Genomic DNA, 72,089 nt, shown 5'->3' with positions numbered 1-72,089 from the left:
GAAAATATGCTATTTGAATTCTTACACTTTTTTTCAATAACTTCATTTCCAACACAGTCAAGCAATTTAGGTCTATTTTGTTTTTTTAAAAAAGATCCCATTTATCCTCTAACAATGTGCTTAGATTCTAGGATATACTCGAATTCCTCTTTCATTAGGGTAATTAACGAGATAAGTTAAATCATAATATTTAGAAGTCATGAAAGAAATCTTGAAATAATGTGGATAAGGGGCTTTTCTGATCTTCCCTCTGTTTCCTCTATGATAATATTTGTTGCTTCCATTAGAAGTAATGAAATTGTGTTTATGAAAGCATTTGGTGTCCTTTAAGCTCAAAGGTGTTATGCAAATAAAGTATTTTATTATCATTTCTATACACCTTTCATGTGTACATAACTCAAATGAAAGTCAAGAAAAGGTTATATACCCAAGAGTTCTGTTCAGTCAGAATTTATTTATATTAATCAATGATGGAAGGGAAACGGTGATATTACGTTAAAAGATTGTAGAATTTTGTCTGCCTATCTATATCTCTATCCATAATTCGGTCAAAATGCTTGTTGAAAATACTCACTTTCAAATGACAATCTACTTTAAAAGACAATACAGTAAATTTTTCAAATCACTTTATTTAAAAATTCATATTTACATCAACAAACAAAATAGTCTGTCTTCAACTAGGAAAAACAGACAGAAAGACAGACAGAAAGTAGGTTAGAAATGATACTTCTAATGATACATATTCTAAACTTTATATATATATATATATATATATATATATTTTTTTTTTTCCCCATGGATTTTGCTCAGACATATTCCAAGAATAATATTTTCCTTGAATAGACCCCCTATTCTCTTCTTTTCAGTTCCCAATGCAATTTTTTTAAATCGGAATATAATGTAGAGGAAAAATAATTGGACTAGTTTTCAAAACGCAATAATTCTTAACATAGCACTTATAGTAATAAGGTTGCTATTATGAATAGACATAAAAAGTCTTTAAGAAAATTTTTATATATCTATATAATTTAGCGAGTTTTCATGTACAACCAAATTTTATAATTAACATAAAAATTATTTGGTAAGAATATACTATGGCTTGCTTCTAAGGTATTAGAAGCATTTTACTTCTTCCTTTGTTTTCTAACAATACTGCACAGACCATTCTGCATGTCCTAAGAAGTCTGTGGAGCCCTGGTTATGGGGAGGCATAAAGGTAAGAATCAAATTAGACATACTGTGCAAAAATCTTTTTAAAGGTTAAGGTTTTCTAAAATACGAGAAATTTATGCTGTAATGTATAAGTAAACTAAATGAAACCATCTTCATTTGCTCCAGAAATGTTGGTCAGTTGTCCTAGTCCAATGGGCTTCTATAGCGAATTGCCATGCACTGAGTGGTTTATAAACAACATAAACCTATTTCTTTCGATTCTGGAGCCTGGGAAGCTCAAGATCCTGGCAAATTTTGTGTCTGCGGAGGGCCTACTTCTTGGTTCGTAGATGGCCAGATTTTGCTGCGTCCTTACATGGCAGACTGGGTGAGGAAGCTTATAATAGGGTGGGTCCCCTTTTATAAGGGTACCAATCCCATTCATGACCTAATCATCTCCCAAGGGCCACATCTCCTGATACTGTCACATTGGGAATTAGGTTTCAATGTATGAATTTTGAGATGTCTAAAACATTCAGTCTACAACAGCCATGTTTCACCATAACTTTTATATTTGTTTTCCTTCCTGTTTCAGAAGTGAGGGAATAGTATCTGTAAAAAGACAGAGGTGGAGACTCTACAAATGGGGAAATAGTTTACTATATCATTTACTCCTAAGTTTCCTCCGATACCATAGTATTAAAATGGAAAGAGATTTCTGAATATTCTTCATGGAGAAAAACTCATTAAACTTTAGACATGTAAATAAGAGTATCCTATTCACAAACTGACCTTTAATCATTTACCTAAATCTGTCTAAGCCTATCTCTTACAAACTTACTGGCATGGAAATCATGCCTCCATGAAATTTCCAAGGAAAAATTATTTCTTAAAACTCAGGGTAAAACATGAAATAAGGGAATAATAAAGTTGTATTATTAAATTTAAAACTACTTTTTAGGATATCAGTTGAAATATTCCTTAAATTAACATGGCACATGTGTTTAAAACCAAATAAGAAATACATGAAAAGCCTTTAAACCACCCTTTTCATACCTTGCAAAGCCTGAAAATATAAGTTTAGGAGTTTGAAAATCTGAGGAGTGTGTTCAGGTTAATATAATAACAGGTTCCCTAACATATTGTAAAACATCTACACTAAATTAATTCAATTCTTACATGGCTATTTTCCCCAGGTTACAGATGAGGAAACCAAGGTACAGAGAAATATACAATTTCCCCAGAGTTACAAGCTAACAAAAGATAGAGCTGGTCTTTGAACCCAAGCAGCCAAATTTCAGAGTTCTTACTTTTTACCATTAGACTACACAGCATAATCTCTTAAGAGATTTATGTTATAATGGAAAGTTCAGAAACCAAGTATTTCAGGAATAAGCACTGAGGAGTGTGGCTCTTGTTAGAAACCTATATGTGATCTTTTTAAGCCCGACCATAGAAAATTGGAAAGGCTTTTACCCAACAGACCTCACTGGGGAAGCTGTTTTTCCCACATCAGCGTTGTTGCCCAGCCAAGGCACTGTGGGCTGCAGGGAGTTGCAATCAAGGACTTGGACCCCTGTGCCGAAATTTGTCCTTACACGTGCATCCTAGCCCAGATGCTTTCGTCCAGAGGCCTTTTTATAGGGGGCCTTCAACAGAAACTAAAACCCCCTTATCAGAGGGAGGGTGGCCTTGATGCTTTTTCTTCCCTCGGACCCAGTATTTCACTCCCAGCCCTTCTCATTAATTTCTCCCCATCCTCTGGGTTCACAGAATTGCAGGAGTTTTTTTGTTCCATTCTCCCTTGACAGTGAGATGACCTCCATATATTTGCTGATCCACTTGATCCTCAACGTTTTATTCCTTGGGGTTCATCATGAACCAGAAAGGAGACAGACTGTTTAGCATCTTGCTTATACAATCGCAGTAAGTCACTAAAGCCTTGGCTGTTACTTTGATTTTGGCTTGTTATATTAATTGGCTATTCTGACACCTGGCAGTTCAGCTCTCTCCAACTTAGCTGAGCTCCTGACAACTGTATCAAATTCTCAGAAAATAAGAAAGATGATCTAAGATTACAGTAAAATGAAAAATATAATTCAAAGAAACAATGGCATTGCTAGGAGAGCACTCTGCCGATAGTGAAGATTAAACTCACATTAAGAAATCCTATGGTCAATGTTCATCTGGGAGGTGAAAAAACAAAAGGATTGAATGTTGATTGCACTTTGGAAAAAAAATAATGAAAGACAGATAAAAAGAGGTGTAAAATAATTTGTGGAATCAAGGAATTTTTTATTTTAATATATGGTGACATTGAGGTATTGTAATGTGAAATGAAGAGAGTAGGCTGAAAAACTCTCAAAATAAAGAAGAGACAGCATCAAGTAACACTAAGGTTCCAAAAAAGTGGAAGAGACTGACATTTAGAGTACAAGCACAAAGTTGGCCTGAGGGAGGAAGAGGGACAACGTCTTAATTGCAATAGAGGAAAAGTCATGAATTAATACAGATGTGACCAAACTTGGAGATTTGATGGTAGCAAATTTAAATAGTTCTTGTACTGTAACTTATAATTCATTACTGTAGAAGCAATGTAGATATTAGGAGAGCCAGATACTGTGGAGATCTCTAAAAATGATACAGATATTAGGAGGTGCAGATATTGGGGAGACTGTAAAAGTGTGAAATAAGCAAAGGCATATAACCTGATGTTGCAGAACATACATGCAAGGTGGGACACTCAACACAGCCAGGAGAGTGCAATAATTAGTATAAAAATCTTGTTCCCCAAGTTCTCTAAGACACTATTCAAAACCCTGCAATGTGGCATCTCGGTTTCATAAGCTTCACATAAGATCAACAGTTCATTACCTTTAGAAACTGAATAATAGGGGTTCTGGTCTCAGAAATAATAGTCAAAGAAGGGGTTGTGTGGTTCACATGGTTATATAAAAAATACGAGTATCATTTGAAAGTGTGACAAGTGAATACTGAAATCCATAGCTTTCTTCACTGGCTGATTTCCAGAATATCTAAAGTTAGACTTTGATTATCCAAACAGGGCATAAGAGGATCTTAAAGAACTTGAATTAACTCACAGTAAAGACCAATAGGGGAACCATGCAAAAACAAGATGAAATAAACAAACAAAAAGTAATTACTTATTCTGCAATGAAGCCCATCAGATAAGAAATGTTTCCTTTGAACAGAAAGCTTTAAATCAGCTTTGGTGGCTCATTAGTATGCATATATGGATTAGAATACATTTGAGGAAAACCTACAATTCGAAATATAGATGTGAAAAGCACAGACTCATGTATACAGGCACATACCCACATACATAAGGGATGCATATGAATTATAGCATTGAGCAAAATAATACTTCAGAGACATTTTATATCTTCTGAAATTTAAGACAAGATAATAAAAAATTGAGAAAAGAACCAGGTAACATCAACAGAACAAATAAATATGAAAGAATTTGGCATTTTTTTTAAACAAGTATACCAATAACTTTTTAAATCTCAGAAAAAAATAGAAAGCTGAATATATTTATTCTATGAGAAAAGTCTCAGAAAGATAGGCATAGTTTATAATGAAATAAACATTTATCGCAAATTAAAAAATAAGAAAATTAGATGTTCAATGATGTAGCAATAAAACAATAAGCGTAAAGAGAAATGTTGAAGAAATGATATATTAATTCATCAATTTTATAATAAAAGAATAGAAAATGTTGTAGTAGAGAAAAATATAACTTAGTAGGGAGGCTGTTACCAGTTTTTCAGAATCTTTATATTTCTATCCTTCCTGTCATTATCAGTCAGCTGATTTGTCAACTCTAGAGCAGCTTTCCTAACCCATCCAATCTAAAGTGAACTCCCTGACCTCTTTAAAAAAACACATTACAATTATCCATGTGCCATTTATCAGTACAGTTTTTTTCTTTCTTTTTTTTTTTTTTGAGACAGAATATTGCTCTTTTTTTCCTAGGCTGGAAGACAATGGCATGATCTCAGCTCAGTGAAACCTCCACCTCCCAGGATCAAGCGATACTCCTGCCTCAGCCTCCTGAGTAGCTGGGATTACAGGCGCCCACAACCACGCCCAGCTGATCTTTTGTATTTTTAGTAGAGACAGAGTTTCACTATGTTGGCCAGGCTGGTCTCAAACTCCTGACCTCAGGTGATCCACCTGCCTCGGCCTCCCAAAGTGCTGGGATTACAGGCGTGAGCCAACGTACCTGACAGTACTGTGTTTTTTATTTATTTTATATTACCTGCTTTCATGCACTAGAGCCTATGTTCTATGAGAACTAGAACCTCGTTTGTTCTGTTAAACCACTTATGAGAGTTCCAAGCATGTGACAGCTGCTTAATAATTCCTAGTTAAATTTTTTGTCATTGTTTAATTTTGTTTTGTTTCTTCTCTTGAGGTACTTCAGGCTTCTCTGTCAGCTATTTACATCTTTTAAAAAATACCTACCTATAAACAAATGACTTGTTTTCTATCTTACTATTGCAACATTATTTTTACCTATGCTGACAACTTTAGAAGAGTTAGGATTTATTATTTCAATGTTAATTTTTAGTGCTAAAAGGTGGCAAACATGAGAGTAGATAAAAGTCATAAATGAATTCCTACTTAAGCAAAAACCTACTAACAGTGTGAGGAATTTGGGCAAAATTTTGGATACGATTTCCTCCAAAATCTTGAAAAAAGGAAAAAATGAAAATTACATTAAAGTAGCAAAGACTGTATCATTATTTCACTTTTTAAAGAAGTTTGCTTTATTACTTTGGAAAATGAAATTAAATAAATTCTCCCTTTGGAACATTTTGAGTATCTTGGCATTCAATGCATTCTAAAAATTATTACCCACAATTAATTTATATGTAATCATTCTGAGAACAGATGGCAAAATTAAATAGCTTTTATATATTCAGAATCAAAAAAGCAAGTCGTTATTGAAAATTCGTAGTGAAATAACTTAACAGGATGGCCACTTTTCCAGATAAAATAATTTATTTGGACTCTTGTTCAGATATATATTTGTCCTCAATGATTAAAAAATTTAAAGTAATGTTTAACCTTGCTTTTCTTTATCATCATCTAATTATTCATTCAATCTGTCTTTTAGTGTGTCCCAATATTTCAATTATTCCACATGATTATAAATGACACAATTATTTGAAAGGACTCTGTTGCAGATGGTTAATTTCTTATTAATGGGTAGGAATGAACCAGCCATCAGTCTATATCTTGAGAAGAAAAACCAATCAGTTATTTTGCCTTAATAGTCAAAGTAACTCATTCATGTGTATTTCTATCCCCTTTCTTGCCCTAAATACAAAGTTTATAAAATCTTACTTATAAAATATTTTCAAACTAGTGTACTTACTTGTGGTTGGCAGAATAATGCCCTCTACCACCTCCAAAGATGTCCACATCTTTATTCTCCTAATTTCTGAACATTTTATGTTACATGAAAGGCAGAATTAAGATTCTAGATGGAATTACGGTTGCTAATCAGTTGACCTTGTTATGTGAAGATAATTCTGGATTATCTGGTGGGCACAACATAATTACAGGAGGCCTTAAAAGATAAAGAGGAAGACAGGAGAGTCTGGAAGGGGGCCATGAGCCAAGGTATGTGCACAGCCTATAGCAGCTGTGAATGGCAGGAAACAGATTCTCCCCAGAGCCTCAAGAATGAATGCGGACCAGTGAGACCATTTCAGAATTCTGACTTCTATAACAGTAAAATAATAAATCTGTGTTTTATAAGCCACTACACTAATGGTAATGCATTATAGCAACAATAAAAAAAGCTAGTATATCACCTATTTTCTGGTATTCCTTATTGATCTAATGCTTCTTTCCACTCTGTTATATATCTTGCTCAGAATACTTGACACATGTCCTGCTATGAGTTAAATACCCAAATCAGGTGCCAAATCTTATTGAGAGTTGCCTTGTCCCTTTCACTTACCCGATAGATTAATGCTTCTACCAACTACTACTCTACCATCATTTCTACCTCTGCCAATTCAACCAACATCAATATATAATAAGCATTTTCTATGTGCAGGCATTGTGCCAAACAAGTTGTAATCTTTATCTTTTTTGTTACCCACTCAAGAAATCTACAATACAACTAATGTTATTACCCCTATTTTTGTTACTGAGGAAACTGAAAATTAACAGCAAATAATTTGGCCATGACCACAGAACAATTGCAAAACACAGCATACACTTAAATGCAGATATACCTGGCTTCAAATCCCTTGTTACACACACCATGCTCTGCTGTCTCCTAATATAAATACAGATCCATCTGAAATACTTCAACCATCACTAAGTCTGCATTACCAAGATAATATTATTCAGAAGGGAAAAAGGGCCACAGGACTAGGCTTAGGGCTTATCTGTAATCCTTTCTATATGTGACAAGAATATTGAAAGTGTATTTGTAAGTCATCATGACCAACTCTAATTTAAAAAAAAAATCAATCTCAAAACCATATTATTGAGTTCTTAGTAGCTGTATTTCCAAATTATGAGGCTGTTCCCATTTTCTACATAGAGCAGTGTTAGTGCTGGCCACATGAATCAAGTACAACCAGAGCCTTTTCATCTCTTACAGCATTTGGAATTTAGAATGGCAGATCATGGGCTCACTCTGGGAGATTTTACACAAATGAATTGAAAACTGACCATGTGCATGGAAAAGGAGAGGAAATTTGATCTGTAAAGTACATACGCACACATACACTATGTGGAAAGAGTGATAAAGGGGTGTGTGTGTGTGTGTGTGTGTGTTGGGAACAAGCCCCCCAAAATCTGGCCATAAACTGGCCCCAAAACTGGCCATAAACAAAATCTCTGCAGCATTGTGACATGTTCATGATGGCCATAACGCCCACACTGGAAGGTTGTGGGTTTACCGGAATGAGGGCAAGAAACACTGGCCCGCCCAGAACAGGAAACCACTTATAGGCATTCTTAAGCCACAAACAATAACATGAGTGATCTGTGCCTTAAGGACATGCTCGTGCTGCAGTTAACTAGCCCAACCTATTCTTTTAATTCGGCCCATCCCTTCATTTCCCATAAGGGATACTTTTAGTTAATTTAATATCTATAGAAACAGTGGTAATGACTGGCTTGTTGTTAATAAATATGTGGGTAAATCTCTGTTCGGGACTCTCAGCTCTGAAGGCTGTGAGACCCCTGATTTCCCACTTCACACCTCTATATTTCTGTGTGTGTGTCTTTAATTCCTCTAGTGCCACTGGGTTAGGGTCTCCCCGACCGAGCTGGTCTCGGCATGTGTGCAGTAAGAGAGAGAGAATTGGCTTTTAATATCTTTTGTATATTTATTAAATTTCCTCTCCTTATTCCCTTCTTCTTTTGGTTCTATTTCTTGAGTGGGTAAAAGAAAGATAAAAAATGAAGAGTACAACTTGTTTGGAACAATGCCTGCACATAAAAAGTGCTTAGCATATATTGATGTTGGCAGTATTGGCACGGCCATAACTCGTATGTTTATAATGAGTTTACTACTAACACAAAATATTCTTTATTTACTGAGTCAGCAGTAAGTTCTATTCTTGGTATTTGGCCTCTAAGGCCTCTCTTTTTTCTATGAAGTTTGCCTTTACAAGCATCCTAAAATATTATAAACATGTTTTAACTTTTTTCAAGGTGTTTAAAACAAGTACTTGGCTATATTTCTCAATTTGCATCTGACTAAAGTGTATCGTTGTCAGATTGACCTTGGTCCATAATTGAGATTCAGAAATAGACAGATTTATCCAATAGAATCTTACTGAAACGTTTCAGTCTCATCTAGGGGGAAAAAATCCATGTCTTATTATTTAGCAAAAAGAAGGAGGAAAAAAGATTTAAAAAAAACCTACCCATGCTTTAATAAAATGACGTATGCAAATAAAAATGTTCCATGAATTATGTAAAACTTTGTATTTTCTTTTGAGAATACTTGGAATGACTCTTCAGAAATTAAAATTTTACATAAAAGCCTCCAGACATACAATACTAGTACCTACATAAAATTGATAATGCTACCCAGTGGTCAATTCTTCAAGCCAAAATGACAGAACACACATTTCTTTAAATTACATGTCATTAATTTCAGAAATTATTCATTTAAGAAAATGTAGTTCAGAAATCAGCAGCTAAACCTGATTTTTTTTAAAATTTCCTATATACGAAACTTACATTCTTCCTTGTATAGAATCCCTCCTTTTTAAGTACAGTTCAGTAGTTTGTTCAATTTATCCCTTTGTGTGTGTGTGTGTATTCTTTTTTTTCTTTTTTTTTTTTTTTTTTTTTTTTTTTTTTTTGAGACAGAGTATCACTCTGTTGCCCGGGCTGGAGTGCAATGGCATGATCTTGGCTCACTGCAACCTCCATCTCCTGGGTTTAAGCAATTCTCCTGCCTCAGCCTCCTGAGCAGCTGGGATTACAGGCACGTGCCACCATGCCTGGCTAATTTTTGTATTTTTAATAGAGACGGTGTTTCACCATGTTGGCCAGGCTGGTCTCGAAATCCTGAGCTCAGGTTATCCTCCCACCTTGGCCTCCCGAAGTGCTGGGATTGTGTGTATTCTACAAAGTTCAATCTACAGTAATTGGTTTGTTTTGTATACTTGAACTTGCAAAGTCTTCAGTCACGATACATTAATTGCCCCTTTCCTAGCTTTCACATGTGACTTGAAAAGAAACAAATGGAAGTTTAGATGAGAAATGCTGGTATTATTTTAGGAAGTAGTTGAGCCTGAGTCTTTTCTTTCAGTTTTTAATTTTCTTTTAATTGTCTTCCTAAAACTTTTCTTCACTCTCATTTAATTTTTTTAGTCAATTATTTTTGATATTATCAAAAACTTAAAAAGTAAAATGGATTTGCTGAAAGCAGGAATAACCAACTGATAGCTACAATATTGTTGGTTTTATATTTTATATTCTTTTTAGCCTGAAAGGAGAAAAAGTATACTTCTCAGTATTATTTAATCAATAAAATTCAATTTTTAACACACTAAGACAATTTGCTAATATTACTTCTAAATATAGTTCTCCTTTGTGGAAATAATAGCATGCTCTATAAAACATAGCAAAAGATGGAAGAAAGTAAACAAAAAAGCATAGCAACACTAACAATAAAAAAAAAAGAGACACCTTTGTTTTGAGATGCTTCTCTCAGTGTAGTTGGTAATTCTTCTGTGGAAACACTGGGCAGGACATCACTGTGATAAAATAAATTTCCCAGGATAGGTTTAAAATATGGACAGTTCCAATCTTCTTGATGACCTATAGAAAAGTCTACTCTATGAATAATGCTTGTAAGCTAATATACAGACATATGTGTGTGTGTGTGTGTGCATGTGTGTTTGTGTGTGTGGTATGTGTGTGTTCTGCATCCATTAATGACTAAGTAGTAATACTAAAATGGAATCAGATGGCACTTCAAAGGTTACACTATTATTTCCATTAATCCTAACTAGTTTTATTTAAACTATTAGGCAGTGGTAGAGACTGAATGTTTGTGATCCCTCAAATGTTATCTGTTGAAGCTGTGACACACTTTGTGATGGTATCTGAAGATGGGGCTCTTGGGAAGTTATAAGGGTTAGATCAGGTCATAAGGCTGGAGCTATCATAACGGGATTAATGCCCCTATAAAGAGAAATACCAGAGAGATTCCTCTCTCTACCATGTGAGGACACAGCAAAAAGAGAGCCTCCACCAGAAATCAACTATGCTGGCATCCTGCTCTTGAACTTCCAGACTCCAGAACCGAGAGGAAATACATTTCTGTTGTTAAGCCACCCCAGTCGGTGATATTTTGTTATGGCCAGCTTGAGCACACTACGACAGGCAGGAACTCAGAAAATACAGACATATCCACTTGCTATGTCGCTAAATAGCATCTTCAAATTAAATAAATTTGAAAATTTCTACTCTGGTATTGGAGTGTAAGGTTTAAGGCCGAAAGGAAACTCACTACAATTTAATTTATCTGTGTAAATATTTATTCATGCTTATAATACTTTAAACATTTATATAGAAATGCTCAAATAAAATGTCAATTTTTTAAAATTTTGAATGTTTATTTTTGTGAGTACATAGTAGGTATATTTATTTATGGAGTACATGAGATATTTTGATACAGGCACACCACGAACAATAATCACATCAAGGTAAATGGGTTCTCCATCACCTCAAGCATTTACCCTTACTGCGTGTTACAAACAATGCAATTAGACTCTTAGTTATTTTTCAATGTATAATAAACTATTGTTGATTATAGTTACCCTGTTGCACTATCAAATACTAGATTGTATATATTCTAGCTAACTATATTTTTATACCCATTTAACCAGTCCCCACTCCCCTGCCAAAGCCTGATTATGTTTCCTGGGAAGGTTGATTCTACTCTTTATCTTTAGATAGGGAATCTATAAAACTCATAGGTTCCTTTGTTTCAGTTTTTAGCAATCACAAATAAAAGAAAACATGTGAAGTTTGTTTCTCTGGGCCTGTTTCATTTCGTTTAATATAGTGACCTCCAGTTCCACCCACATTTGCAAATGACAGGATCTCATTCTTTTTTATGGCTGAATGGTATTCCACTGTGTATAGGTATCACATTTTCTTTATCCATTTGTCTGTTGATGGACACTTAGGTTGCTTCCCAATCTTGACCGCTGTGAATAGTGCTGCAATAAACAAACCACATTATCTTATTTGGATATAGCATATAATATATTATTTTCTATATTTAATCAACATATGATAGAAAAGTAATAAAATAATTTTGAACAATTTAAACTTTCTCTACATGGTTTTTTTTTTTCCTTCCATTTTATAAACTTTTTCAGGATAGGGGTTATGTATGAGAAAGTTTTGCCCCACAAAATGTTTAAATGGTAACTTTCCTGCAGCAGATAGTACATTTTTTGAAAGTTTTGAATTGAAATGTTGGAATATTTTACACTTTCCAATATATGACTTAATATAAATACTAGAGAACATACAGTTTAAGCAAATCTGAAGCATTGCATATCTAGGTATACTTCTCTCTCTCTCACTATATATATATATATAAATATATATTATACATACAAATTATATATTATATATAAAATATATATTACATATAAAATATAATATATAATATATTTTAGTATTATATAAATATTTATATATTATATATTAGTATATTATTATATATTAATATGTAATATCATATATAGTAATATATTATTATATATTAATATATAATACCATATATAGTAATATATTATTACATATTAATATATAATACAGTATATATTATTACATATTAATATATAATACAATATATATTATTATATATTAATATAAACACAGTATATATTATTATATATTAATATAAACACAGTATATGTTATTATATATTAATATATAATACAGTATATATTATTGTATGTTAATATATAATACAGTATATATTTTTATATGTTAATATATAATATAATATATAATGTGAATATTTTTTATATAATTACATTAATATAATATATACTGTAAATATTTATATATTATATAATACATATAAAATATAAAATATATAATATATAATATATAAGATATATATTGATATATAAATTTATATTATATCATATATTATATAAATATATTTTATATAATATATGATATATAATATACTATATATTTATATATATTATATAAAATATATATAATATATTTTATATATATTATATAATATATAATATATTTTATATATATTATATAATATATAATATATTTTATATATATTATATAATATATATAATATATTTTATATATATTATGTAATATATATAATATATTTTATATTTATTTATGAATATAAATATATAATTTTTAAATATATTTTATATATTTTATATATTATAATTATATATAATTTTATATATTACAAATATAAAGATATATTTATTTATAAATATAAATATACAAATATATAAAATATATTTATATATTTTACATATAATATATAATATAACAGATATTTATATATTTTACACATAATATATAATATAATATATATTTATATATTTTACATATAATATATGATATATTATATACTTATATATTTTACATATAATATTTAATATAATATATATTTATATATTTTACATATATTATATATTTTACATATAATGTATAATATATATTATATATTTTATATTTTACATATAATATACATTATATATTTTATATTAAATATTTATATTATATATTTTATATATATATATAATATATATATAAGAATATATAATGTATTATATAATATTTTACATATAATATATAATGTATTATATAATATTTTACATATAATATATAATGTATTATATAATATTTTATATATAATATATTATATAAAATATTATATAATACATTATATATAAAATATTATATAATATGTTATATATTATATAATATATAATATATATTATGTATAACATATATAAATATATTATATATTATATATATTATATTATATATAATATATATAATAAGTAATATATTTATATATGTTATATATAATGTGTAATATATATTTATATATGTTATATAATATGTAATATATATTTATATGTTTTGTATATAATATGTAATATAATACATATTTATATATTTTATATATAATATATAATATAATATACACACAAACGCACACATGCATTTTCCACAGTATGTGTGTGAGTTGTTGTGTGACTTTGTGTGTTACAAAACCTGGGACAAAAACAGATATTTTAGCTACTAACGTGTTTGATTTCAAGTTACAAAAAGTACAGCTAAAAGTGCTTAATCATGTAGGTGATTATTTTTCTCTTCTCACATAGCAAGAAGAGTTCCACTTTTCTCTAAAATATCTCTACCATTTGGAGACCTGAGAAGACCTAAGGGAGAAATCTAATAAAACGATTATTTCTTCAATGACCAAAAAAAGCCCAATTAACTGGAAACTAATAGCCTTCCTCAAGTCCATCCGAATGCTGATGTCACAGGTCAGACAAGTAGCCTGAAATCCAAGGACAGCTCATCTAAGGTAGTTAAGATGTGGCACTAAAGGAACTCAAGGCCAATGGCATAGTAACCTTGGTAAACTTCAAGGCAACTTTCATAACAATAAATCCAAACCCAGTCAATTGCTTCCTAGATTGGCATACTGTCACACATATTAGCGTTGTAGAATAAAAGGCAGTTTCATTTTTAATCGTAAATACTGTCTACTTCAATTTCTAATGTTCTTCATATGAGGGTTGGTATTCAATGTAAAATAGAAGACAGATAAAAAAGCAAGAGAATAGAGCCTAATGCTAAGAGGCAAAGTAACTAACAGAACCAGATTGCAAGATTACACAATTTTTGGAAACATTAAACATGAAATTTAAATAACTATGGTTAATGTGTTACATAATCTAGTAAAAAAATCAACATGCATGACCAGATAGAAAAATTCAGTAGAGAAATGAAAAATATATCAAGAATAAAACGCAAATGATATAAATAAAAAACACGAAGAGAAATGAAAACCTTTAGAGTTGTACTAGTTCCTAGGGCTTCCATACAAAGTACCAGAAACTGGGGAGCTTAAAATAACAGAAACATTGTTTCAGAATTCTGTGCTAGGCTGGGTATGTTGGCTCACGCCTGTAATCCCAGAACTTTAGGAGACTGAGGCAGGTGGATTACTTGAGGTCAGGAGTCTGAGACCAGTCTGGCCAACATGGTGAAACCCCATCTCTACTAAAAATGCAAAAATTAGCGGGACGTGGTGGTGCATGCCTGTAATTTCAGCTACTCATGAGGCTGAGACAGGAGAATAGCTTGAACCCAGGAGGCAGAGGTTGCAGTGACACGAGATTGTGTCACTACACTCCAGCCTGGGTGACAGAGCGAGACTCCATCTCTCCATCTAAAAAGAAAAAAAAAAAAAAAAATTCTGCATACTAAAAGTATGAAACCAAGATGTCATCAGGGTTACGTTCACTCTGAAGGCACTAGGGAAGGATGTACCCCATGCATCCTAACTTCTAGTAGCTTCAGGCATTCCCTGGCTCATAGATGTATCACTCCAATTGCCGATCTTCACATGGCCTTCTATGTCTTCACATCATCCTCTCTCTCTGCATGTCTGCCTCTGCATTCAAATTTCCATTTTATATAAGGAAACAAGCCACATTGGAGTAGGGTCCACCCCAATAACCTTGTTTTAACTCAGTTACCTCTGTAAAGATATATTTTCAAAGAAGGCCACATTCTGAAGTACTAGGTTTAAGAACTTCAACTTATCTTTTTTTAGGGCACAACTAAACCCACAGCAGGTGTCATCAGTAGACTTGATGGAGCTAAAGACATAATCAATGCCCTTGAAGCCATACAAATATAAATTACCCAAACTGAAACAAAATAAAAAAAAAAGTTACAAAAAGCATTTTAGAGCTGTGTAAGAATATTAATGTTCCACAATGAGAATTTGTGGAGAATTTAACACTCTTCTGCAATTGATGTAACAAGTAGACAGAAAATGAGTAAATATATGGAAAACTTGGAGAACATTATCAAGCAATTTGACAAAATTGACATTTACATTCACATTTCGTGGGATTCAGCCAAAGCAGTAAAGACAAATTAGAAAATAGAGTATAGAAATATAGAAAATAAATATAGACAATAGATGTCTCAAGCCAATGATCTGAATATCTGCCTTTAAAAAAAGCAGAAAAAAGAGCAAATTAAACTAAAAGCAAGCAACACAGCATTAGGAGAAAATATAGAAATAAAAGCAGAAATCAATGAGATCGAAAAGGGAAAAACAGTAGAAAAGGTCAATAATATCAAAACTGCTTTGACATGTCAGTAAAATTGATGACCATCCAGCTATAATAAACATGAACAATAGATACAAATTACCAAGATGGGACATAAGAGAGGGGCATCATTTTGAGCCTACAAACACTAAAATAATAATAAGAAAACATCACAAGATCTTTATGCTCATAAACCTCATAACTTGGATAAAGCAGGCATAACACTTTAAAAACAACCTCAGATGCTACCTTAAGAAGAAACAGATAACATATGTGGTTCCCTATCAATCAAAGGGACAAGGTAAATTGACACTAGGCTGTTGCTAGCATTTGCTTAACCGCTCAGTCATGCCATTGAGGGTACAAGATTCTTCTATATTTCTCTTCTACCATCCTAAGAATGTTAAATTTTAACTTCCATGCATGTAAATTACAGTAGCAAAATAGTTGCCCCAGTTCTAGTCATGATATTTCCAATCACAGTAGGAAAAAAGTTAGAAGGGGAGTTGACAGGTTTATCTGTCCCTTTCATTAGAAACTCAGAAGTTTTTCCTGTAGTCCCACAACCCGATAGATTTTCCCCATTGGCTAGAGCAGTGTTACAACAGTTACCATTAGCTACAAGAGGAAAATTGGAGGAGGATTCTAACTTTTGGATTAGTTCAATAACTATCTCTTGTTTGTGGCTGGGATCTTGGTTTCTTCAAACAAGAGCATTGCATCTTATTAGCCGGGAAGAGGGAAAAGATAGACATTTATAAGAAATCACAATGTCGCCACATCATTCTGTTGCAATCTGACTGCGCTACCAAATTTAGATAAATAATACCTGCACTAGCTAGACCTCACCAATTAAAAAAAAATACTTTGTGTACAGATGAAAATGGATATAAAACAATGCTGCCAGTACTCCACTACAATTTTATTTAATAAAAATTCTTTCTAACTCGATGTGAGATTTTAAGTTTGATGTAATTAATTTTTATTTTTAAAATAAGGTTTTCTTTTGCCTGTGGGTAGAATCCATCTGTCAGATCACAGATGAGCAAGCCAGATTGAAGAGGAACAGACTTTCTTAGGTGGGCAATATGTATGAAATGTGGTAATTTTGCAAATTTGGATGCTAAAAAATCTGTGAATCCCTATAAGCAAGTTATGAACCCAAGCCAAATTGTTAGGAAGAAAAAAACCAAATTGTTGCTCTGAAAATTCCTTTTTATATGCAGGGACCTCTGAGATAGCTCTGAACAAAACTGCAGGATTCAGAATGTGTTCTTCCTAAGACTTGCAGATAATTCATGAGGACTTTTTCCCCAGCTACTACCCACAATGATGGTATATAATGTTTGATCTCTTGTCAATATAAATACAGATCAATAGGAGTAAAATATAAATTAATCTAAAATAATAGCAGAATAATTTTAAGTTAAGTAGGATTAGAAACTTTGCTTCAAAATTTGGCAATACCTGAACATGTGCTTCACGCTATAGATCTTCAAAATATAAACATGAGCATTATGTTCTTATGAATGCATTTTTAGCTTTTGTAGCCTTTAGTTTGATGACTATTAAACAAAATCTCCATAGCAACAGTTCTGTTCTTCAAAGTTTTGTAAATGATCTGGAAATAACCAAATGAATTCTTAGCATACAAGTTACATGTTAAACTTTTGTATATATTTATAGCATATGCTCTTTAGCTTTTTGTCCATACGTAATCTCAAAAACATTTATTCATTTTTCCATATAATGTATTTCTTCTATACCTTTTTAACAATTTTTGTCATTTGTGGACCACTTTCAGTTTCTGTGTACTACCTCTGTGGAATATCTGTATCTATATACACACATATACATACACATGCACATACATATACACACATGTAGCTTTGTGCATTTTATTACCATAAACATACACATACGTGTAGATTTGTGCATTTTATTACCATAAATCTACATGTATGTATATGTAGTTTTTTGAAATAACATCACAGAACTAAAAACTATCAAAACTGTTCACTCTTCATTTTTAAGAGTGAATTACTAAATATTTATAAAATACAGGAAACAGTAAAGAATGGCATAATAATTAATTATGAACCAACAATACAACTTAAAAAATAAAATTTGCTGAGTAGGGTATAGGTACCACCCTCCACATCCTGGGTGTATTTACTTTACCCTTCCTTCCCCAGAGGTAAGTAACTACTGTATTTAGTTTTGATTATTCTTATGCAGTTTTGGGGTATTTTTACTACATATGTATTCATCATTAACACCACATATGCTAGTTTTTTATGAGTTTAAATTGTAGGTATCTGTCTGAAGCTTAAATTGTTTGACTCAATGTTATGTTTATAAGAATCTTGTATGGTAATATAAGGAATGAATGTATATACTTTTGAGGGAAGGGGAGTCTATTGTCAGTTAATGTTTTGGCAGACATGTCTTATCCAATGGTTTACTCTTATAAGAGATTCTACTATAAATATTTTAACATACTCTGTGTACGTGTGCAATAGAAACTGCAGTTTATAAACTTGACAGTGGAATTGCTTGTTTTTTTCTGATTTTTTAATGAAAATTTCTGGCTTTTTACCTTTATGATTCTAGCTATATTTTCTCTGGTGCACAACATTTAGCAGGCTAATAAAATTTCTTCCTAGTGCTAGAGTGACAAGAAATTTTATTATGGGAGAATATTGAATATTATCAAATATATTTCTCAAAGCCTAAACCTTAAATCTAATTATGTATAATATATTAAGAAATTTCCAATGATATCTTTGCTTTTCTATTCTGAAGTAAACTTATTTGTGTATTTTTTTATATACAACACTAGGTTTGACGTGATAAAATTTACTTAAAATATTTGTATTATTGGCCAGGTGCGGTGGCTCACTCCTGTAATCCCAGCACTTTGGGAGGCCAAGGTGGGTGGATCATGAGGTCAGGAGATCAAGATCATCCTGGCTAACACGGTGAAACGCTGTCTCTACTAAAAATACAAAAAAAATAGCCAGGCGTGGTGGCGGGCGCCTGTAGTCCCAGCTACTCGGGAGGCTGAGGCAGGAGAATGGCGTGAACCTGGGAGGCGGAGCTTGCAGTGAGCCAAGATTGTACCACTACACTCCAGCCTTGGCAACAGAGCGAGACTCCATCTCAAAAAAAAAGAAAAAAAATTACATTATTTTCTGTGTTCCTTTTTCACCCTCCTTCTATTTTTCATATTATGATTATAACTCAAATAAATTGAAGGAAAATTTTCTCACTGGCAGAATGTATGTTAGTTTGAAAATATCTAAGTATTTGTTTTAGATAATATGCTAACCCATCTAGGCCCAGATAGTTTTGTTTGCATGTGGAATTTGAGGAGGGGAGGTAAATATTTAATGTTGATTAATTTTATTTAATTATTTTAGATGATTTTAGATTTTCTATTACTACCTGAGTAAATTTTGATAAATTATATTTCTTTAGGAAATTGAAGATTTCATTATACTTTCCAAATTACTGGCAAAAGATTATAAACCATAAAATAAAATCGATATTTTTAAAGGTTCAAGTCTTAATTTGCAGATTTACCAGTCACAGACTTTCAAAGTGTAGACTTGTGGCTTTTTTGGCAATCCAACTCTTTCATCAACCTAATCAGATAATTATCAGCTGGCTTATTATAAATTCCAAGTTTAAGGAGCAACACTTATTCTATACTTAACATAATTTTTAAGTCTAAACATATATGGCCTTTGTCTACTAGCCAGGTCCCTCTCTTTCAGTGTAATAGATGTCCCTTGAGGACATCTGTAACAATGGATTTGAGCGGAAAAGCAATATCCTTAATATATCTTTACCGGAACATTACCAAAACTTGTTTAACCATGTGTATATTTTCCTAAGGATGCCAATTCAAAGTCTTCATTCTCTATTGCTATAAACTGGGGTCAAAAATATTTGGGATTCTAAACATTGTATGGCTTTTTTGTGGAAGCCTTTGGACTATGCTTTGAGAACCACTGCTCTAGATCTAGCTTGAGATAGTATTAGTAAATTAAAATGGAGACCAGGCCTGAGTAATCCCTGAGAGCAAACAAAACCAATTAGGCCTGATAAGTGACCTTAACCTTGCTGGATTTGAAAACATAAGCAAAACTTAACTTGAGTTATTTCTTGTAAATGTCTATATATATATATATAGACATTTTTATATATATATATAAACAAATGTCTATATATATATAGACATTTACAAGAAATAACTCAAGTTAAGTTTTGCTTATGTTTTCAAATCCAGCAAGGTTAAGGTCACTTATCAGGCCTAATTGGTTTATATATATATATATAAACACCTAAGTTCAGTAAATCAGAGGCAGCCAGCAAACTTCTAAATATATGACTAGATATTTCCAGCAGGATAGACCAAATAAGAAAACTTATAACTGTAACTAATCAAATACACTTTCTGTATTAGTCCCTTTTCATACTGCTATGAAGAAATACCTGAGCCTGGGTAATTTATAAAGAAAAAGAGGTTTAATGGACTTACAGTTCCGTATGGCTGGGAAGGCCTCAAAATCATGGCAGAAGTCAAAGAAAGAGCAAAGGCATGTCTTACATGGTGGCAGGCAAGAGAGAATGTGCAAGGGAACTGTTCTTTACAAAACCATCAGATCTCATGAAACTTATTCACTCTCACAAGAACAGCACATGAAAAACCCACCCCCATGATTAAATGATCTCCCACTGGGTCCCTCACATGACACGTGGAGATTATGGAAATCACAATTCAATATGAGATGTGGGTGGGGACACAGCCAAACCATATCCCTTTCTTTATACTACTTTCATATTCACTCTAGAAAAGCCTATACCTTATGCTTCCTCCAGGGAATCCCTGAACCACTTCTGTTCTGGAGCTGCTGGATTCATAAATTGTTGTTTGTTCAAATAAGCACTTTAAAATATTATTATGCTTCAGTTTACAATTTTAACAATAGCATATTGTATTGGCCCTGTAGGAGAGAAAAACTTTCCCTCTGTACCTCTTCTGTTCTCCTGCTGGATCTGAAAAATAAAGTGACAAGAGACAGACTGACAGGAGAAAAGGCATACAAACGTATAATTTTTAATTTTGTATGCATGGGAGCATGACAAGAGGAGGTGAATACCCAAAAGAGTAGCTTATACACCATTTTAATAGAGAAAAAGACAGGGAGAAAGGCCGCTTGTGGGACAATAAATAATTTTTAAAAATATAAATAGATTAGAGATATGATAGTTTGTGACACCAATGTCTATTTGGGTGTAAGACATAGATATAGATATAGATATGAGACATAATTTAAAAATATTTGGTCTCTGCCCCTAGTTTCTGTCACAAAGCTTCTAAAAACCTTATAATGTCCTGAGCAATGGGGGTACTAAATGTGTCATTTTTACTAATATTTGATCTTTGAGCCCCGTTCCTTGCACAGAGCTCCTAGTGTTTATAAATTCTCTAGGTGATAAGAGCATCTCTTCTTCTAATAGGGCAACTCATGGTGGGCTCCTGCATTGGAGCTGGTCATCAGAGGGGCCAAGTCATGATTAGAAGTTTGGAATGTTCAGCCCTATTTCTCATCCTCTGGGAAGGAAAGAGGGGCTGGAGATTGAGTGTACGTGAAGAAGCCTCCATTAAAAAAATCCCTAAACTATGGGGTTTGAAGATCTCCTAGTTTCGTGAACTTATCCACATATGGGGAGTGTGGCACCCCTCAACTTTGTGGTGAGAAAAGCTTTTGCACTCAAGAAACTTCTGGACCTCACCCGATGCCCCTCTCTTCATCTGGCTGTTCACCTGTAACCTCTATCATATCCTTTAATATATAATAAACTAGTAATATAGGTAAAATGTTTCCCTGAGTCATGTGAACCCTTTTGGAAAATGACTGAACTTGAGGAAAGGGGTCATGGAAATCCCAATTTATAGCCAGAAAGTCAGAAGTACAAGTAAAAACCTGGGACTTACGGTTGGCTTCGGATGTGTGGACAGTTTGTGCGACTGAGCCCTTAACCTGTGGGATTTGTGCTAATTACAGTGAACATCAGAATTCATTCAGTTGCAGGGCACCCAACTGGGGTCTGCAGAGAATTCGAGAATTAAATTGTTGTGAGGGAAAAAACAAACAACACACATTTGGTTATGGAAGAGTTCTGTGTTAAGTGTGAGTGCAAGAGTAGGGAGGAAAGAATTTTCATGCATATGCATTACATACCCATATTAGGAAATATTTGAGTAGGTATCCAGAGTGGACACTCAGTAAGCTTTATTGTCACTAAATTTTCCTCTACAACATTGGGAAGATCATCTAGGTTAGCATGAACTAGGTTAGATCTAGATTAGCATCAACTAGGTTAGCATGAATATATGGAAGTCTAACATATTTTGCACTATACATAATTAAAATGTAGAATTGGCACCGATGCTAATATTCTACCATTGTTTTTATTTTCTGTTTAAAATTTTATATAGTTACTGTTAGCAGTACTGTGTCCTTGTGCATAAAAACTGTAAGTCTCCAAAAAATTGTCATTTTTTGATATACATTAATTATATTATACCCTTGTTATTTTTGAACATTTTCTAAACATTATTTTGTCGTCAAATTTTGCTAAGAGCTATTGAATGCTAGCTTATCTTATGCATATATTTTGATTTTTCATTTAGAATATTTAGCTGAGTTTTCCTCCCAGTAGGCAAATCATATTTTTTCCTTCAGAGATGATAGTAAAGCTTAGAAGCCCATTTCCAGATTGTGTCTGGTAATAATTTATCAACTGTCATGGTCTAACACACCCTAGTAATTTCTGCAGGTGTCTGGGGACCTGTTTGGGCATCTATTATAAAGGATGAAATGCCAATAACCAGGTGTTCTCCTGTCACTGTGGTTGTTGTCACTCCCAGGAGTCTTAACAGTCTCCATTACACTACAGAGGTTAATCCAAGAAGTAGCTCAGAGATAATAGGCCCTGCCAAATTTCACATTGACTGGAGTTAGTTTTCAGAGGTTTTATCATATTTTAGATGAAACAGCAACTTCCTAGTCATCAAAATTTTTCAAAAAGATAAAGAAATGGAGAGAGATTTTAGACACTTTTTAAAATTGGAAAATTATTAGAAGCATTTTAAATGTGTTTTTTCTATCCTGTATTCCCTTCTACCATCTATACCTTTGCTTATGCATAGTTTTCTCTCAAATGCTGGGCCTGGCAAAAACAGTGTAATTATTATTATTATTGATCTACTAATATAGTCTAAGTACATTTTGTTCACTATCACACAATTTTTAAACACTTTATTCAATGATGCAAAGTAATAACGGACCCTTAAAATACTTTTGCAAGTTGGTAATTATGTTTTGTAAGGTAACCTTTAACTTTAACATTATAAAATAAGATCACAGCAAGGTATAAACATAATTTAGTTTTACTTAACAAAATATTGTCCTACTAAATTTACTTAACAAAATATTCTCCTACTACTGACGGTAATTAACCTTGGATAGTTACTTTTTCAACACCTTTGCACAGAAAAGAGTATAAAACCACTTCATATATTTTTAATGCACTATACCATTGAATTGCATAATTTTTTACTAACAGAGGCTCAATAAAAATTAATTTATTAAACTGATGCCTTTATGTGCTTATACAATGCAGTATAAAAGAGATTTGATTGCAATGCATAGGTGTTGAATCTTGGAAAGGAAACTCGTGTTACATATACTTAGCTCAGAAACTTTCTGTGTACAGAGATGCTACATTTCATTTGACAGAAGACACAGAATGTATGCGAAAGGAGAAACTGAAAGAATTAAGGGTTTCTGAAGAATAGCAGGTTCACAAAAACCCTCCAAATCTCTGATTAGTACTGAATTCATAGCTTTGTAACTATTGTTGGCCTATCTTGTTTTGACTGCCTAGGAACAAAAGCTCCTTTAGTTTTCTTGCTCCTGTTACCATGAATAATGAGGGTAATACTGAGTCACCTGCAGGGCTTTCAACAGGTAATAGTTAAATGACTTTCAAAGAGAGGAGAGAGGGAGAGAGAAAAAGCAAAGAAGAATGGTTTAAAAATAGTATATTATTGATTAAATATTCTCAAATATTTATTCAGCAACTTCATTTTAAATCTCTAATTAATTTGAATGAAATTATTTACTATCTAACTGTAAGAATCCTGGTAGATTCTAAGACATCAAAATTTCTGCTAAGAAAAATAAGTTGAAGAGAGAGATGGAAAAAAATGTAGGCCTTCTGGGTAAATGGCCAATGCAGGAAAATGTGTTATGTTCAGATTATTCCCGTGAGTATGAACAGCCACCAAATTTAATGACAATTTGTGTTTTTGTGAAAAAAAGTTTGAAATTGGTATTTCAATTTGCAGAAATTTTGGATATTTAACCTATTCTGATATTGTTGACAAAGAGTCAAATTCTGTAAAATATTTAAAGAGGTTTATTCTGAGTCATATGTGAGTGATCAAGGCCCAAGGCACACTCTTAAAAGGTCCTGAGAACTTTCCACCTCTTTCTGGAGAAGGAGAGACCTTTACAAATGGAAATTTCCTTTACAAAGGGAAAATTAGTGCCCTGTTTTTAGAGCTTTTCCTGAGTCTGCTGGTTCTCAGGAGTCCTAGCTCAAAATAATTCACAGGGCAAAAGGTCTATGTTGGGGTGGCATATTCTGGTAAGATTCACAACAATGCCTCTAACTCTTTCCAAGTAAGAGTCATATGATTTAGTCAAAGAAACTTACGATTTTAAGGAAATATTAATTAATTTATTAGTACATACTGTTATTTCTTAACTCGTTACAGAAAGTTTTCAGGGCCACTGAAATTTACAAATAATATTTACATCTTTCAGTTTATGTCAATTTCAAAGTAACATAAACCACCTCTGGTCATTGGGAGATTTTCATATATAAATTGGGTATCATTGTTTTTGAGGACAGCAAGAAGTTTGTAGCTTTTACTTTTTTGTTTTAGTTTAGGTGAAATTCATGTAACATAAGATTAACCATTTTAAGATCCATTTTAAAGTGAAAAAATCAGTGGCATTCAGTACACTTACAATCTTATATATGCCCACCTCTATTAAGCTCCAAAATATATTATCCCCTAAGAAAATTTTGTACCTATCAAGCAGTTACTCCTCATTCTCTCATCCTCCAGCCTCTGTCAATTACCAATCTGCTTTCTGTCTGTCTCTCTGGATTTACCTATTATGGATATTTCATACATGAAATCATACAATCTGTGACATTTTGTGTCTGGCTTCTTTGACTAGGTATAATTTTTTTTTTTTTCAGATTCATCCTTATTATTGTGTCAGTACTTGTCTTGGTTTGTTCTAGCTGCTCTAACAAAATATCTTAGACTAGAGAATTTGTAAACAACAGAAATTTATTGCTTATAGTTGTTGAGTTTGGGGAGTCCAAGATGAAGCCACCAACAAATTCAATATCTGGTGAGGCTTGTGCCTGTGCTTCAAAGAGGAAGGCTTCTTGCTGCATTCTTGCATGATGGAACTTGCAAGGCAGCTCACTTAAGCTTCCTTTATAAGGGCACTAAGCAGAGTCCTTATGACTTACTTATTCTCAGAGGCCCCAACTCAATGCTATCACATTGGGTTTATCACATTGGGTGTTAGGTTCTAACACGTAAATTAGATAGTGGTGGGGGCACCAACTGCTATGGTTTGAATATCTGTCCCCTCCAAAATTCATGTTGAAATTTAATCCCCAATGTGGCAGTGTTGAAAGATGGGACCTTTAATGGGTGATTGGATCATGAGGGCAGATACCATTCATGGATTAATGAGTTAAAGAATTAATGGGCTATCATTGGTGGAGGGACTGGTGGCTTTATGGTAAGAGCAAGAGATATCTGAGTAGCATGCGCATCCTCCTTGCCCTATCTTACCCTGTGAGGCTTCAGGACTCTTCAGAGAGTCCTCATCAGCAAGAAGGCTCTCGCCAAGTGCACCTCCTTAACCTTGAACTTCTCAGTCTCCATAATTGTAGGAAATACATTCCTTCTCTTTATAAATTAACCAGATTCAGGTATTATAAGCAACATAAAATGGCCTCAGACACCAATATTCACACTATAGCTTTACTCCATTTTTATATGGCTCAGTAATATTCCATTGTGTATGTGTGTGTGTGTGTGTGTGTGTGTGTGTATATATATAAATACACACCATAATTTGATATCTATTTATCTGTTTGTGAACATTTGGTTATTTCCACCTTGGCTATTGTGAATAGTCCTGCTATTAATGTTTATGTACACTGACTTGTTTGAGTACTAGTTTTTCAACACTGGAGGGTGTACCTCCAGAAATAGAATTAGAAGATCATATGATAATTCTATGTTTATGTTTTGAGGTGCTCCCAAACTCTTTTTCATAGCAGCTGAATTATTTTATATTCCTACAATGTATAAGTATTCTCATTTCTCTACATATTTACTGCCAACACTTGTCCTTCCTTCCTTCCTTCCTTCCTTCCTTCCTTCCTTCCTTCCTTCCTTCCCTCCTTCCGTCCTTCCTTCCCTCCTTCCCAGACACATGTACATGTATGTTCATTGCAGCACTATTCACAATAGCAAAGACATGGAATCAACCTAAATGTCCATCAGTGGTAGACTGGATAAATAAAATTTTGTACATATACACTGTGGAATACTATACAGGCATTAAAAAGAACAAGATCATTTCGGGAACATGGATGGAGCTGGAGGCCATTATCCTTAGCAAACTGATGCAGAAACAGAAAACCAAATACTGCATGCTCTCACTTGTAAGTGGGAGCTAAATAATAAGAACACATGGACACATAGAGGGGAATAACACACATTGGGGCCTATTGGAGGGTAGAGGGTGTCACGCACATCCATGTGAAGAGAGTCCACCAACAGGCTTCGTGTGAGCAACAAGGCTGTTTATTCACTTGGGTGCAAGTGGGCTGAGTCGGAGAAAGGATTCAGCAAAGGGAGATAGGAGTGGGGCAGTTTTATAGGATTTGGGTAGGTAATGGAAAATTACAGTTAAAGTTGGTTATCTCTTGCGGGCAGGGGCAGGGGTCACAAGGTGCAGGGTGGGGAGATCATGGGACTCATTGTCCAGGGGAGGAATGTCACAAGGTCGATTGATTAGTTGGGGTGGGGCAGGAACAAATCAAATGATGGAATGTCATCTTTTGTTGTTCTTCCATTGCTCCAGGCCGTCTGGATGTATACATGCAGGTCACAGGGGTTATGATGGCTTAGCTTCTGCTCAGAGGCCTGACAGAGGGTAGGAGGAGGAAGAAGATCAGGAAAAATAATTAATGAGCACTAGGTGTGATAGCTGGGTGATAAAATAATCTATACAACAAACACAAGTTTACCTATATAACAAGTTACCACGACACAAGTTTACCTATATAACAAACCTGCAATTGTACCGCTGAACTTAAAATATAAGTTAAATTTTTAAAAAAGCCATCCTAGTTGGTGAGAAGTGGTATCTCAATTGTGGTTTTGATTTGCATTTCCTTAATGACAAATGATATTGAGCATCATTTCAAGGGCTTTCTGCTTCTTGGTTCTTTGTATAATTCTTTGGGGAAATGTCTATACCCTTTGCCCACTTAATTTGGTCTTCTTTTTGTTGTTAAACTGTAGACCTGTAATTTTTGTAATATTTGGTCGCTGACGTAGCTTTTCCTTTAATTTTTGTCTAGCTAGAGTTTTGGCAGTTATTTCCTTGAATGTCAGGGGTAGACGGAGAGAGACACAGACAGAGAGAAGATAAGAAAGCGTAAATCAAAAACCTTCCCCAATCTTTGCAGTCTGGCTTTGTGATGAGGAAATCCTTCAATGCTCAGCCGGGCCATTTAAAACTCTGCCTTAGCCTGTACATCCTGTTTGCACTTGCATGGAGTTTAGCCAAAGGGGAAAATGTTGCATATTCACAGGTCTTTTCTTAGCATGAGTCTTACCCTGGGCATGCATGTGATTTTCTAAATTCCAAGTAGACTCAGAAACTTTTGGATGCCCTAATTTCCCAGTGAAACTCTCTCCCCAGTTTTCCCTCCTAGGCTTTTGGGACTCTATTGTTGCTTCCGTTGTAATCTTTTGCCCCAGGCGGCTGTGGGTTTTGCACTTGCCTTACAATGTTTATTAGTCAATTCTATAGATTTTCAGACCCAGTTCCCAGTTATGCTAAACAAAGACAAGTTCCTTGTGTCAACACTTTGGGAAGCCCCCAGGCAATTTAGAGCAGGCAAATGCAATTCTTTGCCTCCTCTGGAACCAGGGATTCCACTAGAAATGAAGGCTGCCATCTTCAAGATTACCCCTGAGCTGAGTGGGGGAGTGTGGCAAGGACAAGTGAAAATGTCAAAGCATTTCTATCATTTTTACATTGTCTTTTTCTTAATTCAGCATTTGCTTTGTTGCTATGAGCCTGTCACTGTTTCCTAGAATTCTGACAAAGTTGTTTCTAACAGGTTTTCTTTGAAGTTGGAATATTTCTGTGAGGGGTCTGCTTCTTTGAGCTATTCCACCGTTTTCACTGACATTACTAACTTTACTGCTGTTAAATCATAGAAGTGCCACACAAGTGTCATCTCAATATATGTTCTAGTGATTAAACATTGGAATAACAGCTTCTGCTTCTGTCCTTAGAGGCCAGAAAGGTGATCTCACTGGAAAGGTGACGATGTCCCCAGCAACTCAAATGCTTATTTCAACTTTTTTGTGATACATCAGAAGTTAACATTTTGAAAGCATATTTAAGCCATATATAATTAAACATAGTTCTGTATTATTTTGTCCTCAAAATGTAACAACCTATTTTTCTTCTGAAGCCCCATGGTTTTCCTAGTCATATTTTTCCCATGGAAATTTTATGTCCCAAGTTTAGTTCCAACAAAATTTATATACTCCTTAAAAAACTAAGATTAAAAGAGATGTCTTAATTTAATAAAATCCCAGATACAGCAATTTTGCAGATTTTCCTAATGACCCTAAACAGAATGACCTAAAACAGAATATTGAGGCATTTGAGATAAATGTAAACATTCTGTCTTTGATATACCCAATGTGATGTGCGAGGCATGCATCTGGGGTATCCTGCAGTGCAGGCGATGAGGTGTTGCACTGCAAGAAAGCTGCCTAAATATGAGAGCTCCGTTTTTGAAAATTATTCATGAACAGATAGAAGACAAAATCGCAGGAAAAGAAATCCCTCAACAGTAAAAATATGGTGACAATTAGAGTGATTTCAACCCAGTTATATGGTAATTTTTATTAAAATAAATGGAACAGGAAAAACACCAAAGTTGTACTTTGGAGGCCAATAGATTAAAATGTTTGAATTTTTTTTTCATTTTTAATTAAAAAAAAGTCAATACTAAATTTCAAAAACAAGCATATAAACAGTTATTTCTATTTATAGATATTTCCGTAAACACAATGTAAGTATGGTTTTATTTTATTCTATCCTAACAGCTTTTATCTACAGCCTTGTGCTCTGAGACAATTGAAAAGGGGCATAATGTAAACGACATTAATATCTGTTATATATCAAATATATTTCTCTTTTTTCCCTCTGATGACTCCTTAAGGAAAAAAATGTAACATAATATGCAGAGATAGCAAGAAAGAAAATAATTGGTGGCACAGAGATTTTAACACATGTTTGGGAAATCAGAGGCAGATGGCAAGTTAGGGCTCCATCAAAGGTAGTGTGTAGCAGGACGAGCCGCAGACAAAACCTCTCAGACACCGAGTTGTAGAAGGAAGGGCTTTATTCAGCTGGGAGCATCGGCCAGCTACTGTGTCAAAATCCGAGCTCCCCAAGTGCACAATTTCTGTCCCTTTTAAGGGCTCACAACACTAAAGATTTCACATGAAAGGGTCGTGATTGATTTGAGCAAGCAAGGGGTACCTGACAGGGGCTGCATGCACCGGTGGTCAGGGAGGAACAGAACAGGGCAGGGAGTTTCACAGTGTTCTTCTATATAATGTCTGGAATCGATGAATAATATTGGCTTCTAAATCATAGGTTGATTTTTAACTACTGGGTTTAGGTCAGGCAGGCCCAAGCCTGGTTTTGGGCCTGGCGCCGGGCTGCCTGTCTTTGGTTTTACTTCCTTGTTGTTTTTACTGAATATAAAACAATATAAAACAATATGAGAGAGTCTCTCTCTTCTCTCAAGTGAAGGGAGTCATGGTCCAATATATACATAGGAAACGGTTGCAGAAGCACGGTTCTCCCCAGTAGCAGCCTCGAGAAGCTCAAAGCTGGGAATAGAGAGGAAGTACACGTGGAGTTGAATAGCAGAGGATGGCATTAGCAGAGTATTAGCAGAAGGTTATGTCAACTGTTGAAATTTTTGCTAATTATTCTTTGTTACTGAGGAAAGAGGCTATTTCTCTTACTGTCCCCTGTCTCGGAAGAGAAGAAGGAAGTAAAAGCTGAAAAACAACAGACTGATCGGTGCCATTGGCCAGACCTGTAGGTTAAAGATAACCCCCACCCTAATCACTTGTGCTATCTATAGATCACAGACAATGGTATGCAGAAATACTTGCATTGCTTACCCCCACCACTAACGTATGTGGACATAGTCATGTACCCCCTGCTTGCTCAATCTATCACGACCCTTTCAAGTAGGCTTCTTAGGGTTGTAAGCCTTTAAAAGGGCCAGGAACTCTTTCTTCGGAGAGCTTGGTTCTTGAGACACAAGTTGGCCGATGCTCCCGGCTGAATAAAGCCTCTTCCTTCTTTAACCATCTGCGGCTCATCCTGCTACATTAGCTTTTATTAATAACTTCTCCCACTTGTGTAGAATTATTGGCACTTCAACACTGACTTCTAGAATAGGGATCTAAAAAACGGAATTATCTGCCTAGAAAACACAAGAATTCCTAGCATAATTTTAACTGGGCAAAAATAAACCTATCATCTGCACTTTACTAATTTTAAGTTGATTCTAGTAGTCAAGATTGTAAACATGGCGTTCCTATATGAAGAGGAATGTATGTATATTCCCAATAATGCTGTAATCATTTAGAGAATACTTAGAATGAGGTTGAGAGGCCGCTCCTTCATAGAATCTTATCTAGTTGGTCTGGCATCTGGCCCTGCTATCTATTAAAAGCTGCTCTGATGCCTGACTTTAGTGTGTAGCCACAATTAGGAACAATATTATACACTGAATGTTTGTGTCCCCCTGGAATTCACATACTGAAATCTTAACCCCCAGTGAGATGACTCTAGGAGGTAAGGCCTTTGAGAAGTGATTAGGTCATGAGGACAACTCTTACAAATGGGATAAGAGCCCTTATAAAAGGAACCCCAGAGAACTCCTTTGCCCCTTCCTTTCATGTAAGGACATAGAGAAAAAAAAAAAGGTCATCCATGAATCAAGAAACAGGTCCTCATCAGACCCTGAATCTGTGGATACCCAAATCTTGGTCTTCCCAGCCTCCAGGACTGTTAGAAATAAACATCTTTTCTTCATAAGCCACCTGGTTTGTGCTAGTTTTTAAAATAGCAGCCTGAGGCTGGGGCGTGGTGGCTCATGCCTGTAATCCCAGCACTTTGGGAGGCTGAGGAGGGTGGATCCAGAGGTCAGGAGTTCAAGATCAGCCTGCCCAAGATAGTGAAACCCTGTCTCTACTAAAAATATAAAAATTGGCTAGGCGTGCTGGCAGGTGCTTGTAATCCCAGCTACTCAGGAGGCTGAGGCAGAGAATTGCTTGAATCTGTGAGGCAGAGGTTAAAGTGAGCCAAGATCAGGCCACTGCACTCTAGCCTGGGCGACAGAGCGAGACTCCATCTCAGAAAAATAAATTAAAATAAATAAATAAATAAATATAAAAAAATAAAATAGCAGCCTGAGTTGACTAACATGAAGATAAACAATGTCTATAATTATGTAGATAACTAATAATCATTAGGTATTAATAATCATTCTTTAAAGATTTTTAGAATGCAAGACAGAAAAAAATGTGTATATATTATATATAGTTTGTATTAAAGTAACAATTTTTTCAATAACAAAGCGCTAGAAAACAATTGAATAATATTTAAGAGGAAGTAAAATAGAACATAGATTTGATACTCCGTAAAATGCCAATCAAATATAAGGTCAGAAAAAAACTAAACATTAAGCAAATATATAAAAATATTTGAAAAATATATTTATGGTTATATATTACCAACATAAAAATTTAAACTAATACATAGGTATGCATACACTGTGAACTAAAATCAGGAGTACACTAAAAAGAAAATATATGTTTTGAATCAAAATGCCCACCTCCACATTTAGCCTGAATATGGGGGGACCAAAACTACCTATCCATAATTTAACTGCATATGCTAATTTGCTAGGGCTGCTATAAAAAATACCGTAGATTGAATGGCTTAAACAAGAGAAACTCAAAGTGGGGAGGCAAGGTCAATATTTACTCAGAAATTCTTGAAGCTGGAAGACTGAAATCAAGGTGCTGGCATGATTAGTTTCATTTTGTGGCTTCTCTCCTTGATTCGTAGATGACTGTCTTCTCCCTTGGCCTTAGTGTGGTTGTTCCTTTGTGCATATGCATATCCATGTCCAAATTTCTCCCTCTTATAAGAACACCAGTGAGATTGTTTTCAGGCCCACACACATGACTTTATTTTACCCTAATTACCTCTTTAAAGAACCTATGTTCAAATATAGTCACATTCTAAAATACTGGTGGTTAGAATTTCAATATATAAATTTTGGAGGGACATATTTCAGCCCATAACACTACAATAACATGATTTTGCTATTCCACTGTCTTCATTCACATTACTGTACTTTCCCAAGTGTTTGTAGTCCAGGCAAATTGTTTAATTGTTCATTATGAAACTTCCTGAAGACCCACAGCTCTTCAATTCAATAAAAATTAACAGGGTGTGACTTAAGATTCATTGAATTCTCTGCTTCAAAATCTTCATCCTGTTTTTCACTAATCTAAGACTACTGTATCGTGCATTATTCTTAACCTAATATTAAGCCCATCAACATTGAAATTCTTGCCTTAAACAAAATCTCCAATTCTCAATAAATTCTAATGTCTCCTCCCTACTTCAAGACATTGCCCAAGCTTCATAGAAACATTGCTGTCCTTTACCTTGGTCAGCTTTCTCTTAGAAACAGGTTGTGTTGTTATTTGTGGAATCCAACATTCTGCAACATGTAGCAGGCCTAAAAAGCAACCAATTTGTATTTGAAAAGAAATTCAGGGCACTGAGATGGATGCATCCAAGTATAAGTAAGATTCATTTTAACATGTAATATGGCATAAGGTGCTTGGTGTATAAAAGTGCAAAAAGTCTATTGCCTACTCTAGGTAAAACAATCTATTAAAAGAAATCATGTTTTAATTATGATATAATTTGTGACATACATTTTTGAAATTAATTCTGTGCTATGTAAAACGATACCATTTTACATTGGTGTCTAACATTCTTATTCAAATAAGACAAGTTTCATGACTTCAGTATAAATCATCCATCCTTTCCTATCAATCTTCTTGGTGGACAAAATTATACAATCATAAATTTGCAAGCAATCTACATTGGAGTTTAATTATTAGAACCAACAAAAAGGCAACAATGAAAGAAATAAAAAATCCTACCACACAAAGAGACCTCCATACTCTTAAGGAAGGAAAGAGCCAATGTATTATTGAGTATGAATCAGATTATACAAATGCGAGTACTGAGAAAGATAAAACAGTCTGGATAAAATTTCACACAAAATTATACACTAATGTAAAATTTTCCTATCTCCCTGAGAACAATTAGTTCTACTTCGAGATAGTTTCTTGTACACTTCCTGAGAGATTTTCAAGTTAATTTTAGAGGTATGTATTCACAATTCCCAGGGTGAGAAGAGCTGAGATTTTATAGTTTAAAATCAAAAGATGGGCCCTATTATATCAAACATCCTAAAGAGGTACAGAGTAGCTGCCTCCCTGTTAGTAGACAAAAAATGAAAAATAAAAAAATTATCCTCACACAACTCATCAAAACTTATATTTTCTAAATATGTTGTAGACTTTGAAAACCTAACACAAGTTTTGAAACTGACAGAAACTTATAGAAACGTATAGTTTCTAAACATGTTATAGAATTGGAAAATCAAATTATAGTTCCTGGAAGTTGGAAGATGAAACTATTTAGAAAGAGATGAGAGAGGGTTGAAGAATATATTTTCTTTTCCTACATAGTGGTAATGAGATATTATCTAAAATTAATGGATTGAGAAACATGAAACTAACAAAAATATATAAAATATTTGGTAAAGGGGAGGTATATTAAGTAAGGCAAGTTCAATAAAGCAATTTTACTGGCTATTGTTTGTTTGAGAAACTGAGGTATGAGCATATTGTCAAGATTGCACAGGTGACTACCAACAGAATTAAGAAGAAGCTGTACAATGTGCATATATCTGGTAGCAGCATTGGATAGGTGGGTAATGAAATGGCTCATTAGACTTCACAGAGCATGCTTATGAAGGACATTGTTGAGGCAACGTATACAGTACGGCCAGAGAAAGAAAGCACAGATAAGCCCTGGGTGTCAGCAAATCTTCTAGGAACAGCTCACCAGGATCCTTTCTTTGGTTATTCAGGATTCTCTTTGTCTCTGGAAAATAACCACCAGTACATATGTAAAGAAACCTGATTAAGAGAGATTGACCCGTTTCCAGTTACGACTTTTATATCCCTAGTCATGTAGTCAAACCGTATCTCTAATTAGTTATATCACCAACAAGTTAGATATAAGGTACCAGCAAGTATGTTTTTCCCAGGTTTACAAGAGGGGTAATTTTGAACTTTAAACAGTATACTATAAATCATTATGACTTCTTTTTATCATAGACAAGCGTCAAGAGCAATTGTCTAGGCTTACCAAGAGAAAAGTAATCAGAGAACTGCTCAGTCAAGCTGTAAAGTAAAAAATAACTCTGTGTTACACAGAGATAGAGTAAGATGTCAAGTGAAATATTTATCTAAATTTTCATCTACCTCTTTGAATTTAACCAATAACAATGTTCAAAAATTAATTTTTGAAAGACACGCACTCTTATTAAAGCATGTTAGCCTATTTCTTGCTCTCACACATGAATATGAAAAAGCTAACAAAACTCCATTAAAATATGCTGACCAATGAAATATGGTAATGAAATTAAATATACATGAAATTTCAGTAATATCTGTCAATGAGATTATTTTTGCTGTTATCATAATGATACAGTATCAAATTTGCTGTCATTGGATGTTTAAATTCAACTGCTTGCTCTTTGAGAAAAAATGAGAGTTTAAAAATCAATAGACATCTGATTTAGTTTTTCTATAAAAAACTAACAGATAATTATGCACATGTTCAAGTGGAATTGTATAAATTCTATTTTGTGCAAAGTTCAACAAACATGAAATGTATATTTCTAATTTACTTGGTCATGTATAATTCTAAATTATTTAAAAATTTTATTAATGAAATTTAGGCAGCTGAACTCATTGGATAAGAAAAAAAGATCACTCTTGCACTTTTTACATAGGAAACTAAACTATTTTTCCAGTAGTGTGTTCAGGTTTGTTTCTTTATTTCTTTTCTGTTTTCTGATTTTAGCTTAACATATATTTGTTGTATTCTGTTGACCTTGCTAAGTTCAGAATAAGTAACCATCTTAGACATTCTTATATCATTTTTTACTTCTCTCATATAAGTACTTACTAGTGCTTATTAAATATGTACATTGTTAGGATATGATTTTTAAAAAAAGATTTGCCTATAGTTTTCTTCCTAAGTAATAGACTTTTACCGCTGCCACCATTTGCCAAGTTCATAAAGTCGTGAAACTAAAATAAAGAAGAAAGTAATAGATTCTCACTAGACAGAAATAGGAATTAAAAGGACTTTTGGTAATGGGTAGATCAGAAAAGGACAAAGGAATAAAGTTGGGGGAATAAATGTATTGACTGCTCCATATCATTCCCTCCTGCAAACACATACACGATCACACACAGATTTCTATCAAAACTCTCATTTTAAGTGATGGGGGTGTTTTCAGAAATATCCAGGAAACTTTGGGTAAATCCCACAGTAGAAGCTCTTGTTCCTTGTCTTCCAGAGCATAGCCTTTGAAATTGTTCAGTGTCTTAGCGGCATTTGGTATCCAGCATCCTACTCCTGTCCTGCTTAAACTCTGGATTAGGAAAAAGAAAGACTGCTGGGCGCGGTGGCTCGTGCCTGTAATCCCAGCACTTTGGGAGGCCGAGATGGGTGGGTCACCTGAGGTGGGGAGGTCGAGACCAGCCTGACCAACATGGAGAAACCCCGTCTCTACTAAAAATACAAAATTAGCCAGACATGGTGGCGCATGCCTGTAATCCCAGCTACTCGGTAGGCTGAGGCAGGAGAATTGTTTGAACTCCGGAGGCGGAGGTTGCGGTGAGCCGAGATCACGCCATTGTACTCCAGCCTGGGCGACAAGAGCGAAACTCTATCTAAAACAAAACAAAACAAAAAACAAAACACAACCAAAAAAAGAAAGACGATAATGAGAATATTTAGGCAAGCGGTCCAGAGAAAAACACATCGAATCTGGGGAAGCAGAAGCAGTCAAGAAGCTCCAGAACTCCGATAGTTCAAACATGTCCTCAGAGAATTGATATATGAGTAGGTGTCTGGTGTATGAAAAAAGACTACAGAGAATAGAGACCTCGAGCATCGCATCCAAGGTAGAGAACACACACACACAGGGTGAATGAAGTACCCCTGGTTGAATACTAGCACAAGAACCATAAATAGGCACCTTAAATAGGTACCTTTTATCTTCTCTCTGACACTAGCATGTTTTAAGAACATCCTTTAGAGAAAGAGTAGGTGGGAACCGAGAGTACCCTGAGTTTAAGCCTTGAAATGATTATTTGCACTTAAAATGTGTGTATTTTAAAATTAAATTAAAATTCAATCAGTTTTATTTAAATGCCTCAGTACAAGTATGCAAGAATATCCATAGTATGCTTCTTTTCTTTTTTTCTTTTTAGACGGAGTCTTGCTCTGTTGCCCAGGCTGGAGTGCAGTGGCACCATCTTGGCTCACGGCAACCTCCGCCTTCCCAAGTTAAAGTAAGGCTTCTATTTATTGTATAACAAAATTTTATTTGGGACTAAACATTTTCAAGAAGCATGGCTTTATTTTTTATCTGCAAGCAGCGTAGTTAAAACAGTAACTCACATTTTGACTTATCTGACATATTTACTTGTTATTGGAATTTAGAGAATGAACACTAATTAGGTTGAGCTATATGAAGTGTGACATTCAACCATTCTGACCTTCAGAAATAACTTCTTATGGGTCAATCTAACTATTTAGTAAAAAGAGATCCTTTTCTACTTTTAATGGACATTGTTAGGATATGATTTAAGGAATAATTTTATTTAAAAAAGATATTAAAGATTCGTTGCTTAAACATTAGATATGTTCATGCCTCCATTTTCACAAAAATAGTACGATTCCGGCCAAGAAGAATTTGGTTGGGAAAAGCAACATATAATATTTAACTTTGAAAAGTAATAAATTAAAATTTGCTTTGAGTCAGTTTTCCCTCTTCTAAAGAGAAGAGTCAAAGTTTTTAGCATCTCAAGGAAGTAACATTTTAAATTTAAAGGAGCTTATATTTATTGAGGAAATACTAGATATAAGGTTGCATTCTAAATTATTCACAGTCAACATTTCACTTAAAGCTCAGTTTGTGGAAAGAAAATTACTATGCTCCACATTTTTTTTTTCCGAGACGGAGTCTTGCTCTGTCGCGCGGGCTGGAGTGCAGTGGCGCAGGGATGCGATCTCGGCTCACTGCAACCTCTGCCTCCCAGGTTCAAGCAATTCTCCTGCCTCAGCCTCCCAAGTAGCTGGGATGACAGACACGCACTAGTACGCCCAGCTAATTTTTGTATTTTGAGTAGAGAAGGAGTTTCACCATGTTGGCCAGGCTGGTCTCAAACTCCTAACCTCGCGCTTCACCTGCTTCGGCCTCCCAAAATGTTGGGATTACAGGCCTGGGCCACAGCGCCGGCCTATGCTCCACATTTTAAAGATAAGAGGTGATGCTCAGGTAGTTTGTTCTGCACTTGGTGTCAGCATTCCACTATTTGTGCAACACTGTGTGGTGATTTCAAACTCGGAGATGTATCTCCGCGTATCTCTCAGATGTATCTCTGCGTATCTCTCAGATGTATCTCTGCGTAATTTGAAATAGATTTTATATCACAAGTTTGGCATCTCCACACATTCATATGTAGCAATAACTAGCATGCAAATGTCAAATTTTAATATTAGACAGCTTTAATCATATTTTAACACCAAATACTTTGTACATTATTATTATTATTATTATTATTATTATTATTATTATTATTATTAAGATGGAGTTTTGCTCTTCCTGCCCAGGCTGGAGTGCAATGGCGAGATCTCGGCTAACTGCAACCTCTGCCTCCTGGGTACAAGCGATTCTCCTGCTTCAGCCTCCTGAGTAGCTGGGATTACAGGCGCCTGCCATTATGCCTAATTTTTTGTGTGTTTTTAGTAGAGACGGGGTTTCACCATGTTGGTCAGGCTGGTCTCGAACTCTTGACCTCAGGTGATCCACCCGCCTCGGCCTCCTAAAGTGCTGGGATTACAGGTGTGAGTCACCACACTGGACCAATAAAATTATTTTTATCTTTATATAAGAGTGATTAGTGTATACATCCAAACGCTAAATCATTTACAGTTTTGGTATGTTAATATTATAATGTTATTGACTTGGAAAAAATCAATATGTCTTGATTTTACTAACATATGGTCAGTTATTAACATGGGCAAAAAAATACTGAAAGATCTAGAAAGAACTTGCTCCCTAATTATGAAGAAATAAACATAGCAATATGCAATGATGTAATTACAATATATTTTATTAATAATGTTGCATTTCTGTGAGAATTTTTTACATACAGTTGGCCCTTGAACAACACAAGTTTGAAATGCACAAGTCTACTTATACACGTCTACCCTTCTACCTTGTCCGCCTTTCTAGCATCTGCCACCTGTGAGACAGCAAGAGAAACCTTTCTTCTTCCTCCTAGTCCTCAGCCTCCTCAAGGTGAAGACACGAAGATGAAGACCTTTATGATGATCTGTTTCCACTTAATGAACAGTAAGAATATTTTTGCTTCCTTATAATGCTCTTAATAACATTTTCTTTTCTCTCACTTACTTCGTTGTAAGAATATAGTATATAATACATATCACCTACAACATATGTGTTAATTGACTTTTATGCTATCGGTAAGGCTTCCAGTGTACAGTGAGCTATTAGTAGTTAAGACTTTGGAGTCAAAAGTTATATGCAGATTTTTTCCTGCATGCGAGTTGGCGCCCCAACCCCCATGTTACTCACGGGTCAGCTGCATTAGGTTATAAGATAAAAGTTCATACCCTTTTTTTACATATGAGAAGCTGAATTCAGAAAGCCAAAATGATTTGCCACACTCAAACCAGGTCTAATTTATTATGTCAGGATGTGAAGTTTATTCGTTCCCATGGAAACTACTATTTACTTTGAATCTCTTCCATACTCAGGGCATATACACTTCCCCAAGGAAGCTAAGATCAGGAAATTATTCAAAAAAAAATTTAACCACTAAAAAAGTTAAGTAAAATTACAGTTGATTTAAGATAGATATATGTTTTTATCAGAATAAAGTACATACATGTATGCATAAAACACATATATACACATAATTATATGTGTGTGTCTACACATACTTATAGTAGTATACATATGAATATATATTTGAAAAATTTTAATGAAGCAGACAGCTTTCAGGATAAAACAGGTATTCTAGAGAGGTATGTCAAATTTCTAGAGAATCCTAGACACTGAGTATAGAATAAGTTAAAGATCATACATGCATATATCTGAACTTAGATGTTATGTTCTTGAAACAGTGAGAATTACTATGACTGGAGAGATTTATTGCTGTATTGCTAAAGAGTATAAATTAAATTCCATATGTTTATTAAACTCTCACTGTATTTTAATACTTAACTTTGGCTTTTTCCAAAAGTAACATATACCTAACAAAGTTACATACACATACAATTATACATTTGTCTACATTATTAATATTTTTATAATTTTATTTTACATAGGCAGTGTAGATGTGTGTCTGGGTATACATTTAGTTGATGTAAGGATCAGAGTGTAGTGTTAGCACCGTAACAATTAAATTCCAGCTGTAAGAGAAAATAAATATCCAAACAGCCCATGTTTTTAAAAGATTCTTTGACTTTTGAAAGCGAAGTAACACAAGTCGAGAATCTTTGCTTCAAGGACATTTGTAAAGGGAGTCACCATTTCCTGTTGTTATAATTTTACCAGCGTTTCTGCTTGCTAATCACTGTGTTGTATCCATATAATCAGTGTTTGTATATTTTCTCTCATTATTTTCATCATTTGATGTGTCCCGTGCATTAGGGCCTTGACTTGATGCCCGTATTCATTCTTAGGGATATTAAATCAATTATGAAATTCTCTCCAAATCATTTATTTCCTTCCTATTTTCATTTTGTCTGCAGATGTGTTAGTTGCCCTTATTCTTAAAGGATCTTCCAATGATTCTGCTACTTCTCTGAAGATCATATTCTTGGCTGTATTTCCTCGGTTATATTTCTCAGAATATTATGTCATTTTTGGCTTTCTCTTCCTCAGGCTAATTCATTAATCACTGAGAGTTATGTCTGCCTCTTCTAACAGTCTATACAACTAGGTCCTCCAAGGTTTCTAATGACTTCTTAATCATAAAGACATTTCCTTTACCATTATACTGCTTAACCTGTCTTGTTTCATGAAGTTAAAAAAAAACAGCATAAGTTCTTAAATGGCTCATACAGATACATGAATCCATATTTTGGCATTGCCTATGTCAGTTTCAACAAGTCCTTTTCCTCTTTATACACCGAATTTAGATAAGGTGTTTTGAAAGGCTATTTAGCTGCATGTGATTTATGAGAAATCATCCCAAATACCCAACACAATTCAAGGCTGAAAAAAATAGATTATATTCCTTTTACTAATCTACGTTTTGTTTGATTATGTTACATGAGAGTAACTTTTGTTTTAAGCCCTCTATCTTTAATACATTCGTAGCACCTTACATACAGCTGTAATTAATAAATGCTATTTAAAGTATATAATTATTTTCCTTTAATTTTGGTGGAACTAAATACAACTGGGAGCTCTACTTTTCAACTTTCTACAGCATATTATCTTGGAATGGTCAGACACTCCCATGATTTCAGACATCACGTCCATAACTTTGGTCACTAATCTGCATTCCTTCCTCACTTTGACCTCTATTGAGTTCAAGTTGCACATGTTTAGTTGATAGGTTGCTGGTCCACTTGCTCCTCAAACTAAAAATAAGCTCTTTTTAAATGTTTCAACATAGTTTGTGTAAAGTGTGTGATATAAAAAATTATCAGCAATACGATTCCGCTCATTGGTATTACAACACCATTTAGATAAATAGTGTTCCCATTCTCTCAGACACTGTTTGCCCAGACACATATTATCCCTGACCAAGTTCGGACAATTAAATTGCAAATTGCATCTCTCACAAATAATTCTTCTTTTGTTCTTTTCTTGGACAACATTCTAACCCCTGCCCTGTTTTCTTTTGCCTCAAAATGCTGGAAGAGAATTTGTATGATTACGCATTTTCTACTGAATATAACTAAAGACCTCCATGACCTCACCCCTGGCCTGTCTTCTCACCACCATTCCAAGTTCTTTATCATCCCACTATTTCCTCTTATGAATCTCATTTCTCACTCACACTGAACTGGTCAGTATGATCCATGTAGCCTTCGTAAATTTCCATGTTCATTTCCATTCTTGCCTTATGGCTGGAATTCATCGGCTGTCATTTTTATCTATCTTTGTTTAAAGCTGCACATTCTGCAAGGATTAGCTCCAATGACCTATGTGTATCAAATCTTTCTTAGCTTAAACATTTAAAATAAATATTGGCTTATTTGTCCATCTACACCATTCTGGGAATTTTTATTTTCTGCAGTGGTGGTGAGGGATGTGGTGCATTTTTATAATTTTATGTTGGCTTGGCCTCTATTTTGAGCACAGGTTTAACTTTCTAACGCCAGAAGCAGGGCTCAGTCATCCCTGACATAGTTTTCAGTTCTATACCACATCCAAATGGCTCAAGCCGGTGGCTAGAGATAAGAACTTAGCAGCATTTTTCTCACCTAGCTGACTGGTTCCCCTTTCTTTAAACAGACACTCCAGGCACTTGTTTGTGAACTTAAAGTGCCCCACATCCTATTTCCTTATGCATACTGCTAACTGCCAAAATATTCTCTCTCTGTCCACCTGACCCTCCATTCCTGCTTCCTGTGACCTGGGAATGGAGAATTACCCTCTGGACTCCTTGTGCCCTCCCTGCTCAGGATATGTAAGTAAAAGTCATTGCGCTTTTTTCTATAGTGGTGGTGTACTGAATTTATACCTTCCATCTGAAAAATTAGGGACATCTGTAGGTCCTGGAACCAGAGTGATGGTAAGGTAGGTATAAGCTGGGCATGGATCAGACAAGAGCCACAAGGGCACTGTCAGTACAAACAAGTTTCCCGTGTGAAAAGCCCCCTGGTCATGGGTCAAATAACTAGGTATTAGGTCACCCACCAGCTAAAATAATGTCCTGTGAGAGGCACACTGTAAACACTCACATCCAACTCCCTGTATATCCTCTTAGGGCAGGGTTGCCAGCTACTTTGGTACTGGAACCCCTATTTAGTTGCAGGAGGGGGCTCTCAAAACAGGAGAATTTATTATTATGTATCTTACCCTATACATTGTCTATATTTTTTCTCCATTACAATTTTGCTAATACCGGGGAATCATTGATTCAATCATAGATGTTTGTATTTCTGAAATTTTTAGGAACGTATCTTGTATATCCTTCTGTTACATCTGTGTATATCTTTATAACATAAAAAATATTCCTGCATATATTATACTGTTTTATTGCTCTAAAAGCTTCATGAGGAAGAGAGAGAGATAAAAATGGGATAAAATACTATATGACAGGGCAATTGAGGTGAGCTCATAACACATTTTATTCTCATTTAATCAATACCAAAACAGTGGCTTTGAAATATTTGGAGGTTTGTAAATGTTACAGCCATATAATAGAGGCTCAAAAACTTCTTCATAATGATTTTAACTCTAGGATCTGGGAATTTGGAATGCAAAATAAATGTTTAACATTTTATAAAGATAGATCTTTGTTTTTATATTAATGTGTGAACATAATTGCTGTTACGGGTTGAATGCATCCTCTACAAAATTCATGTTGAAACTTAATCTCCATTGTGATGAGATTAAGAGGTGAGGGCCTTCTGGGAAGTGATGAAGTCATGGTGCTCTGTCCTCATGAATGGATTAATAAAAAAGAGGCTTCAGCAAGAGTTTGCCCCTTTTTGCACTTGTGTCTTCTGCCATGGGAGGATGTCACTGTGAGAGGATGCCATCGATGGAACAAGCCCTTACCAGACACTAATGCTTGCACCTTGATATTGAACTTCTCAGCCTCCAGAACTGTGAGAAAATAAATTTCTCTTTTTTATAATTTACTCAGTCTGTGCTATTCTGTTATAGCAGCACAGAGGGACGAAGGCAATTGCCTACCCTGCTTGAGAGATGCAGAGGCCTGGTGTGGAGTTAGCAGTATTATGAGATTGGATCAGCCTGGATCACTGAATCACTGCATGTAGGACACACTATGGAGAGTTTCTTGTGCCAAGATCAGACATGGTATATGCAAGAATAAATGTGTGCGTGAATCAAACCAGAGGTTGTGTTTATTTTTTAATTACTATATTGTATTCTTGCTAACCTGACTAATCCAGCCAGCAACCTTACAATTCTAATTATCTGACTGTAGATCCTCCCAGGTTGTCTATGTACATAAACTTGTCCTCACTTTGCAAAAGCTAACTATCTTGTTTCTTTTTTTTCCAATCATGTCAACTTAATTTTGGCTTATTTGTTTATTTATGCACTGAATGTTGAATTGAAGAGATATGGTGAAAATATTTTACTTGCTTTTGATTTCGAAGGAAAAGCTCTTAAAATTTACTATTAAATGGAATTATTATTGCAAGTTTTTATAAACTAAGGAAATTACTTGTGTCATTCTATTTAAGATTCTTTTCAATTGGATCATGCACTGGTATTGAACATAATCTAATAATTATTTTAAATCCATTGAAATAAACATGCTGATTTTCTTTAATCTTCTAATCCAGACACTTACATCGGTGGATTTTCAAATGTTCATTCGATTTTGAATTTTGGGGGAGGATTATATTTTTAAACCACTGTTGGATTTAGTATTTTAATATTAATGTTAAATTTCATTTATAGTTATGAGTGCATTAATTTGTAGTTTCTCATTCTCCTACAGTTTTTGTATCAAATTTATATAAGATTCATAAATTTGAAGAGATTTGTTGTTCTTGTTTAATCTTGTTTTAAGGCTAGAATTATTTACTCCACAAATGTTGCAAAGAATTCAAATTAAAATGATTCGGGAATGATGATAACTGTTTGGTTATTATTTAAGTATTGATTTTGTTATTTGATAATGTGAGACTACTCATATTACCTATTTTTAGTTAGGCATGGAAATTTTTTTCTAGTTAAATTTCAATTTAAAAGAACATTTTCTTATTTGAGAGTATAATTTTCTATCACATTTTAATATTTTTACTACATATTGAATTTTATCTTCTTTTCAACTCCTAATTGTATCTATTCATCAATTTTGTCACAAGTTGATCAATTTTATTAGATTTGAAATTACAAGAATTTACATTTGTTGATTCTCTGTGTGTGTGTGTGTGTGTGTGTGTGTGTGTGTGTGTGTGTGTGTTTGTTTTAAATGAGCTATCCACCGCCGTTATTCTGTTATTCCTTTTATAAACTCCTAAGTTAGAACCTGGGCATGGATTTCCTTTCCTCTCAAATAAACATTTAAAGATAAAATTATCCTGTTAAGTATATTTTCAAAAGTTTTTACCTATGTTATGATGGCAAACAATTCAATGTAAATAAATTCTAATTTCTATTGTGACTGATTCTTTTACCTGTGTTTGGCTTCAGTGCAGCTTATTATACTTTCTAAATTGTTTCTTTTAGTTATGTTTTTGGTTGATTTCCAAATTACATTATGGTCAGTAAAAGATATATATAATATCATTTTTTAATTACTGAAGTTTACTTTGCTAATTATTTTAAGGTCAATTTTTAAATTTACCATGAATTCTAGAAAGCAATGTGCATTCTCCAGGTATTGAGTGAGTTTTTCATATCTACTAATTAGGTCAAGTTCCTTGTGTTGTTCAAATCCTCAATTATCTATTTTTTTCTGATTTATCAGATTATTTTGTCTGATTTATCTTCCAGGAAGTGTGTGCTAAAATCCCTCAATATGATTCTGAATTCTGTTTCATTTCTTCTTGGAATTTTGTCAAGTTTTTGTTCCATCTACTTTCAAGCTATGTTACTGGGCAATTTCACATGAGATGGCTATATCTTCTTGCTGAATCAAATATTTTACCATTATGCAGTGATTTATTAAAAATTAATGTCTAATTTGTTTAGTGTGTCTCATATCAATTAATTTATACCTGTCTTATTTGGCTTAGTATTTATATGTCTGGAGTTTTTTTTTTTTTGTTAATAATCCCAGAGATTTTTTAAAGTTAACAATTTTTCTTTGAATATATGAAACAGATTTACTTCACATTCTATTTCTGTTAAGTTTAATATTTGCTGCCTCAGGGTTTTGTTTAATGTTTCTATTATCTTTCTTATCGTGATTACGGAGTCCACTATCTGGGAACACTTTTGAGGGAGATTTTTTGAGATTTGTTTTACTTAAGTTTTACTTTTGTTTTTCCCAGGGAAATAAAGTAACAACCTAACTTAGGTGTATTCAAACTGAATTATTTACGCGTGTTTTTCTGGAAGCAGGTGTGGTATAAATTCTAACCCCAAACCTGTTTGAGGACAGTCATGAAACTCGAAATTTGGTAAGGCGGACTTTCTTCTCAGTATCTATCCTTGTCAAATGGATAATGTTATTTCCAGTAAAAAGGGCCACATGTTTTTCTCCTGTATCCAAAGTTCTAACTCATAAAGGATTGTATGTACCCTACCTGCTGGGTTTGGTAGTGCTATCTTCTCTGTTATTGTATTATTTCTCTTTTTTTAAAGAATTTTTTTTCTCACTTTCTTGACACCTCTGGAATGTGTGTATATATATATATCTGTATTGCATGCTATTATCTTATATTTAGTTAAAAGGCATACATTTTTCTGAGAAAGTATTCTCTTTCCTGTGCTGAATAACTTTTCAGATGTATGCATTTTAATCAGCAAATTATTAGAGCAATTTTTTCTTTTTTTTTTCTTTTCTTTTTTCTTTTTCTTTCTTTCTTTTTTTTCTTTTTTGAGACGGAGTTTCACTCTTGTTGCCCAGACTGGAGTGCAATGACGCGATCCCAGTTCACCGCAACCTCTGCCTCCTGGGTTCAAGCGATTCTCCTGCTTCAGCCTCCCGAGTAGCTGGGATTACAGGCATGTGCCACCAAGCCCGGCTAATTTGTATTTTTAGTAGAGACGGTTTCTCCATGTTGGTCAGGCTGGTCTTGAACTCCCGACCTCAGGTGATCCACCCACCTCCGCCTCCCAAAGTGCTGGGATTACAGGTGTGAGCCACCGCGCCTGGCAGGGCAACTTTTCTTGCTCTCATTCTGCAATATACTGGTATGTGTTTGTCATATTACGTATGTATTTTTTCATCCAGTTTTTGCCTCATAACTCCCATATCCTTTTTCATAATGTTGGGGGACTTTGGGCCTCAGAAAACAGAATCTCTCTCTTCAACCTTGTCCTGCCTTCCTTTCACTTGCCTAAGGCAGAACTCTAATCTGACTGTGGGTCCTAAGACCTTCATTCCAGAGGGGGTCCTGCCGCACACACTGAAGAAAGGAATACTGCATGCGAGGCCAAGAAGAATCTGAACAGACAAGCGTTGCTGGGTTAAGATTATACTCCTTTTGTCCAGTCACATTTCCACACACTTGTCAATCATGCCTATCCAGTGAAGTTTCCATAAAAGGCCCATGAGGACAAGATTCAGAGAGTTTACAGATACCTGAACAAGTGGCGATTCCCAGAAGGCAACACGTTCAGAGAGGGCACGGAAGCTCTGTGCCCTTTCTCACATACCTGATCCTAGGCATTGCTTCATCTGTATCCTTTGTAATATCCTTTATAATAAACTGGCACATTTAGTTTTTCCCTGAATACTGTGAGCTGCTGTAGAAAATTACTGGTTCTGGAAAACCCAACTCGAAGCTGCTTGTTCAGAATTTTCAGAGACCTACTTTCGTGACTAGTGTCCGGAGGGAGGGTAGTTTTGAAAACTGAGCTCCCCACCTGTGGAATCTGACACTTATCTCCATGTAGATAGAGTCAGAATTGAATTGGAGGACACCCTATTGTTGTCTGATGCAGAAATCAACCCCCACCATACACCACCAATTTGGCCACAGAAGTCCTTTTGTGTGTTGTTGATTGTTGTGGTGTGAGAGCAGAGAAAAATACAGTTTGAATTTTTCTTAAACAATACCCCTTTTGTTTTTTATTTTTTGTGTAATAAGAAATGTGTAGCCATAGAAAGTCAATTACTTTCCCATTAGCCACTTGCTTCCTGCTAGTTTCCCGCCCCCCCCCAGATTTAATGCTAGAAGACAGAATCTTATTCACAACAGTCAGTTTAAATTCACATAATTAGAATTCATCTAGCTTTTCAGTGGTGTGTGAAAAGATATGCAACTACCCGTATAGGCTTGAAGAGTAAATACAAATATTGTCAGAGTATCCTATCTAAAGCCTTACATTCAGTATCTTCACATGTGTGGTCTAACCCACTTTATTTTCTAGCAGAGAATTGATGTATTTACATTGATTTTAAAATGACTCATTATCCAATGTGGAGGCAGAAGGATTTCTGATTGGCACATATCTTTGTCGTTGAGCTATGTTTGAAATTTTGGACAGGAATGTAGAATTGTACTCTGGTTTTCAGAATATGGGAATGCAGAATTGTACTATGGTTTTCAGAATACAGGAATGTAGAATTGTACTATGGTTTTCAGAATATGGTATGTAAACTCAAAATCATAATTTTAGAAATATATTTGCATGACTATGTTTAAATATTATTGAGGTGATCTTGCAATGCCATTACAGTGACAATGAGCATTGCTACAAACAGCTATGCCAATGTTTTCACCATCACTGGAACAGCCATTGCCCCCTTACATTTCCCTTGGCCTTTCCTGCTCGGCTGAGCCCTACAGCTGAGAAAATGTGGCAATGTGGTAAGGTGGTTCGAAAATATTAATTCACTGGAGCATTATCCCTCCTGCAGTTCTTCCATTTCTCATAGACATAAATTTACTGAACTAAGAAAGATTAAACAGTTACATTTTAGCTTTAAATTATGCCCTGCAAGTCACAGAGCAGTAAAATATACTTAAAACTGTGAAGGCACGATGGGAGTCATCAGAATTTGATGTTGCTAAGAGCATCTAAGACATTTAAAGAGGAGAATTAAGGGTAATATACCTAATGTGAATAAAAATTAAGATCGCAGTGAAAGAGATAAAAGTGTTGCAAAGAAGGGATGAAGACATCTTGGTGGGACTGCCTACCTTTTAGACGGTTAAATTATTTATCTATTTATTAATGTAGGGACATTTATCTCTTGACTCTGATATAATGATCTTGGTAGTATATATGCACATCTGAGAAAAATTTTAACTTCTTCTCTGCAAAGTTTGCATCTTCAACCATGCTCATAAAAGTCCAAGATAGTAAAAACTGTTTGAAATTTGGTAAAATTCATCTCTTCACAAAGATTTTATAGCACTTTTGGCTGTAATATCTGAATAAGATAACCTAGACATGTGAATGACTTCAGAAATGTTAGTACTAAATTCTTTGTAGTTGCTTTATCATGTCTTTCCATATTAGTACAGAAAGGAAATCAATTTTAAGTTAAAAAGGCCCACAGTTTGAAACAATTACCACGGTTACACACTCTACACTACGCTGACTCCATCCAACTTAGTTCTCTCTCAACGCATAAACCAAGATGTCCCGTGTGAAAATGAGTTCATTTAATGACTAGTCTCTGTCACAAGCTAAATTTAGGCATAGAAACATGTTTTTCTACTGAACTTAGGTCTGTTTTTACTTTTTCTGAAAATAAATAATGTTTTCTACATTCCTCCTTTTTGTAGAGGTGTCCAGCTTGTATTAAAAAATGCAAGATCATTGTAGTTGAAAAGATACGTATTTTGGACTCAGACAAATTTGGAATTTCATGTTTATTCTTCAGCCAATGCACTGCAAGGTCTTGGGCCATTTCGTTAATCTCACTGACCCTCAGTTTAGTAGGTCTCATTATTGTTTTGAAATGAAGTACATAAAATGCCTAGCATAAAGGGGGTATCTTACACAGACAGGTACAAGGATGACTATGAGCATCTTTATTTTCTATTTTTCTAAAGCTATGTGCAGTGGCTACATTATTTATAAATTGCTGTAAATATATATATCTCTCTCTCTAGATAATACTTAGCTTTATATATATAAACAATTAGGTAATGCTTAGCTTTATATATATATGAAATTAGATAATACTTAGCTATGCTTTCTGCATCTTCATTTGGGAGCCTGGTTCATTCCCTGACTTTATTATTAAAAATTTTAAGTATTGGCCGGGTGCAGTGGCTCATGCCTGTAATCCCAGCACTTTGGGAGTCCGAGACGGGTGGATCACCTGAGTTCAGGAGTTTGAGACCAGCCTCACCAACCCGGTGAAACCCCGTCTTTACTAAAAATACAAAAAAAAAAAAAATCAGCCTGGCATGGTGGCGGGCACCTGTAATCCCAGTTACTTGGGCGGCTGAGGCAGGAGAATCATTTGAACCCAGGAGGCAGAGGTTGCAGTGAGCCGAAATCACACCATTGCACTCCAGCCTGGGAAACAAGAGTGAAACTCGATCTCAAAAAATAAATAAATAATCTTAAGTATTTATGAGCTAATTAAATATTATCACATAAAGATAAAACCACTTTAAATTCAATATTTTATTTTAAAATATAAATTGCACTTTTCTTAATTACCAAAGATATTGTTTTGGTCTCTGGATAGATATTATAAGTACTATTTTGAAACAAAAAATTTTAACAACTAATTGTATTATACTATTAGTTTTCAAGAAAAAGGGTTACTAATGTTATTGTAAATAATGACCACTTTAAAGATTTATGTCGGCATTTCGAGATTCAAGGATTTCTCAGCAATTTCTAAGCAGTTATCATAGTGTACCACATTCTCATAAGACCTGGAACTGGTCCAGGATGGGCCTAAGGTTCTCAGCAACAAGAAGATGTAACTTCCATTCTAACGCACCACTGTTAATATGACAGTATCTGTTCCAGTTTCAGGAGCATTGTCTTTTTCCCATGAAACATTTTATAATATATTTTTACAAAATACAGATTTTGTTTTGTATTTCATTGCTTCCACTCAATCGATAGTTTTCCAGGTGCTAGTGTAAATCTTAACCCTGCCATTTGCCAACTGAGTGAGCTTTGGCAAATTACATAAATTCTGTGTATTTCAATTATATCACTGCACTAATTGGGATAATAATAGTAACACCTTCATGGGGATGTTGGGAGGATTACATGACTTAGTGTGTATAAAGTACTTATAACATTAATATAAGTGAAATAAAAATAAGAAATGAAGATAGTAGAGAGAATATTGGGGTAGCTTATACATCAAAATGATAAGCTCCTGGAAGTAGAATATGTTCACTGCATTTCAAACATTTTTGAACAACTACTTAAAGTAAGAAATATATTTTACATCACAATCCTAGAAAATCACACATGTACACATATACTGCACAAATAAATAAAAGTGTAATAAAACAATAGTTTTTACTCTATATGATGCACATTGATGATTTTAATACTTCTATTTTCCATCCTATTTAATTCTACTTTATTGTTTCTTTAAAAAAATAAGTTATTGACCATCAACCAGTGGATTAATTTTATAACTCACAAATATTTTGCAACATCCAGATTGAAAACAATAGTCTATAGGTTCATTTTCTTTTAGAGTACTTTATTTTTTTTTTCTTTCTCCTCTTCTTCCTGAATCCTTTTTTCTCTCTCATATCTCCTTCTGCCAGTGAATATGAAACCTGTAAACTCTGGAGCCATAAGCTTTTATCTTGGTTAAGCACCGTGGCTCATGTCTGTACTCCAAGCACTTTGAGAGGCCAAGGCAGGAGGATCATTTGAGCCCAGGAGATTGAGACCAGCCTGGGCAACATGAGGGAAGCCTGTCTCAACAAAAACAAAAATTATCCTGGTGTGGTGGTGCATGCCTGCTGTCCTAGCCAGTCAGGGGGCTGAGACAGGAAGATCACCTGAGCCCAGGAGGCCTAAGCTATAGTAAGTCATAATCTTACCACTGCACTCCAGCCTGGGTGACAGAGTGAGATCCTGTCTAAAAAATAAAAAAAGTGATAATTGTTTGAAGTTTGGTGATTCTGATGTGAAACAAGTAGTCAATTGGCTATTTATAACCCAATCCCTGGTGAAAAGGGTGCTCCTCCTTGGTTACTATAATCACATAAAGAAATCAGATAATGAACTCAGATAAACAATAAATCCTGTAGTCTTTTACTCAAGATCCAATGCCTCACATGCTCAAAGTATGTAGATAGCTATCTTCACTTAAATATACACATTCAATAATTTCTAATCCAATGCAACACTCTCATATACCAATTATATGAATGCAGAGGTAGCCATTATGCCTTTATTTATAGGTACTATCATATTGCAGAATATGAACATGAGGTACATATAAACCTAAAATATCTAGATGTTTCTTTTTAAAACTTGCAACCTTTGAACTATCTGATAATTTAAACATGACTCCACACAGAAAATGTAACAGTGAATGGAAAAACAAGGCAACCAAATAAATTCTATTTTTTTAAGTTTCCATTTAAAAAAATTTTTAATTTCAATTATTTATTTATTTGTTTGTTTGTTTTTGTAGAAATGGGGTCTTGTTTTGCTGCCCAGGTTGGTTTCGAACTCCTGGATTTAAGCCATCCTCCTACCTTGGCCTCCCAAAGTGCTGGAATTGTGGTCATAAGCCACAGTTCCCAGCCACAATTTTAATTTAGAAAAGGCTGTAAATTGAAAAAATATACAGTGATCACTGGTACAGGATTTACATCACCTCCGATAAAGCAGGAATACTAAAGTAACTTGATCCTTGACATGTTTTCAAGGCTGCTGATCTGTAGTCTGCCCATTCACTGTTGATATGAGCCTCCTAGAAGGAAAAATCATACATTCTCCATGCAGCTTGATGCCAGAGCTCTAATTTTCTTAAAACTTTAGACTGCTGCCCAAAGCTTTAATGGGGAGGAGAGGCCTTTCTTAATCTCCAGCAGCAGAAATCTATTAAATCATGAAAGTTGAATGTGGAGCCTACGCTTGAATTTTCTGTATTTTATCCATAGATTTGTAGGCCTCAATTTGTGACTTCATTACTTGATATTTGACTCTAATTAATGAGAAATAATGGACAAAACAAATCACACCACCCCCTATCTGCCATCTTTTAAATTGTGTCTATGGGTAAGGATACTATTATCTCTGCCAAACGCAGCATCCATTGATGTATTTTAGCAAGCAATAAATAAAAAGATCCCTTTTTGATTTTTGTTTTGTTTTAATTTCCCCTTAGATGTCAAGCTAAATTGTGACATTTCTGACCTTCATTTTTTGGCTGGCCACAACTTTAGCTTGGGGCAGGCAAGTCACTTTTGGCAGTTGCAAATTATAGATCCTTAGCACTGTTGGATTTTTAGCAAGAAGCAGGAAGGCTTTCTTTTCTCACAACTATATATGTATCTGTTCCCCTTCTTTCAAGCAGGTAAGCTTAAATTGAAGTTCCTCTCTTTAGTAACATTGACAACTGTCTCCTTTAACACCTTACTGAAGAGTGAATGTAAGTCTTTGACACACACCAATAGCTTGATATTTTTTAGAGAATCCTATTTTTCTACAATGTCCCATATTCTCCCAGAGCCTTGGTATTGAATTATAAGCTAAAAAATTCAATATTTTATCCAAGTTTTTTAATATCATATGTAATTACATCTTATCAGCCTAGGTTTGCTAAAGTACAAGATGATTAGTCAAATTTAAATTTCAGAAAAAAAACAAATTATTTTTAGTATACATTTATTTCACGCAATATTTAGAATGTAATTACATTATGAAATTATTTGTTTATCAGAAATTTAAATTTAGCTGAGTGTTTGTGTGTGTGTTTATTTGTTGAAACTAAGAAACTTGTTCAAGCACAAAATGGAGAAATCTTATTAGTTATATACCATCTTATTTAAGCAGTTCCATATATAGAATTTATCATTTGAAATCCTTAATATCATGCACTAATTATTGGTCTGCCTGTATTTGACAGTCTGTATATATTCTGAGAGCTCAAGCAGTGGAACCAATGAATTACAAGGATTGTAAGGGCTAACATTTAGTGATGAAATTGGTGATCTTAATTCATCGTTTCTCAGCGCTTTACTCTAAATGTTGGCATCATTCTTTCCTATTTTTCACATTATTAGTTGGAATATGATAAACCTACAATAGAATTCACTAGAAGTTACCTTCCTTTTTGGATCTAAAATTTGATTTTTTTGTACTTAATATTAATTAAATGTACCATCACATTAATGAATCAGATATCTCTTTGATATTCTGGTAATCTTATATCATATCCCTGTATTTTGTATTTTCAGACCAATTATTTCTTCCTGAAGTCATTTTGTTCACTTATTTGTCTACCTGTCAATGGCCTGTTTATCTGATTACAATGTAAGTGACATAACAGTTAAAAAATGTATTCTCATAGGGGTGAAATCTATCAACACATGTAAAACACAACCAAACATTTTTTTCTCTCTTAGATTATCCATCATGATTATGTTCTTTACATGAGTCAGCTTCTAGTTTGATTTATTTTGGGTTACAAATTGATCTGTTTTTCTCTTCAGAAATATGTTATTTTAATACAATATTACATCATATTTGAAAAAATCTGATGTCCCAGTTAATTGATATTCTCAGAAATTCATAGGATAACCAAGCTTCAAAATATTCCTACACATTTAAGTACTAGATTTATTAATGTGTTCTTAGTTATAGAAATAATTTACAAATGCCACCAAAATACTCCTTTGATGGGTATCCCACCTTCCATATGTGTTGCTTCCAATTACTCTGGTTGAGGTAAATAAGGTAGTATAGGAAGGCATTTCTACAACCTATAATAGGATATTTATCTGTGTGTGACTTTCAGATACAGACGTGTTTATAGTCATAATTCTTATATTTTAGCCCTAATCGTTTTCAACTGTATGCAAACTAACATATGTAAAAATAATACTATTTTGCTTTTAACCAAACTCTTGTCATGTATTAAGTTGACCTTGGCAATCACAAAGACTAGGTTCTCTGTCATTTTCAGGTGACTTCTAATCTCACTTAGGGCATCACCAAATTCTTCTAACCCTTTGTTTGTACATTTTCTTCTGTATAACAGTTTCTTTTAATCATTCTATCAGAATTTAGTTAAATTATTTTCAATAACTATAAATGATGCCATAGCTTCTTTACAAGGTTTCCTGACTTATAGTCTATTTAATGTATATTAAATAAGAGGTAATAGTCAGCTAAGGCAAGTGTCCTTTTGATCCCAATACTCAGCTTCTTACAGCACTACCGTGTTGCCAAATGGCCACTTATATCAAATGAAAATTACTGATCATGTCTTCTAAAATATTACACCAATTAACGCACACAGACCCTGAAATACACAGATATACTTTACTGAAATGAGCTCATCCCATTTCATCTCAGCCCATGTTCTCTTGCAGTATCAAATACTGTTTTATAGCTCAGTATGTGAACTATTAGCCTTGGAAAAATGTACAAGTAGATTTTCTTTTTCATTTCTGCAATGTGTGTATAATATGGGCCTTAAAATCAGACTTATGTTAAAGTCCTAGTTTTTACCACTTTTAACTGGCTAGTGACAAAAAATGCTTTTAAACATTTGCTTCTTACTAAAAGTATTTTGAAATATGGATAATATTACCTATCTCAAGTGTAGAAAGCTAATAATTAAAGTGATATATACTTTTGCTAAAATCAATGCTGGAGGAAAAAGTCAGAGGATAAGCAGTGTATAGAGCATGCATAGTAAATCAAGAAAACAGCAACCACCACCACCACAATATAACAGGAAAACTTACGAAAGTCAGCAAAGGATTAATTTGGAATATAAAAATAAACTAGTTTAAAACCTCTTTGCTAAAAATATAATTCTCATGTGCAGTTACAAAGAAACAACAAAAACAAATCAATCACAAAGAAAATTCAGAAAGCATTCTCTTTACTGTGTATTTTCTAAAGAGTATAAACAGCAAAACTAAAACATATTTTACAAATTATCTTCATAGTGAAATGATTCAGTCTAATCAATAGCAATAACATCAGTATAACTACATATCACAATGATTACATTAAAATGTAGAAATCAGAAAAAATATTATTAAATAAATGAAGTTATCCAAAAAGATAAGCTAACATTCGTGGACCTTAATGCAACATAAAAATGACATGAATATATTTTAAAAAATATTTTACAATGCAACAAAAATGCACCGGAACAGCTATTTTAGAAATCATTTAACCCTTGAGCAATCGAGTGGGCAAAAGTGAATGATAGGAGAAAATGGAATGTGCTGAATGCTGTAGAATTATTAAATAATTACAACTATAAACAATAGAGAAGACATATGTCATTTTTAAGGACCTATGAAATAGTCTGAAACAATAATCATTGGTTAGGGGTTAAATAACACACACATACACACGCGTATTCAAATACACACACAGAGATAAAAATTATTTTCAAAAGTCATCAAAGGAGAAATTTTACAGGCTTCCTTTTTTAATGATGTTGCAAAATTGTAGAAATAAAAGAAAATCTGCAACAAACTCATACTCTGCTTTAGTTGCTTCATGGCAAAATCAAGCTAAATGATAGAATCAAAATAATTTATAAGTTAATTAAAGTTAAAAAGCTATATATGAGAAAGAATTGGGCCAAAAACTTGGAACCCAAATAAAATTTTACTGAATTTAATTAAATAAAATCAATCAATTAGCAGAATTATTATTAAAGTGAGCCTCAAGAAACATGGGAAACACAGATGAGAGAAGAAAAAATAATGAAGAGAAATAGAGCACTAACCAAACTCAAGAACTATCATTTTAGGAGAAAAATACTAACAGAAAAGACAACAGTTAAACTACTCAAATAAGGGGAGAGAGCGATAAAGATGGCCGGGCGCGGTGGCTCACGCTTGTAATCCCAGCACTTTGGGAGGCCGAGGACGGCGGATCAAGAGGTCAGGAGACGAAGACCAACCTGGCTAACATGGGGAAACCCCGTCTCTGCTAAAAAAATACAAAAAAATTAGCCAGGCGTGGTGGCAGGCACCTGTAGTCCCAGCTACTCGGGAGGCTGAGGCAGGAGAATGGCGTGAACCCGGGAGGCAGAGCTTGCAGTGAGCCAAGATCCAGCCATTGCACTCCAGCCTGGGCGACAGACTCTGTCTCAAAAAAAAAAAAAAAAGAGAGAGCCAGATAAAGATAGTTTTATGAAGTTGAAATGTAAAAAAAAAAAACCCAAAATTTAATTTTTAGAAAGCCAATATGTATAAAATCTTATTATTACATAAAATCTCATAGTATAGGTCAAAAGTAATGCACGAAGACAAGCAGATTAAATTTCAAAAGTGCGCTGTAAAATATTTTTAAAAATCATTTCAATATTCAAAGTTAAATTAATATTAAGCAACACAGTTAGTTGTAAAATAAACAAATCATTTAATCAAAATATATAGCAAGAGGTAATTTGGTTGAAATTAGTATTCAATCCTGTTAAACTTTCTTAAACAAAAAGCAAATATCACCATAATCAAAACAGTTCCTTAAAATTTAAGAATAGCATGTAAATATGTATTACTATTTGCCTTTTTTCAAAAGAGAGACAAAATTAATAGTATTTGTATTCTATATTAACAATTTCTGAAAATCCCAAGTCATTATAAAAAAACGCCTATTTAAAGATCTAATTAGCTACAAAATTGACATATACAATTCAATAGTATTGTCACATATTTCAGTGACAGTGCATTTGTAAGTATATTGGGAATATATTTCATTATCGCTAGATAGCAAAAAATGCTAACTTAAAATTTATGGTGCAAATGCAAATTTGAAAAAATCTATACTGGGAGAGCTATATGGTATATCAAAAGGCAATAAAGAATTTAATAAATGGAACAATGTATCATGTACTTTGATAAGAAGACAGTATTTAAAACATTCAAATTTATCCTAAATTAATTATTAGTTGTAACAAATTCTGATTGCAATTGTTAGATGTCATAAAAGTTTTATAGCTTCAACAAATAATTTTAGAGTCAATTTAGATGAATTACTGCTTCAGATTTCTATAACTTCTGAGGGAAAAATATTGCCAGTTAAGGGTTTACATATTTTCCTCTGATATTAAAACCTATTTGTAAATCACAATAATATGATATGATATGATATTAAAACAATAATAGGATAATAGTTGATTGAAATATAATATGTATCTCTAGATATGATAAAACATACACAACAAAATGATATATGACAAGTACACCATTGGAAATTATAAAATAAAAATCAATTACCTAATATATGTAGAAAATTATTAATTTTAAAAGGTAAACTGAGGCATAATAAAATTTTTGAAGATTTTATTTGAACAAACAGTGACTTATCAATCTGGCAGCTCCATACCAGAAGTGGATTGGGGGCTTTGCCTAGGGAATATAAGCAGAGGGCTTATGAACATGAAAGTAAAGCAGAAAAAAATTTGATTGTTTGCAGTTATACGTTGCTTTATATGATCTATTCTGCTGCAAAGTTTCTAGTTATAAAGCTATATATTAGTTGACAAAGTCTGCCTGGTTAGCCTTAAGTTTTTTTCTTTAATATAGGCAATAACAATAAGTAGCTCAAATTAAGTTTTGCTTATGTTTGTAAATTAAACAATGTTAAGGTTCCTTATGTCTAGGTGGCTTTGTCTGCTTAGAGATTCCTCAGGCCTGGTCTCTACTTTAATTTGCTTTAACATGAAATATTAGATAAAATATATTATAACTTACATCATAATACAGCAAAATTAAATGCAGATAGTTTATGGAGTGTAATATGAAGAAAATAATGTTTGTTACAATAGCATAAATGGATATATTTATCCAATTAATAAATTTTACCTGGGATGTCATTAAGATGGTGGACTAAAGGTACCTAGCACTTCCCTTCTCCACACTAAAAAGGACCAAAACAACAAATAGATAAGAACACATCAAATAGAGTGCCTAAGGAAGAACATTAGCATTCAGCAAGGAATTACAAAGACTCGCTCAGCACTAAAACTTAAAATGACAGCATAGAAAGCTAAGCAAATCCAGCTGGGATTGGCTTAGAGCCAATACAACTCCCCAGCACAGGGAACGGGTAAGAAAAAACCCAGGGTTCATGTTTTCACGACAAACACCTGCAATTCTAGCTACAAAAGAGCCCCTCAGCCCTCACAGGCCCTAAGCCTAGTATATAGGGAGTTGCTTGAAGTCCACGCAACTGCATTATTCCACAAAGGGAATTCATGTTGGGTTCTCCCCACTCCCCAGGACACTGTCTGCTGCAGCACAGCACCATTTTGAAAGAAGAGCCAACACCAGAGTATTGCCCTGGGGCCCAATACCTCCTGCAGAAGCACAATCAAGAAACCTGTTAACATTCCTCTTCATCCACCAGGAGGGCCACTGCATCATGACCTTAGCTCTACACAGTGGTGCACCTGTGCACTCTGAAACTGAACTCATGCAGTGCCCCATATCCTAGGGAACAGGGGCTTTGACACTTCAGGAGACGTCCCCCAAGACACAAGGAGCTGAAGCTCATGCCCTGCAGAGCCTGATAACTACTTGCCTGGGGCCACCACCATTGACAGTGACCCTGCACCTCCAGCAGTGGTGTCACTTGCACCCATATGCACTTCCCAGGGACACAAAAACTGGCCTATGTAGAGCTAACCACCACCACTACAAGAATGTACATGCCACCCAGGGGCCTGAAAACCAGTCTGACTAAGGACCACTGCTGACACCCATACATGCTGCCAGAAACCTGAGGACTAGCCTGCCTGTTGTATTCATACTCAGAAAAACCATGCCACAGCCTAGGCTACTGAGAAATTTGCAGACACTGCTGTCATTGATTACAGCAAAATAAATCATATAGGAACTAGATACTGAACCCACCAAAGCCAAACCACCTTGCCCAACTGACATTATAAATATATTTACAGGAAGAAGTCTTTATCCACAAAATATACTTCCTAAAATTGAAAGAAGCAACTGTTACATGAGATGTTCAGATATCAATGTAGGGGCACAAGTAACATGAAAAAACAAAACATGAACCTCCAAAGGTACACAATAATTCTGCAATAACAAACCCCAAGGAAAAAGAAACTTATGGAATGCCTGAGAAGAAATTCAAAATAATTGTAAAGACAACTCAGCAAAAAAAAAATAGAACAAGTGTAATGAAAATAAATCAGAAAAACAATTTATGATCTAAATGAGAAATTCAACAAGAATATAGATATGATATAGTTTGGATGTATGCTCATGCACAAATGTCATATTAAAATGTAATCTCCAATGTTGGAGGTGGGGCCTGGTGGATGGTGATTGGATCATGGAGGTGAATTTCTCATGAATTGTTTAGCACCATTCTCCTTGGTACTGTCCTCATGATAGTGAGTGAGTTCTCATGATATCTTGTCATTTAAAAGTGTGTAGCACCTCCCCTTTTGCTCTCTTGATCCTGCTTTTGCCATGGGGCGTACCAGCTCCTCCATTGTCTTCTGTCATTATTAGAAGCTTCTTGAGGCATCCCCATAAGCAGATTCTGCTATGCTTCCTGTACAGCCTGCAGAACCATGAGCCAATTAAACCTCTTTTTAAATAAATTTCTTGGGAAATTTAAGTATTTCTTTATAGGAATGTTAGAATGAACCAATGCAAAATATCATTTAAATAGAACAAAACAGAAATCTTGGAACTGAAGAATTAATGAATGAAATTTAAAAATAAAATCAAAATATTCAACAATAGAATTGATCAAGCAGATGAAAGAATTTCTTAACTTGAAAACAGGTTTGAAATAACCAAGTCAGATAAAAAAGAAAAAAAGAATAATGAACATTTATGTGATATATGGGACATTAAACAAACACATTTTCACAATTTAGGACATTCAGAAGGAGAAGAGATTTCAAAAGGCATAGAAAATGTATTTAATAAAATAATAGCTGAAAAATTCCTAAGTCTTGGAAGAGATGTAGATATTCAGATACAGGAAGCTCAAAAATCCCCAAATAGATTTAACCCATAAAGGTCATCTCCAAGGATTATTATATTCAAACTGTCAACAATCAAAGACAATGAGAGAATTCTAAAAACACCAAGAGAAAAGAGTTAAGTTACATATAAGGAAATTCCAATCACAGTAACAAACAGCAGATTTCTCAACAGAAACCTTATGGGACAAGAGAGAGAATGTGATGTTATACTCAAAGTGCTGGGGGAAAAAAAAGCAACAACACCATGCCAGTCAAGAATGCAAAACTCAGTAAAGCTATTCTTTAGAAATGGAAAAATGGTCTTTCCAAGACAAGTGAAACTTAAGGGAATTCATCACCACTAGACCAGCACTATAAGAATTGCCTAAAGGAGTCCTATATCTGGAGGTGAAATGACAATATATGCCATGGTGTGAAAATACACAAAAGTGAAAAACTCACTGGCAGATCAGATACACAAATGAGGAAAAAGAAAAGCATCAAACAATATCACTACAGAAAACCACCAAATTACAAAGATAAAAAAATAAAAGAGAAAGAAAACAACAAAGAGTATACAAAAAATCAGAAAAACATCAACAAAATGACACTAGGAAGACCACACATCTCAATAAAAAACTTAAATGTAACTGGCTTAAATTCCACAATTTATTTATTTATTTATTTATTTTCAGATGGAGTCTCACTGTCGCCTAGGCTGGAGTGCAGTGGTGCCATCTTGGCTCACCGCAACCTCCCACTCCTAGGTTCAAGTGGTTCACCTGCCTCAGCCTCCTGAGTAGTTTGAACTACAGGTACCCGCCACCACACTTAGCTAGTTGTTGTATTTTTAGAAGAGACAGGGTTTCACCATGTTGGCCAGCCTGATCTTGAACTCCTGACCTCAGGTGATCCACCCGCCTTGGCCTCCCAAAGTGTTTGGATTACAGGCATGAGCCACCATGCCTGCCTAAATTCCACAATTTAGAATATAGGCTAGCTGAATAGATTTTTTTTTAAAAATAGACTCAATTTCACATTGCCAACAAGAAACTCACTTCACCTGTTAAGACACATATAGACTGAAAATTGAGAAATAGAAACCATAACTGTGCAAAAGTAGCAATAGTTATATCAGACTGTAACCCCAACATTTCGGGAAGCCAAGGCAGGTAGATCACTTGAGGTCAGAAGTTTGAGACCATCCTGGCCAACATGGCAAAACCTGTCTTTACTAAAAATACAAAAGTTAGCTGGGCATGGTGGTGCACACCTGTAATTCCAGCTTGGGAGGCTAAGGCATGAGAATCGCCTGAACCTGTGAGGCAGAAGTTACAGTGAGCTGAGATCATGCCACTACACTCCAGCCTGGGTGACAGAGTGAGACTGTCTCAAAAAAGAAAAAAAAAAGATATACCCACTACAATAATAGTTGAGGACTTCAACACCCCACTTTCTGCATTGGACAGCTCATGAGACAGAAATTCAACAAATAAATATTGGAGTTAATCTGCACTACAGACCCAACGGATATTAAGAACACATTTTATTTGACAGCTGCAGAATATACATTCTTCTCATCAGCCCACCAAACATTCTCCAGGATAGACCATACGGTAGATGATGAAACAAGTTTCAACATTTTTTTAAAAAATTGAAGTTATATTAAGTGTCTTCTCAGACTGCAATGGAATAAAACTAGCATAGAAACAAGAGAGAAACGTTCCAAGAAAGTTCTATAGAAAGTTCCAAGAGGAACTTTGGAAACTCTACAAATAGATATTAAAAAACATTCTCCTGAATGACCAATAGATTAATGAAGAAAATAAAAAAAAGTTTTTTTTAAAGTTCTCAATGAGGATAGAAATTGAAACACAACATACTAAAACCTATGGGTCTAGCTAGTGGTCTATCTATTTTGTTAATCTTTTCAAAAAACCAGCTCCTGGATTCTTTGAATTTTAAAGGGTTTTTCATGTCCGTATCACTTTCAATTCTGCTCTGATATTAGTTATTTCTTACCTTCTGCTAGTTTTTGGATTAGTTTGCTCTTGCCTCTCTAGCTCTTAATTGTGATGTTAGGGTGTCGATTTGAGATCTTTCTAGCTTTCTGATGTGGGCATTTGGTGTTATAAATTTCTCTCTTAACACTACTTTAGCTGTGCCCCAGAGATTCTGATACATTGTCTCTTTGTTCTCATTGGTTTCAAAGAACTTTTTGATTTGTGCCTTAATTTCATTATTTACCCAGGAGTCATTCAGGAGCAGGTTGTTCAATTTCCATTTAATTGTGTGGTTTTGAGTGAGTTTCTTAATCCTGAGTTGTAATTTGATTACAGTGTAGTCTAAGAGACTGTTATGATTTCAGGATTTCAGTTATTTTGCATTTGCTGTGGAGTGTTTAACTTCCAGTTATGTGGGTGATTTCAGAGTAAGTGCCATGTGGCACTGAGAAGAAAGTATGTCAAATAGACACAATAAAAAATGATAAAGGAGATATCACCATTGACCCCACAGAAATACAAACTACCATCAGATAATAATATAAACACCTCTACACAAATAAACTAGAAAATCTAGAAGAAATGGATAAATTCCTGGACACATACACCCTCCCAAGACTAAAACAGGAGGAAGTTGAATCCCTGAATAGACCAGTAACAAGTTCTGTAATTGAGGCAGTAATTAATAGACTGCCAACCAAAAAAAAAAGCCCAGGAGCAGATGGATTCACAGCTGAATTTTACCAGTACAAAATGGAGCTGGTACTATTCCTTCTGAAACTATTCAAAACAGTGGAAAAAGGAGGAACTCCTCCCTAACTCATTTGATGAAGCCAGCATCATCCTGATAACAAAACTGAGAAGAGACACAACAAAAACAAGAAAAATTCAGGCCAATATCCCTGATGAACATTGATGAAAAAATCCTCAATAAAATGCTGGCAAAACAAATCCAGCAGCACATCAAAATCTTATCCACCATGATCAAGTTGGCTTTATACCTGGGATACACGGCTGGTTCAACATATTCAAATCAATAAACATAAACTATCACATAAACAGAACCAAAGACAAAAACCACATGATTATCTCAATAGACGCAGAAAAGGCCTTTGATAAAATTCAACATCTTCATGTTAAAAACTCTCAAATAACTAGGTATTGATGGAACATATCTCAAAATAATAAGAGCTATTTATGACAAACTCACAGCCAATATCATACTGAATGGGCAAAAGCTGGAAGCATTCCCTTTGAAAACCAGCACAAGACAAGGATGCTCTCTGTCACCACTCCTACTCTACATAGTATTGGAAGTTCTGGCCAGGGCAATCAGGCAAGAGAAAGAAATAAAGGGTATTCAGTTAGGAAGAGAGGAAGTCAAATTGTCTCTGCAGACAACATGATTCTATATTTAGAAAACCCCATTGTCTCAGCCCAAAAACACCATAAGCTGATAAGCAACTTCAGCAAAGTCTCAGGTTACAAAACCAGTGTGCAAAAATCAAAAACATTCGTTTACACAAACAATAGAAAAACAGAGAGCCAAATCATGAATGAACTTCCATTCACAATTGCTACAAAGACAGTGGTATACCTAGGAATACAGCTAACAAGGCATGTGAAGAACCTCTTCAAGGACAACTACAATCCACTGTTCAGGGAAATAAGAGAGGACACAAATAAATGGAAAAACATTCCATCCTCATGCATAGGAATAATTAATGTTATGAAAATGGCCATATAGCCCAAAGTCATTTATAGATTCAATGTTATTTCCATCAAACTACCATTGACATTCTTCACAGAATTCGAGAAAACTATGTTAGATTTTATATGAAATAAAAAAAGAGCCCATATAGTTAAGACAATCTTAAGCAAAAAGAACAAAACTGGAGGCATCATGCTACCTGACTTCAAACTATACTACAGGGCTACAGTAACCGAAACAGAATGGTGCTGGTACCAAAACAGACATATAGACCAGTGGAACAGGACAGAGTCCTCAGAAATAATACCACACATCTACAACCATCTGATTTTCAACAAACCTGACAAAACAAGCAATGGATAAATGATTCTATATTTAATAAATGGTGTTGGGAAAACTGGTTAGCCATATGCAGAAAACTGAAACTGGACCTCTTCCTTACACTTCATACAAAAATTAACTCAAGATGGAGTAAAGACTTAAATGTGAAACCCAAGACCGTAAAAACCCTAGAAGAAAACCTAGGCAAAACCATTCAGGACATAGGCATGGACAAAGACTTCATGATGATAATGCCAAAATCAATTGCAACAAAAGCAAAAGCTGACAAATGGGATCTAATTAAACTAAAGAGCTCCTGCACAGCAAAAGAAGCTATCATCAGAACAAGCAACCTACAGAGTGGGAGAAAATTTTTGCAACCTACCTATCTGAAAAAGGTCTAATATCCAGAATTTATGAGGAACTTAAACAAATTTATAAGAAAAAACAACCACATCAAAAAGTGGGCAAAGGATATGAACAGACACTTCTCAAAAGAAGACATTTACATGATCAACAAACATATGAGAAAAAGCTCAACCTCACTGATCATTACAGAAATGCAAACCAAAACCACAATGAGATACCATCTCATGCTAGTCAGAATGGCAATTATTAAAAAGTCAAGAAACAACAGATGCTGGCAAGGCTGTGAAGAAAGAGGAACGCCTTTACACTTTTGGTGGGAATATAAATTAATTCAACCAGTGAGGAAGACACTATGGCAATTCCTCAAGGATCTAGAACCAGAAATACCATTTGACTCCTCAATCCCATTACTGAGTATATACCCAAAGGAATATAAATCATTCTGCTATAAAGAGACATGTACATGTATGCTTATTGTAGCACTATTTACAATAGCAAAGACATGGAACCAACCCAAATGCCCATCAATGATAGACTGGATAAAGAAAATGTGGTACATATACACCATGAAATACTATGCAGCCATAAAAATGAATGAGATCATGTCTTTTGCAGGATGAGACTGGAAGCCATCATCCTCAGCAAACTCACACAGGAACAGAAAACCAAACACTGCATGTTCTCACTCATAAGTGGAATTTGAACAATGAGAATACTTGGAAACAGAGAGGGCACAACACACATCAGGGCCTGTTGGGGGGTGGGGGGCAAGGGGACAGAACTTAGAGGATGGGTCAATAGGTGCAGCAAACCACTATGGCACATGTATACCTGTGTAACAAACCTTCATGTTCTGCACATTATCCCATTTTTTTTAAAAAAGAAAAAAAAATAAATAAACAAATAAAACCTATTGGATATGGCAAAAGCAATTCTCAGAGGAAAGTTTACAGCATCATATGCCTACATCAAAAAAGGTAGAAAGATTTCAAATAAAGAACCTAATGATGCACCATAAGGAACTGGAAAAGCACATAGAAACCAAATCTAAAATTAGTAGAAAGAAATAATAAAGATCAGAGCAAAAGTAAATAAAACAGAAACAAAAAATAACAATTTAAAAAAACAAAAAGTTGGTTTTTTGAAAAGATAAATAAAACAAACCATTAACCAAGCTAAGAAAAAATTATGTCTCAAGTAATAAAAAAAAATCCAGAAATGGAAACTTTACAACTGATAGCAAGAAATAAAAAGGATAATTAAAGATTATTTCAAACAACTATATGCCAACAAATTAGAAAACCAAGAGGAAATCACTAAATTCCTGGACACATATAACCTACCAAGATTGAACTAGAAAAAAAAAAAGGAAACCTGAACATATTAGTAATAAGTAACAAGATTAAATCATAATAAAAAGGCTCCCAGAAAGGAAATTCCAGGGCCAGGTGGTTTAACTGCTGAATTCTACAACACTTTAAAAGAACAAGAATTAGTCTTGAATTCTTCCAGAAAATTTAAGAGGAGGTAATTCTAATTCATTCTACGACACCAGCATTACCCTTATACCAAAACCAGACAAAGGCACAACAATTAAAGAAAACTATTAGGCCAATGTCACTGGTGAACTTAGAAGAAAACATTTAAAAATAAATAAATAAATAAAATACTAGCAAACAGAATCTAATAGCACATCAAAAGATAATACCCTATAATTAAGTGTGATTTATCTCAGGGTTGTACAGATGGTTCAACACACACAAATCAAGAAATGTGATACACTACATCAGCAGAATGAAGAAAAATATTATGTCAATGAATATAGAAAAAGCATTTGATAAAATTCAGCATTTCTTCATGATTAAAACACTCATCAGACTAGGTATAGAAGGGGCATGCCTTAAAACAATAAAGGCCATATATGACAAACCCATACCTAACATCGTACTGAATGGGGAAAAGCTGAAAACTTTTCTTCTAAGAATTGATACAAGACAAAGACTCTCATTTTCATCACTCTTACTCAACATAGTACTAATAGTCTTGGGCAGAGTGATTAATCAAGGAAAATAAATTAAGGGAATTTAAATTAGAAAATAATTAAAATTGTATCCCTTTTCAGACAACATTATCTTATATGTAGAAAAGTCTAAAGACTCCACCAAAAATTTCTCAGAAGGGAAAAGCAAATTCGGTAAAGCTGCAGGACACAAAATTAACACACAAAATCAGTAAACATTCTATAACCCAGTAACAAACTAGCTGCAAACAAATCAAGAAAGGAATTTCATTTACAATAATTACAAAAAATAGAATATGTTTAAATGATTTAACTAAGGAGGTAAAATATCTCTGTAATAAAATCTACCACATACTGATGAAATAATTTAAAAAAGACACACAGATTTGAAAGACATATCATGCTCATAGGCTGGAAGAATTAGTATTGTTTAAATGATTGTACTACCCAGAGCGAACTACAGATTAAATGAAATCTTTATCAAAATATCAAGAACATTCTTCATGGAAATAGAAAAAAAATCCAAAAAATGGTGTGGAACCACAAAAGACCTTGCAAAGCCGAAGCATTACTCAGCAAAAAGAACAAAGCTGGATGCATCACACTACCTGACTAAAATATACTGTAGAGCTATAGTACCCCAAACCACATGGTCTTGGTATAAAAGCCAACACATAGATCAATGGGACAGACTGCAGAACCCAAAATAAATTCACATACTTATAGCCAACTAGTTTTTGACAAAAGTGACAAGAACATACATTGAGGAAAGGACAGTCTCTTCAATAATTGGTGCTTGGAAAACTGGATATTCATAGGCAGAGGAATGAAACTAGACTCCTATCTCTCACCATGTACAAAAATCACCTGAAAATGGATTGAACACTTAAATGTAAGTCCTAAAACTATAGAATTATTAAAAGGAAACACAGGGGGAAATACTTCATGACAGTGATCTAGGCACAAGTTTTATGGGTAAGACTTCAACAGCACAGTGAGCAAAAAAAAATAGAAAAATGGGATTATGTCAAACCAAGAAGCTTTTACACAGCAAAAGAAAAAAATCAACAGTGAAGAGACAACCTGTAGAATTGGAGCAAATATTTACACACTAATCATCCAACAAAGGAATAATATCCAGATATATGTATGAGGAACTAGAACAACTCAACAGCCATAAAACAAATTAAAAATAGGCACAGGATCTGAAGAAACATTTCTTGAAAGAAGACATACAGATGACTAATAGGTACATGAAGAAATGCTCAACATCACTAATAATTAGGGACATGCAGATCAAAACCACAATGGATATCATCTCACCCTAGTTAGAATGGCTATTATTGAAAAGTGAAAAGATAGCAAATGCTTGAGAGGATGCAGAGAAAAGAAACTCTTATATAGTGTTAGTGGGAACATTAATTAGTACAGCCATTATAGATAACAGCATGGAGACTTCTCAAAAGAGTAAAAATAGAACTATCATGTGATCCAGTTATTCCACTGCTGGATACATATCTAAAAGAAAGAAAATCAGTATGTCGAAGAGATCTCAGCAACCACCAATTTATTGTAATAGTAAATTGGTAGGGAATTAACCAATTTACTGTTACATGGTAGGGAATTAACCTCAATGTCCATCAACAGACGAATTAATAAAGAAAAATCGTACACATACACAATGGAATACTATTCAACCATAAAAGATAATGAAATGCCATCATTTGCAGTGACACGGATGGGCCTAGAGGACATTATGTTAAACAAAATAAGTCAGGCACAGAGAGATAAATACCACATGTTCTCACTCATATGTGGGAGGTAAAAAAAATGAGCTCATAGAAGTAGAGAGTAGAATAGTGGTTACTAGAGGCTGGAAAGGGTAGACGGAGAGAATAGGGAGAGGCAGGTTAATAGCTGCAAAATTGTAGCTAGATAAGAGGACTAAGTTCTAGTGTTATATAGCACTGGACTAGGGGGAAGACAGTTAACAATAACTTATTGCATATTTTCCAAAAGCTACATGAGAGAATTATGAATGTGCCCATCACAAATAAATGCTAAATATTTGATGTGATAGGAAATGCTAATTACTCTGATATGATTATGACATATTTTATACATGTATCAAAATATCACTTGTATCCCATAAACATATACAATTTTTGTGTGCCAACTAAAATTAACATAAAAAAGCAAAAATAATATAATTTTTAAAATGAGACTCACTACTATAGTTAAAGCACTCTTTTACAATGCGGACAGTAACGTTGTTTCCAAAAGAAAATTTAACGTTGTAGCAAAGTCCTTGAAATTGCTCACACACTCCCAGCCAGAATCTCCCTTGTAGAAACTCATTAAAGATCAGAGAGGATCACTTGAGGCCAGGAGTTTGAGACCAGCCTGGGTAACATAGCGGACCCCATCTCAACAACAACAACAAAAAAATTAAAAATTAGTTGGTCATGGTGGCTCACACCTGTAATCCCAACTCCTGAGGTAGGAGGATAGCTTCAGCCTAGGAGTTCGAGTGGTGAACTTGGTCTATGATCACACTAATGACCTCCAGCCTAGGGAAGAGAGCAAGACCATGTCTCAAAAAATACACATACAAAAGTTCACAGGTGGACACTAACGTGTATTTTACCAGTGCTCGCTACACAGCCATTGCTGATTTCACTACTGATCGGGGAAAACTTACTGTTCAAGGCATTCATTCATCATGCAGTGAGAACTGATAGATCATTAAACTTATGCCACTTTTCTAGGTTTTAGAGATAGATACAAAATGTAACAGATGAAAAGTCTAGCCCTTTTAGAGTATATATTTTAGTAATGTATATTACTAAGAAGAGAAAAGTTTCTTGAAAGCAGGAAATTATATGAATCATATTCTTAAACTGAAGAATGTTATAAATCTGTATTTTTTGCTTTAAGTAATATAAAAACTAAATTTATATCTGAGACTACAAATCTTGAAACATAAATTAGCAATTGTTCCAGAGAAATGGGTGGATAAGTGAGGAGAATAAGCTCAATTATTGCTAAATAAAAACAAAGGCTTGAAATATTCTCAGAATGTTTTTCTTCCAGATATTAAAATACAAATATTAATCTAATTATCTAACAGAACACATCTTCCTCCAAAATTATACCTATTCTGGTCCTAGTGATTGTTAACATTTCTTAGCTGGTTTGTTTGAAGGTAGTGACCTTTGTATAATCTCCATTTAAAAATCACTAAACTGATTTTTGCCATGGGGAAAAAAATTCAGTCTTTGCAGTTTTTCTGTTTCATGTCTGTGTGTGTGTGTGTGTGTGTGTGTGTGTGTGTGTGTGTGTGTGTAAACCCTCTTGATTATGTCTTTTCTGAAAAGTTTCCGGAATAGTTCTACCATTCTTTCCTTGCTGTCATATTTTTCAAACTTCAAATACTCAGCATGCATTACAAGTGTCATTTCTGAGCTTCATCTTAATAATCTGCACTGTCATATATTTAAACAGTATATTGATTTCAAGGTCACCATCTAAATATGCCCATATTATCTCTTTATATAGATTAAATAAGGTATAAGTGTTTAATTACATATTTAGTGGGTGTGAAATAATATGGCTTTTCAGATTCCTTTTCTATTTAGAGACCAGTTTGAGGATGCTGAAATAAAATAAGCTAAATTTAAAGAACTAAGGGATAAGAATACAATAAAAGTTATTTTTTAAATGACTTGCATTTTACCAGTTTACCAGATGAAACAATGCTTTCCACTCCTTCTGTTAAGCATATTTACTGAAGTCTATCCTTGTTGAACGCCTTTGGCTGGCAGACTATTCTGTCCCCGCACTTCTGTTCTCTATGTTTCGGTAGTATGTACACCAAGTGTCAGATGTGTTTATCCCTAAATCTCTTTATACCAGTTGTTTTTTGTTTTTACTTACAAAATTTATTTAAATATTACTTAAGCTTATGAAAATAAGCGTATGAAAATAAAGAGGGTTGTTTCTATGAAAACTAAGTTGTATGCCTTGAAAACAACTCTACAAAGGTGAATCACTTGAAAGATGCTTTCAAAAAGTAAGTGTGGGCTGGACAACTATAACAAAAACTGGGGAAAAAATCAGACTTCTAAAATGATTCTCCACATAAATTGATTTACAAGTGTTTGTAATTGCTTGATGTGCTTTAAAGAGATGGAAACAGAAAATTGCAGAGGATGCATTATGAGTGTGGTTTGTGTAAAAAAGAAAAGAAAAGAAAAGAAAAGAAAAGAAAAGAAAAGAAAAGAAAAGAAAAGAAAGTATATAGGTCTGTCCATCAGCTAACTTTTAAGCAGAGCTCTTGGTCTTGAACCCCAAAGTTTTAAAATATATTCACACTTATACATTTACAGTTAAAATTAAATGCATACATTATATCCTATTTTTATTTTTAACAGATATTTTGCCAAATTAAACTATTTGAATAATATGGCTTCTTTCATATTTTACATGTGTTAATCACAGACACTGACTTGCCCACCCTTTGGTTTGATGGGAAATGCCTCAGCAAGGCCATTAATGCTTCTCTGAGTGTGATACCATGTGACCCTCTCTCACCCATAGACACAGCTGGCTGGAACAATATTGGGCAGCTGAGTCACATGAAGTCAATATACTGAGGCCAATGATTGCTGTCCTGCTCTAAAAACATGAGATGAAAAAAAAATCAAATTTCTTTTTTTGGGCGTACTTGCATTTCACATGA

At 34.2% G+C, this 72,089-nt stretch overlaps 1 long non-coding RNA gene across 1 annotated transcript, besides 1 other annotated feature; it reads left to right on the top strand.

The window, feature by feature from the left end:
• Positions 23,670 to 24,260: an enhancer, noted in NCBI's record as "NANOG hESC enhancer chr21:21649240-21649830 (GRCh37/hg19 assembly coordinates)". NCBI's record gives its function as "activates a minimal SCP1, AML or CMV promoter by ChIP-STARR-seq in naive H9 embryonic stem cells {active_cell/tissue: H9 hESC(naive)}" and the evidence as "EXISTENCE:reporter gene assay evidence [ECO:0000049][PMID:30033119]".
• LINC02573 (long intergenic non-protein coding RNA 2573) lies at positions 42,503 to 44,326 on the top strand. The gene is made up of 2 exons (NR_151724.1): positions 42,503 to 42,636; positions 43,842 to 44,326. It is a non-coding gene; the product is annotated as a long intergenic non-protein coding RNA 2573 (long non-coding RNA).
• The last annotated feature ends 27,763 nt before the right edge of the window (positions 44,327 to 72,089 follow it).

The sequence above is a fragment of the Homo sapiens genome, chromosome 21 (genome assembly GCF_000001405.40).
Source record: "Homo sapiens chromosome 21, GRCh38.p14 Primary Assembly".
NCBI lineage: Eukaryota > Metazoa > Chordata > Mammalia > Primates > Hominidae > Homo > Homo sapiens.
Note: the sequence above shows the minus strand (reverse complement) of the source record. Positions and strands in the feature narration are given on the sequence as shown.